The 72,089-nt window shown below is 41.7% G+C and overlaps 1 protein-coding gene across 1 annotated transcript; it reads right to left on the bottom strand.

Moving 5' to 3' along the window:
- Window positions 1–13,931: 13,931 nt before the first annotated feature.
- Window positions 13,932–54,292, bottom strand: Txlnb (taxilin beta). Its single transcript, XM_004651159.2, has 9 exons — window positions 53,857–54,292; window positions 43,635–43,726; window positions 37,270–37,440; window positions 31,673–31,867; window positions 28,765–28,884; window positions 25,521–25,595; window positions 17,673–17,765; window positions 16,374–16,469; window positions 13,932–14,669 (listed from the first exon to the last, which is right to left on the bottom strand). Exons 1-9 carry the CDS (start codon window positions 54,290–54,292, stop codon window positions 13,932–13,934), a joined length of 2,016 nt encoding a protein of 671 aa, XP_004651216.2.
- Window positions 54,293–72,089: the final 17,797 nt, after the last annotated feature.

The raw sequence follows: 72,089 nt of genomic DNA, 5'->3' as shown, positions 1-72,089 counted from the left end.
ATAGTCCAGTGGGCACACCTTCTGTAATCCATCCTTTTTCTCTTACATATATCCTTGGGAAAACCCATGACATCATTACTTATGTTGGAAGTAACTGGAAATGTGTTATTTACTAGCACTGAAATGGATTAATTGTGGGTTAACCATCCCTTTGACTACTCTATGACAAGGAAAGTGAATGAACTAATCGAGCCCATTTTGAGCAAAAGGAGCCAGATATAGAATGCTTTTAAAAAATATTTTATTATTCTTATTTATTTTTGAGAGAGTGAGTGAGAAATAAACAGGGTAAGAGAGAGAGAGGGAGAGAGAGAGAGAGAGAGGGAGAAAATGGGCACACCAGGGCCTCCAGCTGCTGCAAACAAACTCCAGATGCATATGCCCCCTTGTACATCTACCTTATGTGGATCCTGGGGACTCAAACCTGGATCCTTAGGCTTTGCAGGCAAGCACCTTAACCGCTATGCCATGTCTCCAGCCCCAGGATCCTTTTACAACAGATAAACATTTCTTCAATGCCTCCTCACCCCCATTCAACCCATGCATATGCATACATAAAAAAAAGAACACATGTTCAGTGGTTCTCTCTGGAGAGGAGGAAGGAAGCCTGAGACGTTTGGTGGAGTGTGCTATTTCTTGACCCGGATTTACATGAAAGCATTGACTTGATAAGTTTGTTTTTCTGGTGTGTGTGTGTGGGGACGTGTGCACATGTGGTTATGCATGTGTGTGTAGAGTCCAGAGGAGAACCCTGGGTGTCCTCTTCCACTTTGTTTCTGAGACAGAGTCATTCACTGAACTTGAAGCTTGCTGGGATTTTGGCTGGGCTGGGTGACTGGTGATGCCCTTGGTGCTGGAGTTACAGGCGTACACAACTATGCTTGGCTTTTTATGTGGGTGCCTAGGAGTGAACTGAGGTCTTCATGCTTGTGCAGCAACCAGTCTTACTGTGCCATCTCCTGAGTTCCCTTTAGAAGTTAAATTCAGAAATGTGGTTCGCCACCCCGCTGCCAGGAGTGAGATACCTTCCAGTGACTTTATTGGTCAGGGAGCTCCTGAAGAAATATGGACTACTGCAATGCTCTTGGTTGCCCACCAGGACTTAACAATAAGATCCTATTGCTGAAAATACCACACCCTTCATTTGCTGGACGCTGAGAAATCAAGCTGGAATTGACCTGGAAGCCTCCTTCCTCCTGGCTGTCATAGTGCTGGAAAAATGTTAGGCAAGTTACCGGGAAAGAGAAGTCATCAACAATAGCAGACCCTGCGGGTTACAAAACTGATCAGCCAGACAGATGTGATGACCAGGGCAATAGTGGCCTGAGAGTAATGAGGGGTGACCAGTTGCTCCCTGATTGAATTTGAGGCCTTCTGCATGAGAGGGACTTCATGCCTTGTACCAAAAATCTAATCAAAAACCTATGGCTGGGAAGGACACGGGCCCTAGGGAGAAAGCGACTACTGTCGTTTGGTTAAATGGCTATGTCGTGCCCATCAGATTGTCTTCTACGTATTTATGTTTATGTCCATAGGTGAGCCCTGCTCTCACCTTTGGCCAGAGAAGCTTCTTTTTACCATTGGAGATGACTGCTACGGGGTCTCAAAACTCATCAAGGTGCTGAGAAGTGACTGCTCAGTGCTCAGCACTAAATGAGACCTCTCTGTCACACTCCCCAAGCTCAGGGAACAGCTGGAGGAGGGGATGGAAAGAATGTCAGAACTAGAGGATGGGGAGAAGTGCTTTGGAACACTGTCTTCTGCCATGGTGTGGCCACTGCCTTCATGATCTAAGAGTAGCTATTGTGTGCTCAAGACCTGCTCAGTATTGACACCCATCAACACTCCTCAGGGACCATGGAGGAGGGCAAAACCAGAAAGACATCAATGTGGAACAAGGACTAGTTGGTAAGAAGAAGGGCGTTCAGTGGAAGGGGAGGTGGGACAAAAGACAAAGGAAGGGAATTATGGTCAAAACCTATTATGTACATATATGAAAGTTGTCAATAAAAAAGTTTAAAAAATGGCCTCATAGCTAATGGGGAAAAAGAAGTGGTATTTTAGAGCATATGGGGAATTATTGTATGTTGAATTTGTTTTCGCAATACTCCACGATATTTCAGCTGTTTGGTCTTTGCCTCATTTGTGTTTCTTAGAGCTCTTTGGATGTGGAGGATGGCCACCCAGCTCCCCTCCTCCCCTCCTCTCCTCTCATGGACTCCACCCTCTCTCTATTCCCGTCCCGTGTCATACATCATCTCGCCATGGTATGTGGCATCCCAGCTGAAAGAAACAACAGCTCGAATAGACCGGCAGCTTCTTGGTGGAATAGAGGGGCGTCAGTGCCGGCAAGAACGAAAGCAGTGCGGTCACCTCCAAGCAAGTGCAGCGCCGTGGGGAGCCCAGTAGTCTCCTGCCTCTTTGCAAACAGGTTCCAACCTTTTCTATGGAAATTCTGGAGCTTCCACTGCCTCTGACGAAGCACCCGTTTTGCGGCAGTCGGGGCACCCCTGAGATCAGGACTGAGCAGTAGTGGGCTCTGTTCTTGAAGGCACCGTGCAGACTGGACGCATCCTTGAAAGCAAACACAACTTGGCCTAAACCCTGTGTGTGCAGTTTGCCATGTAAGTTTTAGTTTCATGTGTTAGAAAACAAAGTGTTGGCATTTTGCCCTTTGAATAGACGAGATACAAATGGACAAGGAAAAGGCAGGCGCCTGATACTGTGTCAGCAGTTCCTGAGTGTTTCCACGTGTCCTTGTCCTTGCTTAGGCTAATCTGATGAGCAAAGGTGATTGTACTTGGTGCCCTTTGGTCATATTATATTTCCTCTCCTGGCACATCTCCTAGCAAGGGCTTATAAATGGGGGTGGACCCCCACAGTGACCATTATGGTTTCTGACAAGGAGGGTACCTTTGCCACTGACATTATTTACTGTTTAAGTGAAGGGGGAATGAAAAGCAGACTGGCTGGGTAGTTCGTTTTATTGTTTAAGTTCTCTGTACCTGCCTCTGCACCCTTGTCTTTCTCACTGCTCTCTGTACTAGTACTATTTCTGTTTGTATCATGAGGATTGATGCTTTCCTGTGTTTGCTGTGATCAACTTTATTTCAAAATAAAAAAAAAAAATCTATTTGCAAGCACAGTGAGACAGAGAGAAGAGAGGCAGAGAGAATGTATGCACCAGGATCTCTAGCTGCTGCAAATGAACTCCAGGTGCATACAGCACTTCATGCATCTGGTTCTATGTGGGTACTGGGGAATCGAACCCAAGACATTAGGCTTTGCAGGCAAGCATCTTAACGGCTGAGCCATCTCTCCAGGCCTGTTTTTGCCTTTTAATTTTATTTATGTTTACTTATTTTGCTCACTCTAACTCATCAGTTAACCTTATATGGCAGGTAATTAATTTGTTATAAAAAGTGCCCACTCTTCTCCCTTTGGGCATTATTTTAAATCACTTCCAGGCTAAGCTAGAGGATTTCTGAATCGGTTTGCTAGTAATGGACAGGGGAACAGCCAGAGGTCCATCTGTGGTAGCACAGCTAGTCAATATAAGATATTTTTGGAAGATGAATTGTATCATAGAAAAGAAAACAACAGTCCACACCAAGAAAGAGCCATGGGTATGACTGATTGGTTGGTACGATTTGCAATCAACTCCAGCTCACTACCTTCTGACTTACTGATTAAAGCATAAATGGATTGAAGACAATTTCTCATTGGCTTTTAGTTCAAAGAAACATCTTTAATAATCAAGGTTTTGGTTTCGGCTGCTGGATAGTGAAGCTGAAATAAAGGAAACTATAATTCCGCCCTTATGGGTGTCACCCCGGAAAGACAGTGACCACACACAGAGCTCCTCTGTCACTTAGGAGGACCACAATGAAGGCAGCCTGTTTGCTGGAGGGCTCAGGTGTCTTTCTCCAGCTGTAGACCTCTGAGGAATGTCATGGGGGAATTTCTAAAAACATACTCATTGCCTTCCTTGGGGATGAGAGCTGTGAGTCACTGGTGGGTGTCACCTTGAGCTGGTGGCATTTGCAATTACTTAATGAACAGCCTCTGTCCTACTTGCAGCCTGTTTGTTCAGAAGGCAAATAACTAAAAAGAGAAAACAAATCAAACCAAACCAAACCAAAGAGGTGAGCTCCGTGACACTGTAAGCCAGAGGATTCACTGAGCAAATAAAAGTCTGCATCAAGATGTGACCTTATGAAAACCCACTTAGCCACATGACAAAACCACATCTACAGATGTTCAGCTTTTCAGCTACCAGCCCCAACACACACAAACACATCCACAGTAACTACCCGCATACAACTATGCATACTTTCATAGGCTCATGCCAATTTATTATGCATAAATGTGATCATGTATGCTCATAGACACTGACACAGAACTACATGAATGTGACATACTTGCACAAAACTACATATGTATACTGCCACACATTATGTATACATATCATATATACCCTTACATATAAGCACACATACATTACATATATGTGTATGTATGTATGTATGTACACATTCACACATAAATTCCCATACACATCTCTCAGACGGTGCTTATTCTCAACCAGGAGAATGATCTCTACATGTAGATTTGGGGATCATTGTAATATAAATATCATAAAGACCATCTTCTTGTTTCTTAGTTCCTGAAAACTAGGGTAAGGAGGGGAGGGTTATCTTTTTAAATCTTTTCACTTGGTATCAAGCTCCAAGGACGGGTAGTGGGAGACCTCAGGCCTGAATCAGATGACAACCTGTAGATAGGGGGAAGGTATAAATTGTCCTGAAATCTTTCCTTTAGTCCTGTTACTAATGTCACCATAGGGAGTGGGTCAGAAACCCCCACACAGGAGGCCCTCAATAGATATTGGATAAATCTTTAAATCTACTTCTTCTGATTTTGAAATGAAAAAATTATTTGGTCAATTTCTTGCATCCTTTTCCTCACCTGACTTAGCATAGAACTGCCCAAGGCAATGAATCTGTCTATAACAATCAAACCCTTGTCAGAGAACAGAAAACATGAGCTACTTTCAGATTCTTGGAGATTTAATCTGCGACATGAAGATCCTCAGATATAACCCCATCCAAGTGTGTTAGTTGGCTATTTCTTGCTGTGGTAATTTTGAATATGAAATTTTGAATGCATGATCCCATAGACTTGGGTGTTTTATTAAAATTCCGCTTGTAACTTGGGTCTCCAGGCAGCTGGCTGGAGGAGGTGTCAATGGGAGTGGATCATGGGGTCCAGTGCTAAGGTGTGTTTGGGGGTGGATCTGTATTCCAGCCCAAAGGTGTGTGGAGAGCAGCTTGAGTTCTAGATGTCCACATTTTGTGGTACTGGCTGTTGGTGCTGTGTTTCTGCTTGGATCTGTGAAAGGGAACCAGTTTCTGCCACCATTGATGGTATTACCCTGGACTCTATAAGCTGGAAATAAGCCTTTCCCTCCATAAGCTGTGCCTGGTTGCATGTTTCATCCCAGCAACAAGAAGATGAGTGTACCAGTTGTTGTGGCCAAGTACCTGAGAAAGTCAACTTACTTCCCCCATGCACAATTTACTTGCAAACAAAAGAAGAAATAGAAGAGAGAAAGACAGAGAGAATAGGCACCCAGGGCCTTCAGCCACTGCAAATGAGCTCCAGACATGTGCGCCCCCTTGTGCAGCTGCCTAATGTGGGTCCTGGGGAATCAAACCTGGGTCATTTGGCTTTGCAGGCAAATACCTTAACCGCTAAGCCATCCCTCAGCCCTTTTAAAATTTTATTTAATTTTATTTATTTACTTGAGAGAGAGAAAGACAGAGAGAGGAGAGAGGAGAGAGGAGAAAGAGAGAGAGAGAGAGAATTGGCACCCAGGGCCTCCAGCCATTACAAATGAACTCCAGACACATGTGCCTCCTTGTGCATCTGGTTTACATGGGTCCTGGAGAATTGAATTGGGATCCTTTGGCTTTGCATGCAAATGCCTTAACTATTAAGGCACCTTTCCAGTCCTTAATTTTTATTTTTTATTGATAACTTCTCTACCTACAGACAATAAACCATGATATTTCCCTCCCCTCCCCTACCTCCCCCTTCACAATTCAGCATTCCATCATATCAACTCTCTCTCTGTCAGTTTCTCTTTTATTTTGATGTCATCATCTTTTTCTCCTATTATGAGGGTCTTGTGAAGGCATTGCTAGGCACTGCAAGATCATGGATATCGAGGCCAACCAATTTCTGTCTGGACAGTTGCATGGTAAGGAGTGGTACCCTTCTTTTGGCTCTTACATTCTTTCCACCACCTCTTCTGCAATGGATCCTGAGCCTTGGAATGTGTGAGATGTTTCAGTGCTGGACACTCCTCCGTCCCTTCTCCTCAGCACTATGTTGCCTTTTGTGTCATCTCAGTGGTCATCACCATCTGAAAAGAGAAGCTTCTCTAACCAGAAGTGAGAGTAGCATGAATATATGAGTATAAACATTAAGGGTAATGCTTTCAGGGAAATTTGGTGAGAGTAATATATACATTTATCCTGACAAGAGCAAGCTTTATACCCCTAAGGCTCATGACCTCCCTTTCATAGGCTTTTGATTCAGTTTTCATTACTAGGCATGTTTCCCTCCCATATGATGGACCTTCAGTCTAATTAGAGAGCAGTTGGTTTCCCCCAGAACAGTAATGCCACTATTGCACTTATTCAGTCATCAGTGGTGAAAACAGTGGACACTTGAAGCCTCAAGTTTGGCTTAGCAGTTAAGTGCTTGCCTGTGAAGCCTAAGGACCCTGGTTTGACGCTCGATTCCCCAGGACCCACGTTAGCCAGATGCACAAGGGGGTGCATGTGTCTGGAGTTTTTGCAGTGGCTGGAGGCCCTGACACACCCATTCTCTCTCTGTATCTATCTGCCTCTTTATCTCTCTGTCACTTTCAAATAAATAAATAAAAATAATTAAAAAAATTTTAAAGTAGGTTTTCATATGTCTTACTCAGAATATCTTGAATTTTGTTTATTGTTCTTAATAGTCTTAAAGTTTTATCTCTTCAATCTTTTAATTACATGATTGAAAATCAGTCTCACCTTTCCTTTTTTTTTTTTTATGTAATGGGTTCTTGCTTGGCTTCTGTAGTGGTTTCCAGGTTATCTGACAAAATGTCCACAACTGACCATTCTGAACTAATTAGTTTTATATGCTCTTGTGTTTTAGCTATGGCACACAGAAGTTGAGCATCACAATAATCACTTCATGCACAGTTCAAGTGGGATGGATAGTCACTGACTATAGAAATCTGGGGCACTGGACTGGGGAGCTGGATCAGTGGTCAACAACACTAACTGCTTAAGCATGAGGGTTTGGGAGGCCCTGAGAGTACCTGAGTTCTATTCCCAAGCACATGGCATGGCCACACATGTCTGTAATCCAAGTCCTGTAGGAGGCAGAGACTGGAGAATCTCTGGGGCTCACTGATCAAAAACAGTAGCTTCAGGCTGAGGGAGAGATGGTGTATCAAGGAAATATGCAGATGAGCTATAGAAGATAGCACCTTTTCCTCTGCATGCATGTACATACATACATACATACATATATATATGTATACACACATACACACACATATATATATATCACATATCACATCATATACCACAGCACATGTACCCTCCAAACACACACACACACACACACACACACACACACACCTCAAGAATTAAAATTTATTATGAATAATATCTTGCATTTTAGATATTCTTTTAAAAATTATTTATTGGGGCTGGAGAGATTGCTTAGGGGTTAAGGCTCTTTCCTTAAAAGCCCAAGGACCCAGGTTCAATTCCCTATTACCCACATAAGCCTGATGCACAAAGTAACACATGTATGTAGAATTCGTTTGGAGTGGCTAGAGGCCCTGGTACACTCATTCTCTTTCTGTCTCTGTCTCACTCTCTCTCTGCTTGAAAATAAATAAATAAATAAAATTTAAAAAATACTTTATAAATAGTTTATTTATTATTTGAGAGACAGGGTGGGGGGAGAGAGAGAGAGAGAATAGGCACACCAGCCCTCCAGCCATTGCAAACAAACTCCAGATGCATGTACCACCTTGTGCATCTGGCTTACATGGGCACTGGGGAATCAAATCTGAGTCCTTAGGCTTCACAGGCAAGCACCTTAACTAAGCCATATCTCCAGTCCCCAAAAAACTTTTTAAAAAGTTTCTTTATTTGAGAGAAAGGGAAAGGGCGGGGGGGAGAGAGAGAGAGAAACAGAGAATGAAGATCTTGCATTTTAGATAGAGCCAAGCCTGATGGTAGTGTTGAAATAATTTATCCCTTTTATCCCTGGTGGAGCAGCATCTGCGGATAAATTTTGTGACATGGATCAATGAATTTTTTAGCTTTCTTTGACTAGTGAATTGCTCCTACCAGATGTCTTTATGCACATAAGAAATAATTGTATTTTATAGTTTGCCCTTGACAGGAAAAATAGTAAGTATGATGGTTTGAATCACATAACCCCCATTAACTCATTTGTTTTGAATGCTTTGTTCCCAGATGGAAGTAATTTGGGAGGTGGAGTCTTGCTGGAGGAGGTGTGTTGTTGGGCACAGACTTGGAGGTGTGATAGCCAGCTCCCCTTGCTAGAATTCAGCTCACTCTTTTGCTGCTGTTTCCATTGTGCTGTGACAAAGGTGACACCCAGTCTCTGCTCCTGCCATGGTTTCCCTTGACAACAGGAAGCTTCCCCTTAAAATTTTAATCCAAAATTAAAACTTACCTCTCATCAGCTGCTTTTTCTTCTGTAGTAGCTACAGGCCCTCATATGCCCATACTCTCTATCTCTCTCTTTCAAATAAATACAAATAAGCACTTTTGTTTATTTGCATGCATGCATGTGTGTGTGCATGTGTGCACACCAAGGTTTCTTGCTGCTGCAAATGAGTGCCCACTGGCTTTACAATGGTGCCTGGGGAACTGAACCTGAGCCAGTGGGCTTCCCAAGTAAGTGCCTTTAACCACTGGACTATCTCCCCAGCTCCCCCTGAGAGCATATAGAGGGGATATATGGTAGAGAAACTGTGGAGACATATTCTAATGGAAGACTGGTACTGAAGAAAAGCATGTTGGCCATGTGAAAACTGTCTACCAACATCTGGAATGCCAGGTAGAAGAATATGTGCTGTGTTCTCTAATTAACCATGGTGTTTTAAGTCTATTTTCTGTTGCTATAGCGAAACAGTAGATGTTGAGTAATTTATAAAGAATAGAGGTTGCGGTGGTCTAAAATGCATGTATGTCCCCTATAGACTCAATTGTTTTATTAGGCTTGTAACTCGGGTCTCCAGCCACCTGGCTGAAGGTAGTGTTGCCAGGGGTGGATCTGTTTCCAGCCCAAAGGAATGGAGAGCAGTCTGAGTCCTGCTGCTTGATGCGTTTTGGTGTTTGTTGGCTGATGGTGGTTCTCTGTCTCTGCTTGGATTTAGAAATTAGAGACAGCTTCTTCTGCCATTGATGGAACTTCCCCTGGATCTGTAAACTGACTATAGAGGTTTATTGAATTTAAAGTTCTAAAGGCTTAAGAGCATTGTTATAGTTAATCTTGTCGACTTGATGAGATTTAGAATCACCATGGAAACAAATGTCTGGGTATATCCATGAGGGATTTTCTAGGTAAGGTTATTTGAGGTGGGAAGACCAAACCTAAATGTGGGTGCACCATTCCGTGGGCCAGGTTTCCAGAATTGCATAAAGAGATAGATAGCTGAGCAAGAGCACTCATCTTTCTTTTCTTCTTCACTCTGGGCTGAGTATGACTGGCTATCTCAAGCTCCTGCTTGATTCTTTCTTACAATGTCTTCCCCACCATGATGAACTGTAACCTGGAACCATAAGCTGAAATAGATGTTTTGTCACAGCAACTAGAAAGTAACTAATACAATTGCAGTGCCATATCTTTTCAGCATCTGGTTAGGGCTTTCTTGTTTCACTGTAGCATGGCAGAGGTATCAAATGGTGAGACAGGGCAGGGCTAGTTCAAGTCTTGCTGCCTCTTCTATAGTGCCAATAATGTCATGAGATCTTATGATCTCACATAATGCTGATTATTTTTAAAAGGCTGTACCTCCAAGTGCATGCAATTTGGGAGATAAAGTTTCCAACATTTTAACTGTTGGGAGACACATTCACAAAGTAGCACCTGAGCACCCTGTTTTCAGCTCCTTCTTACTAGGCTTAGTGGTTTAAAAAATTATTTGTGTGTGTGTGTGTGTGTGTGTGTGTGTGGCAGAGAGAGAAATTGAGAGAGAGAGAATGCCAGGGCCTCTACCCATTGCAAACAAACTCCAGACACATGTGCTACGTTGTGCATCTGGCTTATGTGGGTACTGGGGAATTGAACCTGGGTCCTTAGGTTTCTCAGGCAAGCACCTTAACCACTAAGCCATCTCTCCAGCCCTTCAGTGTTATGTGCCCTTCTGTAGCAGCTAGAGTCTCATTACTGAGACAAAACACCTGACTAGAAGCAGCTCATACAAGGAAAAGTTTTGTTTCCAGCTTATGGTTTTGAGGGGGTAATTCATGATAGTGCTGAAAGCATGGCAGGAGCAGAGAGCACAGCATCACACCTTTTCATCAGCAGGAAGGAAGAGGAAAGAGTGAGCTAGAACTGGCCAATGGGGCTGGACTCTAACATCCCAAGGCCTATCCCCAGCAACATACCTTCTCCAAGCAAGGCTCTTCCTCCCAAAGATCCCACCACCTGGGGGTTAAGTATGAGGCTTCATCACAGGCACATGAGGCTATGTGGAATATTTTATGTTCAAATCACTGCACTTTCTTTCTACATTCTTTCTTCTCTCTCTCTCTCTCCCAACACTTCCTCCAATATTTCCAAAGTATCAATTCCATATGCATTCTCTTGAGAGATCAAATATTCAACCAACAATAGAATAAAAGAATAATTTTCATTAGCAATTTTTGAAACATTGAAGTATTAAACAGAAAAATAAGTGAAAATTTAAAGAAACACTATTAGAAAATTGGAGAAGACAAGTACCTTTTTTGTTGTTCATTTTTATTTATTTATTTGAGAGTGACAGACAGAGAAAAAAAGAGGCAGATAGATAGAGAGAGAATGGGTGTGCCAGGGCCTCCAGCCACTGCAAACGAACTCCAGATGCATGCGCCACCTTGTGCATCTGGCTTATGTGGGTCCTGGGGAAGCCTAGAACTGGGGTCCTTAGGCTTCACAGGAAAGTGCCTAACCACTAAACAATCTCTCCAGCCCACAAGTACCTTTTTAATACATAGGTAAATAGTCCTTTCATGTGAAAGCATTAGTAATTCTATTATTGATAGAAAGATGTGGCCTGTTTAAAGCCAGTTACATGAACTTGATAAAAGACAGAATTTTTTTTTCTGCTTTAGACCTTATGACTTATTGTTATGATTAGTGAGGCCAAATTCTAACACAAAACTATAATAAAACATTCTTTGAATATTAAAATAATTCTCCCTAAGCCTATATTAAACTTTTAATATTTCAGGCAAGTTATTGTATCTGAAACTGTGCCAAAGATATACACAGTAGTTATTACTGTGTTGCTATGAAAGTCTTTTAGATGAAAATAATGAACTTTGGGTGTTAGAATGTTTGATTTACTGGATGTTGGCACATCTCTTGCCTGTTTGTCTTGCTAAACTTTCAGACTGAGACTTAATTATGATTATCTAATCTTATTCAATTCTTGGAAGTTCAACTTTGTAAACAGAGGAAAAAGAGATCCTTCTGGATTGTTCTGGTGAATATTTGGCTCTGTATTACATGAATGCTTAATTTCCAGCAATGTTGAACTTGGCTGGACATCCTTGTGCTTATAATATTTGAAGCCTCTAAAAGCACATGGATTCTCAAATAGTGGCAGGCTTTTTTTTTTTTCCTGATTCCCACCCCCACCCCACTAGTGCTTTTGTCCTGATCCTTACTGTCTCCTTCAAACAGATTTCGTGCAATTTACAATTCTTTTAACATATGGCTGCTCTTTGTGTCTTGGCAAACAGCCACATGAAACCCTGAAGAATGATTTCCTGGACAATTGATTGAGAATTTTACCTTTATCTGTCTTTCAACTTGAGTTTAACTTACTAAAAAATATTTTTACTTATTTATTTGCAAATTGTAAAGAGAGGAAAGGAGAGGAGAGAGAGAAGATGGGAATGAATGGGTACACCAGCGCCTCTAACTCTGGATGCATGCACCATGCACCACTTTGTGCACCTGGTTTTACATGAGTACTGAGTAACTGAAGCCTGGGCTGGCAGGCTTTGCAAGCAAGCATCTTTAACTGCTGAGCATTCTCTCCAGCCTGAGTCCAATGTTTTAATGTAGGATTGAGTTACAGAGTTTTATTTTCATTCCTTCTTCTGTCTCCCTCTTTCTTTCTCTGCCCCCCCCCACCCCGTTGCATTGCTACAACATTCATGTACCCTAGTCAAAGTAATTTCTGTTCAGTGTTATGACAAGTTCTTGACATGAGCATGAAACACTCATGCGGACAGTCATAGGTGCTTCTAGCTTTTGCTTTCTCCTGAGTCCTCACCTGTTTTTCAGCACTTTGAAAAGGGACTCGTTGTTTGTTTTTATTTTGTATTTCTGGATTGTGGAACAATCCTCAAGGCAGAAAATATGTTGGTTTTATAAGGTTCATCTCTCCTCTTAACACCCTGTGGATTTGTTTTGGAAAAATAATACTTTTTTTTTTTTTACCATTAATTGAGATGTGGGTCAGGTGTAATTACCTGATACAGAGGACTGGGTTGGAGATATTGAGGGGAATCTTGTCTTGAGACACCTGTAGCCAAGGAGGTTGGGTGCCATGTGCAGCCTCTTCTGGCCCAAGGTCCCTCCCTCAACTCCTAAGCCCTCGCTCCCTAGTCTACTTTCAACCAGTGTCCTTGCAGGTAGAGAGGAGAGGAACTCCTCCTCACAGGGAGGGGCGTGGGAGGAAGTGGGCTGAGAAGTTCAGGAAAAGCAGCTGAAAGAGGGAGCCACTCCCCGTGATTCTTTCCCTTTGCCGTCTAGGGCCTCTAGTGTCTACAAGTCTCACAGTCTAACACAACTGCTATCCCGTCGTTTGATCGGTTGGTTGAATTTATTGATCTCATTTTGGGTTACTTAGTTTTGCCCAATGTAGTGATGACCTCAGTGTTTGTATTCCGAACCTATTTCGGAGTCATACAGCACTTTAGTGTTGTGTAATTCCAAGGGCAAGAAAGGTAAGCTTTTGTTTTTTTCAAGGTAGGGTCTCACTCTAGCCCAGTCTGACCTGGAATTCACTATGTAACCTCAGGGTGGCCTCGAACTCATGGCAATCCTCCTAACTCTGCCTCCCAAGTGCTGGGATTAAAGATGTGTTCCACTGTGGCCGGTTAACAGAAAGGTAAGTTAATTGACTGGCATCTAGAGAAAAATTTGTAAGGTGTAAAATTATAAATGTATATAATATAATACATGTGTATATGTTCATATACATGTACATACGTATACACATACACATGAACACTTATTGTTTGTGAAAATAAATATAACAATCCCCACATCAGAATTTATATATTGTACTGGAAATCCTTAAAACACCAATGTTTTGAAATATGATATGTTAAGAAATTGGATTAAGTACTATGTTAATGGAAAAGTAATACAAACTTGCTACTGATATATTTGGCTGCCCTTTGGGAAAGTTATATTATCACTCAGTGTTACAAAGAAAGCGCCACGTCATATTCTGAGAACAGTAAAAGTTGAAGGTGCTTGCATGTCATTGAAATATGTCTTGATCCTAACTTGCGCCCATTTGACAATTTGACAGCCCTAGCCTTAATGTCTCTCTCAGAGCCATTCTACTGTGCAGTCAGAACAGAAGGCAGTGGGGCTTAGTCTACTCCTTCCAGACTAGAGTCAGGCTCTTTGGGTAGCTGGGGTCCTGCGGAGGCCCCCGAGGGCATCTTCCCTATGGCTACTGGTGGGGGCTGTTCACTGGGCTCACCTCTGGGCACCCCAGCTGGAACTGACTCACTTGTGGGGGGAGGTGGAGCGGGACCATTTGCCTTCACCTTGGGGAGAGAGGCCTGGGTTGGGGACCCTAGGGCCTGGCCTGAAACTATTGCCTCTGGTTCCTGGGGCTCCTGGAGACCCTGGCCTCTGAGCTCTGTCCCTGGCCCCAAGGGGATGCTGATAGCCTCAGGGTCAGCCACTCCCCTAAGGTCCTCCTTGGCCTCAGCTTCGGGAGGGAGAGGACACTCTGATCGGATCACAGCAGGCTGTTCCGGCTCCTGGAGGGCGGGGTCACCACCATCCTGAGGGTCACTCACTTCTTCCGACTGGTCGAGGGTGGACTCGGGATGATGCGTTATGGTGAAGGCTGCGGCTAGATTCTGCACGGCGGTTTGAACCCTGCTGGCCTCCTCGGCATCCATGTCTTTATCCTCAGAGATGCTCGACTCTGGCTCTTCGTCAGAGCTGTGCTGACTATGGGCGTCCTTTTCGGCTGTTTTTGCTTCCCTGAGTTTTTGGTAGAGTTCCTTTCTCTCTTCCTGTAAAGCGCGGCAGAGGTTCTCCAGCCTCCCGATTTTCATCAGGAAGCATTCGTACTCCTTTGCTCTCAGCGCTTTCTAGGAAGGAGCACATATATACACTTACAAAGGGCATCCTGACCAGTAAAGTTTCCAGGAAGCTTCGTGGAGACAAAATCGTCTTGTCTCAGAATTACTTAGTAGGGTCAGCCTGACATCTGGCCATTTGGTCAGCGACATCACTTTTTTTTTTTTTTTCCGTGGTGTGGTAGAGTCTAGTGGAATTTTGATCACTATAGCCTATTCTTTTTGAAAGATGGGAAATGGTTTCTTTCTGTCTTAATGCAAAACCTCTCAAACTTTTAAAATTAATTAATTTGAGAGAGAGAGAGATAAATGGGTGCACAAGGGCCTCCTGCTGCTGTAAGAGAACTCCAGAAGCATGCAGCCACTTTGTGTATCTGGCTTTGCCGTGGGTACTGGGGAATTGAACCCAGGCTGTCCACCGCTGAGCCATCTCCCTAGTTCCCTCAAATATTCACAGAAACCATCTGTTTGTAAGACGTAGAAGGTATAAACAAGAGCTTGTGGTGCAATGAATGTGACAGACTGGAATTTTTCCCTGAGCAGTGCCTTGAATAGTCTAGACAATATGGATTCTAGAATAATAAACGGCTACTTGCTAATCCCAGCAGCCATTTGATTTATGCTGGTGAGTGATGAACACATGTCTTTGGAACTGGTTGCACTTTGGGATGAGTTGTTAGAACAGTAATTACAGCCACAGAAACCCACCACATACTAATTCATTATGCTAGCTGCTTAAAACGTCCATTCTTTTCTCTAAAAATGATGGTGTGGATGTGTGCATGAGCATGTCCAAATTGTCTTACTACGTATTCCCACTTTCGAAGCACCTGGTACCTACACACCCTTGCATCTACATGTTAACATGAAGAGACTGTTGCCCATGATTCGTAGGGCCTCTCAGGTCTGGGGCTCTGCAGCTTTGCCTTTAGAGTTGTAAAAACTACAGATCCTCGCATGATATCAGATTTAAATACCTGTTGGGGGAATTTTAAGAAAGATTTCTTCATATCACTCAACTAAATAGCATATGCCCTGCTGGCTGTGGCTGGTGGGGTCAGTGTATTCAAATTAATTCATTCATTCCTTACTTGCTAGCAGAGTATTCAAAGCTAAGTAAAATACTCATCCTACCCTTGAGGAAGTAACAGACCATCCAGCATTGTGCTGCTCTGAGGACAGCCTTTTTTATTTTACAGAGAGACAGAGAGAGAGAGAGAGAGAGAGAGAGAGAGAGAGAGAGAGAGAGAGAAAGGGAGAGAGAGAGGGAGAATTGCCGCACCAGGGCCTCAGCCACTGAAATCGAACTTCAGATGTATGTGTCACCTAGTGGGCATGTGTGACCTTGTGCTTGCCTCACCTTTGTGAATCTAACTTATGTGTGATCTGTAGAGTCAAGCATGGGGTCCTTAGGCTTTGCAGGCAAGGGCCTTAACCACTGAGCCATCTCCCCAGCCCTAGGACAGCTTTTTAACCAATATTTGTGTGACTTAAGTTTACAATAGTTTTTTTTTCTTTTTTTAAACTCTGGACTGAGTTCTAAATGATCTCTGATCTTATTATTTTCATGATGACTTAATATGTCACACCCCTTCATGATTCAGCCCATTTTCAAGCACAGTCATTTGCACCACGTGGCTGTATTGTAAGTATGGATGGGATACTTTGACCAGACTCGAGGGAAGGAGATGGATGCTGAGAGAAAAGCCTCCTCACCTCTTCGATCATGTCCAGCAGGGCTTTGTTGCAGTTCTCAAACCGGGCTTTCCATGTGGCTGTGTCCTTTTCCAGCTTCTTCATTTTCTTAGTCGTCTATGGAAATGAGAGTGTTGGGTTGTTAATTCCGAAGAGTTAATTTTATCCAGGAAGCAGTTAGTCCCACATGTGACATCAAGAGAAGTCCTTTTGTTACCAGCTGCTGAAGTAAACAATATCCCAGGTCAAGAATGAAGACTGTGGGAGAGTAATTTTAGATTGACTTCGGAGTCCTTGAGATCACTGATAGGTAAACTTACTTGCACCAGAGTCAATTCTGAAGAAAGGAAACTAGTTAGGGGCACATTGTTTTGTTTTTGACTTTTCTTATAACATTTTTTTTTAACTGAGACCCATGAATAAGCTTGCAATTGACATCATTTACTGTATTGAATAGTGAATCACAGCAAGAAAGTTAGCTTTTAGCCATGAAAATGCCACCTGGGCACTCTGGACAAGCAGCCATACAGACATTTCCTCTGTCTTTATGTTTGTAGGGTGAAGGCGAGCACACACTAATTAGCTTGTCTTTGAAGCTGTCCCATGAGAAAGGTTGCATTTTCATCCAGATTTTGTACATGGGGAAACTGAGGCTCAAAAACATTGAGTAATACCTAGGTGAATGTTGAAGTTACCTTCTTGTTGCTGGGACAAACATCCAACCAGAAGCAGCTTATAGGAGGAAAGGGTTTATCTCAGGCTTACAAGTTCCAGGGGAACACCACCAGGGGCAGCATTTCCTTAGATCCAGGTAGGCACAATATCAAACAGCCAGCAAACACCAGAAAACACGAATGGCCAGAGCTTCAAACTGCTCTCCACACACCTTAGGACTGAACTGAAGATCTTCCTCAGCCCAAACACTTAGGACTGGACTCCAAGATCCACCCTCCAGTGATGCATCCCCTGCAGCAGGGATCTGCATGCTAGGGGCTCAAATTGCAAGCTCCATTTTAATAAAACACCTAAGTCTATGGGGACATGCGTTCATTCTTGTCTTTTTTTTTTTAAAATCTAGCCACAGGGAAGAAAAATATTGTTCCTCATAGTGAAAATATATCCTAACAGGTTTAGACTCCAGATGAGATTAATTTTCTGGATATTTAACCAACTCCCTCCATCCCAAATCTCATCCTTACCTATAACATTTCATTACTTGATTAAAAAAATGCACTGAAATAGTAAGAGAAAAATGAACCCAGAGAATTGCCTGTCTAAATAGAAAATGTTAATATTTCACAGATGATAAATAGCACTCACTTTATCCATTTCCTGTTTGAAAGTGGCAAACACTTCATTGCTTTTTGTCAGTGTACTCTGAAACTCTTCAAACCTTCCTGAGTAGAGAGTAAGCTGTAAACAGAGGAAAGAGGACATCTATTTTAGGGTTCTTTCAGAATGCTTCCTGAACAAAACAACATGTCATTGTTCACTGTTTGAAAAGAAAAACGTTTTAAAGGAATTCTCAGTGCAGTGTTAGTCATATGTTTGGAAATTTTACTTACTACAAGATCAAACTAGGTTGGTGAACATGACTGAAATGCTTCTTCAAATAAAAGTGAAATAATATGTCATCACTGTTTCATTCATATCATAACTTTTACCAGCCAACAAATGCATGAACCCTATGTACAAACATATTTAACATGTGGATCCCCTTTTGAAGGATGGACACTTTTAGTGGGAAGACAGCTTCAATGACAACTATGGGGTGGTGTTGCAGTCAGGTTCACTTTGCTGGTAGAAATCAGCCAACCAAGAGCAGCTTGTGGGGAAAAAGAGGTTTATTTTGGCTTACAGACTCAAGGGGAAGCTCCACAATGGCATGAGCAGAGGGTGGACATCACCCCCTGGCCAACATAAGGTGGACAATAGCAACAGGAGAGTGTGCCAAACACTGGCATGGGGAAACTGGCTGTAACACCCATCAGCCTGTCCCCAATAATACACTGCCTCCTGGATATGTTATTTCCCAAATCTCTATTAGCTGGGAACCAAACATTCAGAACACCTAAGTTTATGGGGGACACCTGAGTCAAAGGACCATAGGTGGTAAACACAAATTGTTAAGTCAGTAGTTATAGACCCAAACCAATAGATTACAAACCTTGCTTTTGGGGATGGGTATTAGAGGGAGTTATGTGTGAATTACATGACCCCCCCCTTGAGCTCAGAAAATTATCAGAATGGTTTATTCTCAAATATTTCAGAATAGCAGAGGTTTTGGTACAGTCAACAACAGTTAACATAAATCCTTTCCATAGGATATGAATTTTCCAAAACAAAGTCAAATAACAGCCAGCCATCATTCTGAAATCATTTACTAGCCCTATGACAGAATTGGAATTTGTTTCTCATGATTGTTTAGCATACATGTTACTGAAGAACGAGTAAAGAGACTTCATAGCCAGGAAGATGCCTCAGGGTTTCACACACACACACACACACACACACACACACACACACGCACCAGTTAGACTTTTGTCACTGTAAGAAAATTCTGGAGGAAAGAAAGGGAAGCATAGTTTGTTTTGCTTACAGTCTCAGAGGTTAGAGTTCACTGTGGTGGGGAACAGAGCACCTTATCTAAAGGCCAGGAAGGAGAGAATGCCTGTGCCAGCTTGATCTGGGCCCTCAGCCTATGGGATGGTGCCATTTACATTCAGGACAGGTCTTACCCTCAGGTCTAACCCGTTAGCTAATTTTCTCTAGAAATGCCTTCACAGACTCACCCGGAGGTCTGCTTTAATAAATGTTCATGCTTCTAAATCCAGCAAGGTTTTCTAGATTGACCACCACACACACTACAGAGAGCATTTACTTGTATTATGTACAATGTACACTGACATGTTCTGTCCACTACTATTTCACATTTTCAACATATTGTCTAGGATCCACTCAATTAATCAGAATGTCCAGAAAACCTTTTAGTTTGAGACACTTTACCATAGGGTAAGCTCCTGGGAGTCTGGGTACTACATTAAACATTATCCAGTGGTTGATGGTCAAAACAATGTTTTCTAGTAGATCCTGGAATCTTCTGTCACAAAATCTGTGGTTTATATTCTTGTCTAATCTCCTCCTACTATCATCTTCTTTTTTTTTTTTTACTGTTGCCATCCTTTACCCAACTTATTAGTAATCACAAGAATTATATGGAATCTGGACAAGGCTGCTCAGAACTGTGGCCTACTGAGCTGGTCCTCCGAAGTCCTCTCTTGCACCCTGTAGTTGCAAGCTGTCGGACGACACAGGCAAGAGTGGACACACGCAGGGGCCACCCCCAATATGCAACCTTGATAGATCTCATGCAACCATAACCTGACTTCAGTTTGGCAGTAGCTGTCCTTCAAATTTCTGATTCAGATGTCTCCATGCAATGATAACCGAGTCTTACTTTCCCCTGAAACTACAATATTGCTTTCCGTCATGCCTCAAAGTAAAGGCTCCAAGAAAAAAAAGGTTTTTTTTTTTTTGAGTATTCATTGGCAGATATTGTTTTTCATTTTCATGTTTTTTAAATGTCATTTTTTTTTTTTAATTTGAGAAGGAGAGTGAGAGAGAGAGAATGGGCATGCCAGGGCCTTCAGCCAATGTAAACAAACTCCAGATGCATGTGCCACCTTGTGTACCTGACTAACGTGAGTCCTGGGGAATCGAACCTGAGTCCTTTGGCTTTGCAAGAAAGTGCCTTAACTGCTGAGCCATCCCTCCAACACTTTTCTTGTTTTCTTGTTGCTGGCTTGTGGCATGAAAAGACCTAGGCGGTCCTAGGGGGCTTATAACTTTGCACTGCTTGGTCATCACCTCTTCTAGACTATTCTTCCAGTGACTATTTTGTTCTGTTTTTCTCTCAACTTAAAGAAATCAATTATGGCACAACACACATAAAAGTTACCATCCTAGCCATTTAAGATATATAGTTGGTAAGCTGGCATGGTAGCCCTTAAGAGGCAGAGGTAGGAAGATCGCTGTGAGTTCGAGGCCCGCCTGGAACTACAGAGTGAATTCTAGGTCAGCCTGGGCTAGAGTGAGACCCTACCTCCCTACCTCACCATACACACACACACCCACACCACACACACAGTTGGTTTGGTACTGTTGTATTCAAACTGTTGTACAACCAATCTCCATAACTTTTTAGTCTTGCCAAATGGAAACTTTGCACTCAGTCAGCAACCACACCTCATATCCTCCTCTGAGTGACCAGGTCTTAGCTGTCTGTTTGTTTTCCTATTTGATCTCCTTGTGGTAGGTGCAAAACTTGTGTGGATTATGCCTTCCTCAGGTAATCAGCTGCAACACTGTCTTCTTATGCTAATTGAAAATTTTTTCTGTTTCCGTACTGGATATGGAGATGTGTGTGTGTGTGTGTGTGTGTGTGTGTGTGTGTGTGTATGTTTTTTTGAGGTAGGGTCTCGCTCTAGCTCAGGCTGACCTGGAATTCACTCTGTAGTCTCAGGCTGACTTCAAACTCACAGTGATTCTCCTACCTCTGCCTCCCAAGTGCTGGAATAAAGGCATGCACCACCACGCCCGGCTCCTTAATGGATATTTAGCCAACAATATTTTCCCTCTGGCTATCACTTTGACCTATGCATGGTTTGGGATTTCAGACAGGCAAGGCAAGGACATCCAGAGGTCGTGTACAGTGTTTATCCTGCCAGAGATTGAAACAGAAACAAACTACTGTATAGTGAGAAGTAACAAACATTGCCTCAACATTTTACTATCAAATGGGCCAGAGGCCTCACGCGTTCTTGTAGCTGAGCACTGGGTTTTGATCGCAAACACTGGCGGAATGTAGGAAACAGAACCGTGTCCAGGAATTGTCTCAGTGAGCCTGTGAGCTGTGGTGTGGGAGAAAGTTCTATTATAAGCATAGTTCCAGAGAGCTCTTCCTTATCCTGGCATAGAGAGGGGGAGGCTTTCTTATGTTGAAATCTGCGATTACACATTTGTGAGGGTTTACTCACTGATCTCTCCCCTGGGGTGACATCTTGTGTCTGTGCTCTCAGATGCTGCTGACTTCCCACAGCCCCTTGCCCTCATCCTTATTGACCCGACGAACACTCCATTTGTAGTGACAATTGTGTCTCACTTATCATCCCTGACAGTTACTCTATTGCATCAGTTTGTATAATTGAAAGCCAGGCATCTCTTTCCTAAGGGAGAAATATGTTAACTCACTAGCCGTTGTCTTATGACTGAAAAGTGACTTCCGTCTAGGGAAACATTTTAACTGTTGCTGCTCTTTTTTCTTTTTTTTTTTTTAAATGATTTTTAAAAAAAAAAATATTTATTTATTTGAGAGTGACAGACAGAAAGAGAAAGTGGCAGATAGAGAGAGAATGGGCGCGCCAGAGCCTCCAGCCACTGGAAACAAACTCCAGACGTGTGCGCCCCCTTGTGCATCTGGCTAACGTGGGTCCTGGGGAACTGAGCCTTGAACCGGGGTCCTTAGGCTTCACAGGCAAGCGCTTAACTGCTAAGCCATCTCTCCAGCCCATGCTATTTTTTCTTAATCAGGCAATGGAATTAAGGACCGAGGCCTTTGCTTCCTGCTACTCCCATTCCTTTAAACTAAATGAAATCATATGCAGTAGAACTTAATAATTTTTAAAGGTTAACCCCCCACTTTTTTTTTTTTTTTTTTTGGCGATATAGTCTATGTTGCCCATACTGGCCTCAAATGATTCTCTTGCCTCAGTTCAAGCAATCTTTGATCTTCCTGCTTCAGCCCTTAATCCTCCTCTTCGGCTTTCCCAGTAGCAGGGACTTTTGGTATGTGACACTGTTCCTAAGAAGTTTTTTAAAAGAATCATGCTGATCTTTCTTGGGAACTTGTTTGAACATTACGCATAATGATTTGGAGGCCTTTATTTTCTTCTCAGTGATTGAATAATTACTGGAGGTTTGAAAGTACCTTGGAGACAAAAGAGAAGGAAAAGGGAGGGTCCTTGGAAGTAGTGAAGCTGCCTGCACAGTGGGAAAATGTGAGGTTGAAGAGAAGGCACGGTTAACTCAGCCTAGGGCCATACTTCTTCAGCTCTGGAAGTTTTCTGTATTTGTGAGCTAGACCTGACCAGGGTCTTGACACCATCCTCTTTGCTAGTGGCTCTTCAGTGTTTTTGCAAGAGAAGACTCCCTTCATCTCAAATTTCCTTCTATGAATCCCTTTACCTGGGAAATAACATACCAGCTCATACAGTAATTGATATTTAGCATTTAGTGGCATTATTATCACAGTACTGTGACTTCAGTTAGGCAGACAGTTTTGTCTCTATTGTAAGAGAGAATAAGTTGCCTTTCTGATTCCTACATTATCTACATCTAGGACTGTTCCCTAGCATTCAGCAGCTGCTCAATAGCTCTTGATTGGATTAATAATAGATCTTGATTGAATTAATTGTACTTATTATGGGTCAGCACTGGGTTAAGTGCTTTGCATTTATAACTTTATAACAAACTGCATATGTTGCATTTGTACCAACTCATTTTCCTTTTACCACGTTAATGTGTTGGGGAGGGGTTGCTAGGGAGATGGCTCGGTGAGTAAAACTACTTGCTGTGCAAGCCCTGAGTCTAGAGTTTGGATCCCCAGAATGCATGCAAGTAGTGCACGTGTCTATAATCCAACTGTGGTTACAGCACTGGGTGGCAGTCAGGAGAACCCTGAAGCTTGCAGGCCAGCTGACCTGGCATTTCTAGCCATAGAAAGCAGCAAGAGATACCCATCCCAATCACCACCCTAAGGTTGTTCTCTGCCCTCCATACCTGCACACATCATGCACGTGCAGGGACGCACATATACTCAGAAACCATTAAACCTCTCACTTAAATGTACGGATAATTGCTGTTCACAGATGCAGAGCAAAAGCTTACATGTTTTCAGAGATGACTACATTTGAGAGTCGTTGCTACTGTATGTACTGCCCTTCTGAAAATACTGAAAGTCAATGGTCCTTCAAGAGGTCAGAAGACACCAATGAAGGATTATAGATTCCTTACGGCATTGCATGTTATAGTCAAAGAACTTTAGGTCTACAGAGGTTTATGGGAGTGTCACAGTTTATATCTCTGTATGAAGAGCTAGGACTCTGATTCTGGGACCTGGACTCAGTGTAGAGGAATAATGACAAATTTCTAATAACTGGCAGATGCTTTTCAAGTCTGAGAGGGTATCATTGAGAAACTGGATCACATCTTTATGTTTTTATTTCTTAGATGACTAAACTCCTAGATTCTGGTGCCAGCTGAATAAATCACTCTTTGGGCTATAATCCAATACTATTAATCTATTCTCCTCAAGTTCATTATCTTCCTTTATCAAAGAAGGGATTGCTTGTTGTAGACACTGTGAACAATGCATAGTTTCAAGCATTGTCTGCTGTTCCTCTCAAGCTTTGCGCTGCTAATGAGATGGAGATAGACCAGAAGTTCTGGCTTGATTCTTTGGATTCTCTTCAACCCTAGATGGCAAAGTTTCAACTCCTTCCCATGGTCCACTGCCTGCCCCTCTCCACACCATGATGTGCTGGGCTCTGCAGTTGCCTCAAGGATGATTTTGAGTTTATTAATTCTGGACCATGTGATTCTATGAAAAGCCAGAATCACTGTGTTTCCAATCTCTATATAATTAGGTTGAAAACTTTTCTTAGGTATTTTCAAAACATAGATTGTACTGGGAGAAACAAGTCCTGATTAAAAATCTCTGTACACAATGCGTATATATGCTTTTGGAAGACCAGATATAAAAATGGTATTTATGGGCTGGAGAGATAGCTTAACAGTTAAGGCATTTGCCTGCAATACTAAAGGATCCCAGTTCGACTCTCCAGGACCCATGTAAGCCAGATGTACAAGGGAACGCATGCATCTAGAGTTTGTTTGCAGTGACTGGAGACTCTGGCATGCCCATTCCCTCTCTCTGTGCCTCTTTCTTTCTTTCAAATAAATAAATAAAATATATTAATAAGAATGGTATTTATATGTGCTTTTGTCTGTGCCATGGTATAAATTTTTATTTTATTTTATTTTATTTTTTTGGTTTTTCAAGGTAGGGTCTCACTCTGGCCCAAGCTGACCTGGAATTTACTATGTAGTCTCAGGGTGGCCTCCAACTCATGGTGATTCTCCTACCTCTGCCTCTCGAGTGCTGGGGCTAAAGGCGTGCATCACCACACTCGGCTTATGTTTCTTTTTTACAACAAAAAAGTATTCATTTCATTTATGCATTTGTACAATAATTACTTCTTTCACAATGAACAGAATTTGGTAGCCAGCGCATCCACATTTATAATTTTAAATAAAATCCCAACTAGGAAGGCTTCTGGAGTGAATTTTCTCTGTGACATCACCATCCTCTTAGTACCTGGGTATTTCTCCAGCAACAGAGTCCTTCTGTGGCCAGTGGCAAAATGGTAACAGGGAATGTTTGCCAGGAGGGGCAGAGCCCAGAGGGCAGCAGAAAAAAGATAGATAGTCCTGGCTTTACCCCAGATGCAGCTGTTGGCAGGAGGCTTCATTTTCAGCCTGAAATAGGAACTCCAGTAGTCTAATCAAAGCACTTATGGCATCACAAAGCTAAGTCTGAACAGCTCTTCACTTTGTCCACCACCTGTAGTCATTCGCCATTGACATAGTCACCTTCTGATAGTACAGAAACTGGGGGCGGGGGGAGGGGGATGACTCTGTTTTCCTCACATTCTTTGTATTATAAACAATATCAAAATGTAAGCACAACTTAAGAATTGACAGTTTAAAAACGGCACATATAAACATATTGTACTTCTTTTTACAAAATTGGGTAATAGGACAGGAAGGAGAAAAGATGACAGATAAGTGGGAAGCTGGACATTGGCTTTCTGTGACTGACATTTTAATGTCATCATTTGTCGAGAGAGACCTCTTGGCTGGATGTAGTTGGTACAAATTATAGGCATCCCTTTATTTGACTTGAAAATAAGCAATGTGAAGTTGCTCATTTCCAGCTCATGTTCTACTCCCTTCTCCAGCCCACACCCCGCACATGTGCAGAGCACCTCTGGTCCCTGGCCTCTTGAGACCAGTAAGGAGAGCATGTGCCCATGGTTCTCCCCACGTCACCTGAGCCTGCAGCACTGTCTCCTGCTCCTTCAGCACCTTGGCCTGAAGTTTCCACTCTGCTGCCTGGTTCAGCAACTGCAAGAAGAAAATGCAGACAGATTGCCAAATTGTTTTTAGGTTACCATTTGTGTACAAAACTTTCTTATTAACTCCTCATTAGGTATTTTTTTTAAAAAATTTACAAAAAAAACATTAAGAAGGTTAATAAAACAGTCTAAAAATGTTTGATTTCCAATGAAAAAAATGAGTGGTTTTAAGGAAAACAGAGTCTCAAATTCAAGCATGAATTAGATAAAATCCAGCTTCTCAACAACACCAAACATTCTGGAAGCTTCCTTAGCAATCCTGTCCTACTACTCTCAGCCTTAGCTTGACCATCTCTAACACCTTCCCAGTCTGGGCACCACTCCTTTATATTACCAGACCCTCTCCACTACAGTGTGTGACGTAGTAAGTGATGTGTACTCTTTGTCCCTGGTTCCTGACAGAGCTTACAGCATGATCTGAGTCTTCCTGGTGGGGGGGGGGCACATTACAGGTCAAGGTTCTCTCAGAGAATATGACTTACGAACTGTAGGGCATGACTAAAATCTGTGCTTACACCAAAAAACCCAACGTGCCTTGATATATCGGCCCTCAAGGAACACATTTTGAGAAATAGTTAAGTTTGGTCAGTTACCCTGAACTCTGCACCCTGGGGTTTTGTGATCAAGAGTCCTTTTTGAACCCCCACAGAGCAGCCTTTTGGATCAAGCCCCTGTGGGTCTGAACTGGGAGTGTATGGGTTAAACTAGAGAAGTTGATTTTAGCACAGAAGTGATACTCACACACGTAAAGTGTTTTTAACCCAAGATGTATGTTCACTTGTCTATCAACTATCACTTTTGTTGTACAGCTATGGTCTTTGGGGTTTTCTGGTTGGAGTTCAGAGTTCTTTCTTTCTTTTCCTTTTTCTACAAAATTGACATCTACTGTGTGCCATATGTGACGTTTAGTGGTTTTTAGTACACTGGTGCAGTAATCTAGGGAGAATAATAAAGGGTACCCTTCTGGTTCTTGGACAGACCTGGGGCAGCCAAGGGTAGAAGAGCTGTAGGCACTGCTGGCCATCTGAGGGTGCGGTGGCAGGGTATGGTGCAGGCCCTGCTTTTTGAGACAGCAATGAGGGCCTGTTGGAAGAATGGTCTCTGACTTTCTGTTTGCATAGAAAAGTCCCCACCTGGGACCTGGATATCTCATCACTCTGGAAATGAAGTGTGGGAGCTGGAAGCCAAACAGATGGGCCAACTATGAGAACTGAGGGGCTACCCATCTTGTTTTGCTGAACAATAGTAGGAAAATAGGTCAGGTGCTAGTGTCTCATAAAGGCTGGGTCCCCCCCCCCATCTGCCCTCCAGGCTCCCTCATGCCATGTCTCCGCTCTGCTATGCCCATGCACTGATATCCCATAGCAAGCATAGTTTGGCTAAGAGGGCAATGATGACAACAGTAGACCTTTAAAGAACAATCAAATGCCCTATTTCTTACTTTAAGAGGTAGATTTTAAATGGAATTATCTTTTCTAAATGAAACATAGGTCTCTGATTTGAAATTATCCAATGGCCACACATTTTTGTTCTCCAAATTCATCTCATTGTTGTCATGCTGGAAAACTGATTGTTTTAAAATATAATTTTGAATAAGTGGTCTAACCACTCTGCCAGTCTCTCTCTTCCTTCCTCTCTCTCTGCCTCTAGCAGTGGATACTTTCTTCATCTAACTGAAACATACCTGAGAGGAGTACACTGTCGTGGACAGGTTAGACTCTAGGGACAAATGCATGTGAGTTTGAGACATATCTTGGTCCCTTAGCAGTGTGAGACCTTGAATAAGGAGCATATCCTCCTTGAACCTCAATTCTCTCATCTCACCTGTAGAATGACCCTGCAGCTTCTTTCTCTCTCTCTGTATGTGTGTATGTGTGTGTGTGTGCCATGCACATGCATGTGGAGGCCAGAGGAAGCTGACAGGTGTCTTCCACCTCTACCTTATGTCCCTGAGACAGAGTCTCTTAGTGAACCTGGAGGCCCTCATTTTTTGGTTAGCCTGGCTGACCAGGAAGCACCACTGACCTGCCTCCACACTGCGGTCACACGCCTGTGTGACCACACCTGGCTTTTTCTCTGGGTGCTGAAGTGAACTGAGATCCTCGTGCTTGCCCAGCAAGTCCTCTTCTCCACTAAGCTGTCTCTCCAGCTCCACCACGGTTTCTCTTCCATCTAAACCTCTGGAGTCAACCTGTCACCCCTCCCCCATTGCCATCATCTTCAGGCTACCTGTTGGTTTCACGTTGACATCACTTCCATTTGTCCCTGTCTCTCCCTCTCCTTCTCAGCTGCCACCTCCCTAATCCAGCTCACCACCACATCTCATTTGGGTTGCCACAGTAGCCTTTAACCATCTTTTGGCCTTTTCACCCCTCCTCTGGCCCATTTTCTATGCAGAAGCCACCTTCATCTTTTACATCTGGGAAGATGATGATGTCACCTCCTTTGCTAAAGTGAGCTCATCCTCTTCAATCGTATTTAGAACAAAATCCGATCTGCTATCAGAGCTCTCCAAGACTGGACAGTGTGCCCTGGCTTACACCCTGCCACTTCGTCTGGCACCTTTCTCCCACGTACCCTGTGTGCTCCGAGGCTCTTGCTGCTCTGCCGTTCCCCTGTGCCTGGCTGACTCCAGCCTCACGTCCTGGGGGCTGCGCAGACACTGCTTCCGGAGACCACACTCCAATGCGCCCCTCCCCATGGGAAAGAAATTGGCTTCAGGATCCTTCCTTGTGGGAAGCCTCTTGACTACCCAGCCTATGTACATCCCTTCTTTTCATTCATCTCCTCACTCAGTCCTTACTTTCCTAACAGCACTTAAGCATGATCTGAAATGACCCTTACTCGTGTGTTGGCTACTTACTGCCTGTCTCTTCCCATTCAGCCTCTGATCTTCCTGATGGGAGAGGGCCCTTCCCTGTCTTGTTCATGGCTATGTTCTACCAGGAAACAGGCACTAGGGAAATATTTGGTGAATGACTATTTTCTTGTGAATAATAGTGTAGGTGCTGGGCCCTGTACTGAGCTGGCCAGTTTAGTTCTCCTTAGACGTAAGCATAGAGCTCTTTGGCCATGATCAGAACCACCTCCCGTGCTGATACACAGCTCTGTCACCGAGGTGGACCACAATGGGTGTGAAGGACTCAAAGGATAAGTACATATTCCTTCTCGCGTTGGTGCCGTTCCTCCGCCTCCTTCATCATGTCTTGCGCCTGCTCAAGCTTTGCGTCCACCAGCTTCTGCTGCAGTTCTCTGTGCTTGAATATTTTGTCCAGATGCTGCAGAGAAAGAAAACACACCAAGAAATCCAGGGTTCTTGTTAACTCTGAGAAACACAAAACTGGGGCTTCAGAGACAGCTCAGTGGTTAAGGCGCTTGCCTGCGAAACATAAAGACCAAGGTTTGATTCCCCAGAGCCCGCATAAACCAGATGCAGATGGAGGTGCGTGCGTTTGGAGTTTGTTTGCAGTGGCTGGAGGCCTTGGTGTACCCATTCTCTCTCTCTCTAATAAATAGATAAAAATAAAATATAAAAAAAATTAGTTGAAAAAACACAAAACTGGAAGAGATCTCACACAAATATCATTTCCCTTGTTTTAAAGATTTTTAGAAAAGGAGTGAATGTACTGTTGTGGCTGAAGGCTTTACATTGAAGCCATAAATTTGGGAAAGCCCCCACACTTTGCATAGTTTAAAAGCACCTCTAAAAGGAGAAGGAGCCAGAGTTCAAGAGTGTTAATGCCTGAGGTAACCGACATGGTTTTTCCCAGTTTGGTAACCATGTGATACAATGCTATTCCTTACATCAGACATCACAGGCAATGCTCTCCTGCACTGTGGCTTGGGATTATGGCTCTTTCTGTGACTATGAAACCTCTTTTAGCCACAAAATTAATATAATCAATTGGGCTGGAGAGATGGCTTAGCAGTTAAGGCACTTGCCTTGAAGCCTAAAGGCCCATGTTCTCTTCTCTAGGCCCCACATAAGCCAGATGCACAAGGTGACACAAGTGTGCAAGATCGCACATGCGCACAAGATGGTGCACACATCTGGAGTTGAATTTCAGTGGCTAGAGGCCTGGCATACCAATTCTCTCTCTCTCTCTCTCTCATAAAAATATCAAAAAATTAATATTATTTATCATGAATAAATTCTCCATTCTTGCCTCAAGGGTCACAAGAAAGCCTTTGTATGCCAGCATGCGTCCTGGTCCAGATCCCCGGATTCACTTGCTCTGGAGTGTCATTTGGACCTCAAATGTTCTCTGGAATGGGATTGAGCTTTTGCACAAAATAACACAGTAGCAAGGATCATGGCTCACCCTGAGCTTTACTCAGTTGCCATGAGTATGCACAATTGGCTCAGGTTTTTGGCTGTGGTTGTTTGTTTGTTTGCTTTTGTTTTTCCTTCCTTCCCCTTCTCCTTTCCCTCCCCTTCCCCTCCCCTTCCCCCTCTCTCCCCCTCCCCCTCCCTCCCCCTCCTTTCTTTCTTTCTTTCTTTCTTTCTTTCTTTCTTTCTTTCTTTCTTTCTTTCTTTCTTTCTTTCTTTCTTTCTTTCTTTCTTTCTTTCTTTCTTTCTTTCTTTCTTTCTTTCTTTCTTTCTTTCTTTCTTTCTTTCTTTCTTTCTTTCTTTCTTTCTTTCTTTCTTTCGAGAGAGACCCAGATAGAATTGGTACACCAGGGCCTCAGCCACTGCATTTGAACGCCAGATGCTTGTGCCACCTAGTGGGCATGTGTGAACTTGCGCTTGCCTCACCTTTTGTGTGTCTGGCTAAGGGATCTGGAGGGTAGAACATGGGTCCTTAGGCTTTGCAGGCAAGCGCCTTAACTGCTAAGCCATGTCTCCAGCCCTTCTTTTGTTTTGCTGAGGCAATGTCTCACTCTAGTCCCAGGCTAATTTGGACTTAATGTGTAGCCCAGGCTGGTTTCCAACTCCTTTTATCCCAGCCTTCTGAGTACTGGGATGAAAGGTATGCACCATCACACTTGGCTAAGGCTGGCTTTATTTTTCATGATAAAATCTTAGCACATTACTAACCATAATTGAAGCATATTACTTTACTAATGCTATTTTAAAGTACAAGAAAAATTTAGGTAGGATGAGGAAATTAATATGCTCTATCAAAATCCTGAAGGGGGGCTGGAGAGATGACTCAGCAGTTAAGGCACTTGCCTGCAAAGCCTAACGACCCCAGTCTGATTCTCCAGGACCCACGTAAAGCCAGATGCACAAAGTGACACATGCATGTGGAGTTTGTTTGCAGTGGCTAGAGGCCCTGGTACACCCATTCTCTCTGTCTTTCTTCTATCTCTCTCTGCTTACAATAAATAAATAAACTTCTGTTGGGCACCTGGAGTCTTAAGAACATACCAACCATGAAAAAAAAGTTTGGGGTGCACCAGAAGACCTTAATATAAATGACTGAAAACAAGCCTTGTCTTCTGTGACTGAGTGATTTGATCTCCAAGCCTCTGCTTCACATATATATATATATATATATATATATATATATTTGGTTTTCTGAGTTAGGGTTTCATGCTAGCTCAGGCTGACCTGGAAATCACTATGTAGTCTCAGAGTAGCCTTGAACTCTCAACGATCCTCCTACCTCTGCCTCCCGAGTTCTGGGACTAAAGGCATGCACCACCACACCTGGCCATAATAGTTACATTCTTAATACTAATATTGGCTTGTTGGATAAGTTGATTGCATGTTCTTAACTTAGATGACATAGTGGTCTTATGAAGAGAATATGAGTTGTCTGTAGGACTTTTAAAGGGCTGGAAAATACCATCTTTAAGGATAACTGGGTCATATCCTACCACTTTTATTTTTCAATGACTTCACTTTTGAAGTATGATTTTTCCAGTATGATTTTCAGCCTGGTATTTTGTAGTACTATCTGCCTTTATTTTGGCTAGTAGAAGAAAATTCAATCCTGACCCTTATTACTGTGTTGAGAGGGCTGGCTGTGACCTTTGTAATCACCGAGCTTCCCACCTTCACACCCCAGATCTGGACCTGGGTGGGTACAGTTGTTGGAATCTGTCTGATGTGGTCCTCACCTCCTCTCTGAGCTCATATTGGTCGATGATGCTTTTCAGTTTTTCTGCCAGTTCTGTGTTCTCCTGACAGAGCTTCATATTCCGCTCACTCTGCTGCTCTATCTGAGCCTGGATATCCGTCAGGGTTGTCTGGAAGTGACTTGTGATCTCTTTTCTCTTCTCTTCTTCCTCGCGTGCCCGCTGGAGTGTTTCCTCCTGGGAAGAAAGACCAAATTGTTGTGTTATGCTGGTTTGCAGGGCACTAACAGGATCCTAGTGTGCACAGAAAGTGGGATATATATATATATTCAGTTCTTTAGAGCGAAAGTTGCTCTTCAGTTCTTTAGAGCCAAAGTCCACGAGCGAGCAGAGACTTCAGCTGTGAGTTCACAGTCACTGAGAAGAGCTGCTCTTGGTGACAAACAGGCTTGCTTTAAAGCTGACAGGTCTCCTGCCAAGCGAGTGAACTGCAGTGACATCTGACAGCCATGCAGTCACGTTGTGGCTGGGAAAAGGGGCCGCTGGGCTTTCCTGGTTGACAAGACAGGTGAGTTCTACTCGCGTGAGACAGGGAGACTAGGAAAGGTCTAATACTCCTCTATGAAAACCACAGCACATTATCTGCATAATTGTGTCATTCAGGTTTTATAAATATAAGTGATTACACCTTTTTCTTTTTGTTTTTCCCGAGGCATTGTCTCACTGTAGCCCACACTGACTTGGAGCTCACTATCTAATCTAGGCTGGTCTCGAACTCATAGCCACCCTCCTACCTCAGCCTCCCGAGTGGTGGAACCAAAGGCGTGTACTACCATGCCTAGCTTATTTTTTTTTTATTTTAGGAAGAAAAAAAAATCACTAGGAAGTTTGAAAAAGGAAACAATGGCAATTGTAGATTAATAAAAGCCATTTAAAAACATAAAGGGAAATCTTACCATATATGCTGGATTATTTTATTTCCGGAAAACAATCCTTCTGTTTGTCACAAGTAAAAGTGAAATATTTACCATCTAAAATTGAAATCTGAAAAAGTAAGTTTTAGGGTTTTTTTTTTCCTCTAAAATGAAAAATCTGAACCCTTCCCTTACCATTTATCATTGAAGAATTGGACATTAAGCTTTTATACTATTTGTTCTCTGTTATCCTACATCAAAACTCCACATTCACCGTTACCCACTGACAATGTGCTTGTATCTATCCTAGGAGTCACTTGCCTGTGTTGCTCCTCTCATTCTTGAGGAACAAAAGGTTTTTTGTCTTGCCATATTATCTAACAGATAGACATTTTCACACTACTGACAGACGATACAGGCAGTTTAAGGCTCCTTTTCAGCCGTGATTGTTAACATGAAAGCTTGCTACATTGTTAGCAAGTAAAATTATACTGCGTTTAGTTGCCTACCAAGTTCAAGTTATGTAACAGGATTTTCAAAAGGAGATAATTACTTTAGCAGAAGTAATTGCACGAGTCTTTATTAGGATGGAGCAATCTGATCAAAATAAAAACTGATTCCTAAAATATATGCTCTGGCAATATTTTAATTTGCCATTGTGTTCCATCTCTCCTATACAATATTAACACATTTTCTAATATTAATATGACCGTCCAAGTGAAAGTTTCATTGGATTATAACTTATCCAGAACACTATCTATAAAAGATGGTAGTACTTCCTAATCTGAAAACAGTAACTAAAATATTGTTTCTTTGACTTTTGTTTACTTATGTTCACCATATGTTTCTTACTAAAAGTGTTGATGGTCATCAGTTAATAGCACTGAATATATATATGTACTATAATAATCATTACCCCACTGCCTGACATACTTAGAAATCACTAAATTCTGAAGAAGGTTACACATGTATGAATGAACCAATGAAAGAACCATGCTATGCTTGTCAGAAAGTCTGCGTTTTCCCAGAAGCCGGCACTGAAAGAAAATATAGATGCTAGGGTGGTATTCAGTGTGTCCAGTCAACACAGCACTTAGCCTTGGCCCACAAAAGGCAGCTCAAATTTTGTATTATATTATTGTCCCCACCTCATGTGTTTTTTATAAGGAAAAGGGGACAGGGCTTATCTTCATAGACCAGACTGGCCTTAAACTTGTGATCTTCCTGCCTGCCTTGGCCTCACAAATACTGGGTTTACATGTATCATCATACCTGGCTATGAAGCTTTTCAATTAAACAAAAGTAAGTTTATGGGGCTGGAGAGGTAGCTTAGTGGTTAAGGCATTTGACTGCAAAGCCAGAGGATCCCAGCTTGACTCTCCAGGGTGCACGAGGGGGCGCATGCATCTGGAGTTCGTTTACAGTGGCTCGAGGCCCTGGTGTGCCTATTCTCTCTCTCTCTCTCTCTCCCTCTGCTTCTTTCTCCATCTCAAATAAATAAATACATAAATTAAAATTAAAAAACTATAAAAATAAGTAAGTTTATGGGCTGAAGAGATGGATTAGTGGTTAAGGTGCTTGCCTGTGAAGCCTAGGAACCCAGGTTTGATTACCCAGTACTTATGTAAGCTAGATGCACAAGGTGGCACATGCCTCTGGAGTTTGTTTGCAGTGGCTAGAGGCCCTGACATCCCCATTCTCTTTTTCTATGTCTCTCTCTCTCTCTCATAAATAAATATTTAAATAAATAAATAAAAATATGGTGGAGTGTGATTAAGGAAGATACCCAATGTAGACCTCTAGCCTCCACATGAACACACTTGCACCCCTCCACACATGCCTACGAGCATACAAACACATGTACATATGCATACATACCACACACTTATACATGCAACAGGCAATAATTTTTTCAGAAGAGTACAGTTGTTGATGTGAAAGGTTCAGGTGTTGGAGAGGTAGCCCACAAAACAGACTTTTGGGAGGAGTCTCAACCATAAAGGTACCAATTCCATCAATGGGGTAATCCTTTGATGCATTCATAGCTGAAAGCACTGTTAGGAAGTGGGCCCTTGTTGGAAGAAATAGGTCTTGTGGGGGTGTCTTTGAAGGCTATATCTTGTCCCTGGGCCCTTTTTCTGGCTCTCTGCTTCCTCGCCACTCTGAGGTGAGCAGCCTCCCCCATCTCATATTCCCATGATGTTGCCATCCCCAGCATGGCCCAGAAACAGCATGGACTGAAACCTCTTGTGAAATTGTGAAATCATGAACCTAGATAACTTTTTCTTCCTTTAAGTTGATTTCTCCAAGGTAAATTTCATCACAGCATTGGAAGACCAACTAGCATAGTAGTAAAATCTAGCTTGTCCACATCTGTCATGGCTTAGAGAATCCAATTGACAATGACCTGACATATGAGAAAACCACAAAAGTAATCCATTATTGAAAGAAAAGTGATATAAAATAACATACTATCCTAGGGCTGGAGAGATGGCTTAGTGGTTAAGTGCTAGCCTGTGAAGCCTAAGGACCTCAGTTTGAGGCTCAATCCCTCAGTACCCACTAAGCCAGATGCACAAGGTGATGCATCTGTCTGGAGTTCGTTTGCAGTGGCTGGAGGCCCTGATGTACCCATTCTCTCTCTCTCTCTGATCCTTCCTCTTTCTGTCTGCCTGTCAAATAAATAAATAAAAATAAACTAAAATTTTTTTAAAAAGAAAATACTATCCTGAAGGAATTAGCAAACAAGAAGGAGGCCTGGGAAGAAGACTCAACAGTTAAAGGCACTTGCTTGTAAAACCTGTTGGTCTAGGTTAATTTTCCCACTTTCCACATAAAGCCAGACACACAACATGGCACATGCTGCTGAAGTTTGTTTGCAATGGCAGGAGGTCTTGGCTTACCCATTACTCTCTATTTAACAAATAAATAAAAATATTTTTAAAAAAGAAGCTTCAGCAAGAAAAATAATACATATAATAAAGCACCAGAGGAAAGTTTGGATTAAAAAATTATGGAAACTGAAATTTCAAAATTTCTTAGAACACGATAAAAATTACAAAGGAAAGAATAAGTATGATCTCATTTGAAGACAACCTTAGAGACCTGTAGGACAGCACACAAGATTAGAATCTCCAGAGAGGGAGTAAGTGAAAGAGAATATGAATATATGAGAACATTTTCCAAGTTTGGTGAAAAACATCCAAGAAGAAAGCTCAACAAATGCCAAGTGGGATATAAATAAAATGATTCAAAAACCTAAAGGTTCTGAAAGCAAAAAATCAATAGAATGACCTTGAAGTAGCCATAGAAAAATGATTTATATAAAAGAACAAAAACTCAAATTATTGTTTCTTTTCATCTTAACTATGGAGGCCAGGATATAATGGAAGATTGATATAAAGCTTAAAGGAAAAAAAAAATCTTATAAACAAATCTTGTGAGTACTGAATTTTTTATTCCATGAATACGGTATTCAAGAGAAAGGGCAAAAGCCACATGCTGTTCTCCCTTCAAATCTTTCCCAGATAGGAAAAAAACAGTTGAACATGAAGAACTGTCCTTTATCCCCCCTATTTTTCTTTCAAACTCATTGTAAGGTTAGTGATGTTTTTAACGTCTCTATTGAAGTATCTCCCTGGGGATATATGCATATAATAATAAACTACATTCAGGCATATTGTTGTTTAATTAATTACTACTTGTCCAAACTTCTGGTTTGACCCCTAGAAAGGAGACTGTGGAAGCAAACAGACTTGTGCTGGAGAGCCGTGCTTCTTGTGTTACTGAATGGAGCATGCAATCAGGTTAATCACATTGCTAAGGACTCATGCCGTCATTAATGAAGCCCATGCAGACTGAATGAAATGATCAGTCTATTATTTTCAGATAGAATAATTAAGTCTGAAGAGCTCCAGTGTTTTTTTCAAGTAGCTTCTTTTTATTCCCACACAAATATTGATAATTTGGCTCTCAATCTGACTTTATCATCTTAATGATGTTTTTGTCTATCTCATGCCATGTAGAATTCTTTATAAATATAAAATATTGAATTTTTACCACTGTTTTAAAGAGTAAACCAAGTACTACCTAAAACAAACAAATGAAAAAGAAAAAGCAAAAAGAAAAAAATCTCCCTAACCTAATAAAAAGGGAAAGAATATGGTATTCATTTTGTTAAGGACCCACACCATGACAGGTACTTGGAGTGGGAGCGGGGGGACACATCTAAATTTAGAACCTGGTTTAGATCACACCACACATCACACACGAATGCTAGCATGACCTCCATTTAAAAAGTTTTTATTAATTTATTTGAGAGAGAGAGAGGATAAAGATATATATATATATATATATATATATATATATATATATATATATATATATATATATAGAGAGAGAGAGAGAGAGAGAGAGAGAGAGAGAGAGAGAGAGAACCAGGTCCTCCAACCCCTGCAAATGAACTCCACATGCACTTGCCACCTTGTGCATCTGGCCTACATGGGTCCTGCAGAATCGAACCTGGGTCCTTCGGCTGTGCAGGCAAGAGTACCTTAACTGCTAAGCCATCTCTCCAGCCCTCATCTCCATTTTCTGGATACAAGGAACCAGTCCAGGGAGGTGAAAATGCACTGAGGGTCAGAGCGGGTGGCAGAGCCGGTATTTGACTCTGAGACTGAAGGCTGCCTCTGTGCAGCCCGCGCGGCGGGGCGGTGCGGCGCCTACCTTCAGCGTCCTGTTGTGCCTCTGCAGCTCCCGGCACAGGCTCTCCAGCTGGCTTCGCGCCAGCACCGCTCGGCTGTGTTCGCTCTGTAACTGGTCCTTTTCCTTCTGGATTTGTACCTGTTTCTTTTGGAAGAGTTTTAACTTCTTTTGCTCAGTGCGATGCTCATCCAGCTAGACACGGGGTACAAAAACATGAAATAAATTGGCAGGGATCTCTCTGGGGCTCAAAAAAAAAAAAAAAAAAAAAAAAACCAAACCAAAAAAACACCAGCAAAACTGTATCTCTAGGTGGATGTTTGAAACTGTTTTGCTCGAACCTGTCTCTCTGGAAGCACATCTCTCCTCCGCCATCTTACAACTATAGCTTAGAGAACAGTCTGTATAGTCTTTACATTACGATTATTATGAGTCTCTTCTTTCTTTGATTTGTTCTGGTGGTCTAGAAATATTGGTCTTATGCTGGGTTTGGTGGCACATGCCTTGAGTCCCACCATTCAGGAAGCTGAGATAGGAGGATCACTGTGAGTTGGAGGCTGGCCTGGAGCTACAGAGTGAGTTCCAGGTCAGCCTGGGCTAGAATGAGACCCTGCTTCCAAAAGAAAGAAAGGCATGTTTTTCTTGAGTCTATCTAATGATACCATGCAACACAGAGAGCCATGCCTCAGAATCCGACGCTGCCGGCACTTATGACATGACTTGCATCCAGGCAGTGGTGAACAATTGTGTCTGCTTGAGTTACATTTTATTCTCCTGATTCTTTATGAAACAAAAAAATAAAAGCTTATGGTTTTATTTTTAAAAATAGAAAAGTGTAAAACAGCCTCCTGGTAAACAGAAAACAAAATCCTCCTCCTTATAATTTTGGGGTTTGGATGTGGATTCCTTGGTTGTGGGGAAGGAGCGGAAGAGAGTATCCCTCCAACAGCCAAGCATCATGGGTTTTCATCGAAGCAGCAGAGATGTCCACTCACACTCAGTGACAATTACCTGTGGCATGCACTGTCCGCCTCCCCTCACTTCCTCCCTCCTCCAGCCCTCTTGTGCCCGCAGTGCTTATTTCTGACGAACCCAGCCAGCACCTACAACCCCGGGTCCTTTCCCATCTAGGAATGCTAAAATTCTAGAGTAGGGTTGTTAATGAAATACCCAATTTTTAGGATACCTAATTAAATTCACATTTCAGAAAAATAAGGAATAAGTTTTAGTAAAGTATATGCCAAATATTGATTCATGAGGCTGGAGAGCTTGCTTAGTGGTTAAGTGCTTGCCTGTGAAGCCTAAGGACTCGGCTCTAGGTTCGATTCCCCAGGACCCACTTTAGCCAGATGCACAAGGGGGTGCACACATCTGGAGTTGGTTTGCAGTGGCTGGAGGCCTAGGTGCACCTATTCTCTCTCTCTGTCTCTGCCTCTTTCTCTCTCTGTTGCTCTCAAATAAAACAAATAAAAAATAAACAAAAATATATAAAAATATGATTCATGAGTTATGTGAAATGTAAACCTACCTGGACATAATATATATTTATTACTTCAGTTGGGCAACATGATTGGGGACTCTTGGTTTTGAGAAGGAACAACCTGTAGAAACCTCTGGAGTGCCAGCTCAGCTTGGTCATTAATGGGGCCACATCCAAGCTGCAGTCTTTTGTCCAGAGCTATGTGCTTTGCTGGACCCAGCTTCTTTACTGCATACTGAGTATTTAAGCCAGTAAGATTCTAGTTCTAATAATGACCCTGTTGCCCGAGAGAAAGGGCCATTCCTGAGGAGCCCTCAGCTGCTTCTCCATCTCAGGTTCCCGGGGCCTCAGAGAATCTGGTCTACATAGACACAAATTTCTCATGAACTCTGACCATGGACTGGCATCCCATTTGCTTCTTTCTGTGCTACATAAAGAGGATTGTCACCATTTCTTCACTTTACAACTTGTTTTTTAAAAAAATTTTTTTTAAATATTTATTTATTTATCAGAGAGGGGGGTGGGAATGGGCATGCCAGGGCCTCTTGTCACTGCAAATGAACTCCAGATGCATGTGCCACCATGTGTATGTGGCTTACGTGGGTTCTGGAGAGTGGCCCCTGGGTCTTGAGGCTTTGGAAGCCAGCACTTTAACTGCTAAGCCATCTCTCCAGTCCTGCAACTTGTTTTATTCCTTTCCCCACCTCCCTTTCTCCTGCCATGTTGAAGAAACATTGTAAACCCTCTCCAGATTAACCCAAGGACATGCATATGTGATATTCTATCTTCATAGTCATGTGCAGTTTCTACTTAATTAGTAGTGGAAGTTAACATGGGGGGGGGGGAAGTACCATGTTTCTAAAAATATTGGTTAAAACCAACATCCTTCTTGGAATGTCAGTGATCCTTCCTTAGATATTTCTCATACTAATTTCTTCACAGGATGGACATGGTTCTTTCATATGGTACCATATTAAGCAAGGGTAAAACTCCCCATGAAATTTTACTGGGAGAACCTTAGCCAAGCATAGGCTGTGAGATTTAACAATGCACGCAAGCACAGTTTTGTTTCTTTGTAACAGGTATCCAGATTTTATAAGGAATCCCTTGTTCTCTATTTCAGTAACTTAAAAAATACAGTCAATGACAAAGATTAAATTAAACTCTTATTGACGACTGTTTTGACAACACAAAAATTGAGGATATTTATAGAAAATATTTTTCTTAGTGTATTTTTAATTGAGTCATGAAGTGTCCTTATTTATTCATGGACTTGCTCTTACTTATTGATGAATACAATGGCAGATAATCTTACAGGCTCCAGACTCTGGAAGCATGAGTGAGCTAAAGTGGCAGTTTGATTTACAGTTTTGAAGTTGATGATCTACTCCATATTAGCCATTATATTTCAGACATTTTCTATACCAATATCCAAACTGATGAGTAAGGAAATAGGCTTTTGTATCCAGTAAAAGAAAATGGAAATTCTTCATGACTTTTCCTTCTTGAGAAGGAAATGTAATAATTTTTTAGGGGATTCAAGTTTTGAGAATGATCTTTTGGGTCTTAAAATTTATTATAGCAAAGAAGATCAATGCCCAAGTATAAGAAGGCTTGAATTGACTTGGCATCTCCCTGTTCAGTAACCTCTGTTGCAGTCACTCTTTGGCTAGGGAGACAGGTATAGGGAAAGTACAGGGGATTCCCTAGGACCAAGGTGAACAGCCTGGCTCATGGGGAAATGTCCAGCTTGGAACAAGTGCTGCTCCAGCACACTGCTGAGGTTATGTAACACAACAAACAGTGTCCTGCGCCCACAGAGAATACTGCCCTAGCCAGCACAGAGACGTGTGCCAGAAAACGAATGAGGAAGTCCTGAGAATAAGTAGGAAAGTTGAAGGGATGATGGACAATGTGGGAAATAATAAAACGAACAAGAAAAAAATAGGGCTGGAGAGATGGCTTAGCGGTTGGGCGCTTGCCTGTGAAGCCTAAGGATCCCGGTTCGAGGCTCGGTTCCCCAGGTCCCATGTTAGCCAGATGCACAAGGGGGCGCATACGTCTGGAGTTCGTTTGCAGAGGCTGGAAGCCCTGGTGCACCCATTCTCTCTCTCTCCCTCTATCTGTCTTTCTCTCTGTGTCTGTCGCTCTCAAATAAATAAATAAAAATTAAAAAAAATGTTAAAAAGAAAAAAATAGGCAAGAGTAGGAATAGGTAGGAAAGAGAATGGGGGGGGTGGGAACCAAAATTCAGGGGAAGATACTGTCATACACAATTTATGTTATGTGATGAAAAGTCTTAAGGGCCAGTATGAGGCAAATTGCTTTGTAAATTTCTGTCATTCTTTTGCCAAGCAATGTGTTCATAAAACTTATATAAACATTCATCCTGTTTGACCTAGTAGCCCTATTTCTAGAACCTTTCCTTAACATCACATACAAGGAGAATGAAGCCGACTGATGCATGGTGACGCTTATGCCAGCAATACTTGATGAAGTAAAAGTGGGAGGAGCTAAATGCCCTTCAAATCAATGAATCAGCAGTTGTATCCCCTGAAAGCGATAGGACACAACTCTTTTTCTTTGCTTTTTCAAGGTAGGGTCTCATTCTAGTCCAGACTGACCTGGAATTCACTACACAGTCTCAGGGTGGCCTCAAACTCACAGTGATCCTCCTACCTCTCTACCTCCCAAGTGCTAGGATTACAATTTTTACAAAATGTTCATATGTAGGCTGTAATCTACATGGGAACTGTCACATGAGCCCCCCCCCCCCCCGCAAAAAAAAGCTATAAAGGAGCTCCTATGTGCCTGATGGAGTAATTATCATAGCTCTGAACTGGAAAGGGACGCACATAAAAAAGAGTATGTTTCAGAGGACAGGATTAGAGATTTTTGTTTTGTGTATTCATCACTATTATATCATCACAATGTGGTTTCTGAGATAAAAAAAAAAAAATAATGTAACTCAAAAGTGTTGTTGGCAAAGTTAAGCAGTCACTTGGGGTCTTAGAATTGTTCCCGGTTGATTGCTTGTCAATTCAGTTTAACAGGATGTGTCAAGGTACAAGGGGGAAAAAAAGAGTTTACAGAATGAGAGTCAGAATGAAAAGCAGAGAAATCAAGCTACTCATTAAATTCTGCCCATCAATAGGCGTGGAGAGCTTCTGGGTGTGAAGCTTCCTCAGTTTTGTAGGCCATCCTAAAAATAATTAAGAATGAAGTCCAGGCCTCTTCCTAGGGACCCCTTTAAGCAGAATGTCCTGAATGGGACATATTTAGCTGTACAACAAACCTACAAGGAGGAGGGAAGGCAACTTAATCAACTGCCACAAATTTTGTATCATGGGTAGCCTAAAGCTTCATTCTCCCATCACTGTGTCTGCAGAACAAATAAGTGGTTTATTCATAAAAGAAAGAGTGTAAATAAGGGGCTGGAGAGATGGCTTAGCGGTTAAGCGCTTGCCTGTGAAACCTAAGGACCCCGGTTCGAGGCTCGGTTCCCCAGGTCCCACGTTAGCCAGATGCACAAGGGGGCGCACGCGTCTGGAGTTCGTTTGCAGAGGCTGGAAGCCCTGGCGTACCCGTTCTCTCTCTCTCCCTCTATCTGTCTTTCTCTCTGTGTCTGTCGCTCTCAAATAAATAAATAAAAATTAAAAAAAAAAAGTTTAAAAGCCTACATCCTAGTATCCATGTAAAGCCAGAGGCACAAAGGGTGCACACATCTGGAGTTTCTCTCTCTCTCTCTTTCCCACCCCCATTCTCTCAAAGAAATAAATTATTAAAAAAAAAAAAAGTAAATAAGCTGGGTGCACACCTTTAATTCTACCACTAGGGAGGCTGAGGTAGGAGGATCGCTATGAGCTTGAGGCCAGCCTGCGACTACATAGTGAATTCCAGGTCAGCCTGGGCTACAGCGAGACCCTGCCTCAGAAAACAAAACACAGTAAAAAGTAAGCAAAAGTGAAGCCGACTGCCACGTTTCTGTAGGGGACTGCTGTGCACACCTCAGATGTTTTCGCTCATCTTCTTCCGCAGGTGTACAGGCTCATTGTTAATGGATGCTGTATTCATTGAGCCGGCCCCTTTTCTCCAACTGGCCAATTTGAAGCACTGAGAACACGGTGCTGTCTAAAGTTCTTGGCTGGTTTGTAGTGGTTCCCCTCCCCCCTTAACTAGGTAGAGGGATGCTGTCTCTGAGGACTTGGAACTGGGCATCAAGTAACCCACAGTGACCATTTAGTCACTGCAGGGAAGGAACAGCATGAGATCAAAGAACAGAAGTGCAGAAATGGGCAAGACTAGAGCAGAACGTGCCATGAACTGAGCGGGGGGGGGGGGGGGGGGGGCACGACCTCCATGCCTGATAACTTTCCTTTGTGCCCTAGAGAAGCCTTGGTATAAAAGCTGAATAAGGGCTGGAGAGATGTTTAGTGGTTAGGGTGCTGGCCTGTGCAGCCCAAGGACCCATCTTCAACTCTCCAGGTCCCACGTGAGCCAGACGCATGAGGTGACACAAGCGTGCAAGGTCACACTTGCACACAAGGGGGCGCACGCATCTGGGATTCAAATGCAGTGGCTGGAGGCCCTGGCAGGCCGATTCTCTCTTTCTATCTCTCATAAAAATTACAAAATGATAGCTGCATAAAAACTTAAGGTTTGTTTATCTTTATGTCCAATATATTTATGTTTCATTCCCAAGTTAAGAGCTCCAAAATGCTCACAATTTTCATTCCTCTGTGCTTCTCAGAGGATTCTAACTCATCTGTCTTTCATTTGCTACTAGTTCTTGGTGTTTCTTTTCCTTAACTATATTCTTCTTGGGCTGGGCAGATGGCTCAGTGATTAATGACATTTGATTGCAATGCCTGCTGGCCTGGGTTGGACTCCTTAGTAGCCATGCACTTACCAATTCAGCATACTTCTTGAATAAAAAATCAACCTTTTCTTCAGGTGTTTGAAGCTTGTTCAGGTTTTGCATTAGCAAATTAGCTTCTTTGCCTGAAAAAAAAAAATGCATTTAAGAAACAAGTATTGGGCTAGAGAGATGGCTTAGAGGTTAATTCACTTGTTGGAGAAGACCAAGGACCCAGGTTTGATTCCCCAGAACCCAAGTAAGCCAGATGTACAAGGTGGTACATGCATCTGGAGGTTGTTTGCAGTGTCTGGAGACCCTGGTGCACCCATTCTCTCTCTCTGCCTCTTAATCTGTCTCTCAATAAACGTGTACAAACATAAATAAATAAATTAACAAACAAATAAAAATCAGTGTTTAACTTGTAGTCCGGTGGTATGGGGTGGTACTTTGAACTGACCTCCTGCAAGTTAGTATCAACGTTGACCAAACCATTCACTTCTCTGAGCCTTAGTCATTGTTTTCTTTGCTATAAGAAAGGATGACACCTGCCTTACAGAATAAGGATTAGCCGAGAGGCTCAGGACAACGCACAGTACAAGGTCACGTTCATGGTAGAATTTCAGTCAATGTCTGTTTTAACTGTAGGCCCCCAAATTTAATTTTCATCTCCATTCTCGTTACTCTCTTTTCCCTGCCCTTAATATTCAAAAGATATGTATCACAACACTGACCTTGTGAAAGAATCAATGCTCCATTCTCCCACATGAATAAAAAACCAGCACCGTAGCTCATCAAAGTTCTGATGAGCATGAAACAGTCCACGTGGTGTTGCTAGAATTCCAGACTTTAACATAGCGAGCCTGTCTTTTCCCATGTTCTCTTACAACCTCCCATTCCTCTTTGCTTGGGAACCAATTTTCTCCTCTTTGTACATAAGCCCATCCCATGAGGTTTGGGTGGGAATAACTTTGATCGTAGCCCCTTTCAAACAGAGAGTAAAATCAATGCATTAGGAAAACAGGTCCAAGACATGGAAGATGTTTCCCACATGCTTTTTGTGTCTCCAAGATCCTTGGCTTGGCCTTCTTAGGCATTTCTTTCGCTCAACTATGCCTTCATCTCTGCTGGCAGCTTCATTCCCTGTTGGACTTCAAGCTAAATTTTAAAACTCATCTGTTCTTGATTATTTAACAAGGAGATTTAGGGTTTCCATCTCCTTTCTTTCCTCCCTGTTCTTCCTTCTGTCTTCTTTGGATTAACTGATCTGTGGCACCTGGAACTCTTATCTTCAGACAGCTATCTAGCCAGGGTCAGGAGGGAGGTGTGGGATGCTGAGGCCCACATTTACCACTGATCATATTTTTTCCAACCACTCCTGTCAAGGTAGAGGATTTTCTCCACCCTCACCTATCTGTGACAGCTGGTCTACCTAACAAGAGTAAGGAAGTCAAGCCACCCAGGAGAGCCTATATTTCCTGCTAGAAATCTGCTAAAGAATGCTAAGAACTTTGCCACCTACCCCCCTCCCCCAAGAGCAGACATTTCCCCATGGCTGGAACATTTTCTCTCATCATGGTGAAGCAGATCTCTCACGAATTAGAGTTGCCTGTTGAAAGACAGGGCATGGGACACATTTTTTTTTTAAAGGATTGTATTTGTTGTTTACCTAAAATTCAAATTCTGTTGGACATCTTGTATTTGTATTTGCTGAGTCTGGCAAACCTAAGGGATCATAGAATTTTAGGTCTAGAAGGAACTTCACATAGCATCTGGACTGACGGGTTTAATTTTCTAGATGAAGTAGCCACAGCCCAGAGAACACCAATGTTATACAACCCCTGCTGGTACCGCCAGGACTTTAATCCAGCGTGACCCTTGTTGTTGTAAATCACTCGACTCTCATGTGGGATTTCAGTGGCAGAGAAATAAAAAGCAGTGACTTTTGGAGGAAAAATGACCTCATTCTCAAAGGTTTGGTCTGTCTGCCCAGTGAGTCAGTTCATGTTAGAGAACACTGAGTGGAGCCCTCCCAGCTCCAGGCTCGCCCTGGCCCTGACATAGCATGCCGCCTTTAGCAGCCAATTACCACGCTGCCCCACCCCTGCTGGGCACGCACTTCCAGTTGCTCTTCCAGCAGCCTGGGCAACTATCCCTCCCTTTCCCCTGGACTTCAGATCCAGGAAAGTAGCAACATGAGGACTGATATCCTGAGTTACTGTCACCTATTAAAGGCCAGGACTGAACTCTTTATTGATTTAGGGTCAGGGACCAGTACAATATTTAGTTCATGGCAAGTGCTCAGTCATGCTAATAATAACTGAATCAAACAAAACCAACTGGAATTGTGTAAATCAAATGAACACTGTCCTGATAACCGGAGGGATGACAGGTCTTTACTCTGACCTGTGGCATTTACTATGTGGAGGAACACCTCTCATTGTGAATACTGACATTTAAAAACTACTACAAGTCTTTTTGAGGGGCAAAGATCCAAGTGACTCCAGTGTTTTCTCTTTTTTTCTCATTAAGTAATTTTTCCTTTCAGTTTTGTTTTCTTTTTTTAAAAAATTTTTTATTTATTTATTTGAGAGCGACAGACACAGAGAGAAAGACAGATAGAGGGAGAGAGAGAGAATGGGCGCGCCAGGGCTTCCAGCCTCTGCAAACGAACTCCAGACGCGTGCGCCCCCTTGTGCATCTGGCTAACGTGGGACCTGGGGAACCGAGCCTCGAACCGGGGTCCTTAGGCTTCACAGGCAAGCGCTTAACCACTAAGCCATCTCTCCAGCCCTCAGTTTTGTTTTCTGCAGCTGTGAAGAGAGTTTTTGTTGTTGTTCTTGTTTGATCTTCACATTCACTGAGGTCTCTCTCTGCTCTACTTATCTGCTATTGCATACAGAGATTGACCTACCATTCTGGCATATTAATACACCTTTCAATTTTTTTTTCCTTTTTTCAACAAAAATGCAAGGAATTAGAGACAGGAGTGTGAAGCCTTCACACATTTCTGACATCAGAGATGCCAGGGTTTAAACTTCCATTGGCTTTATTGGGCTAGGGTGCTGTGTGGAATCATCCTGGAGAGGACTGGAAATGTGCTTATCCTTGAAAAAGCTATAATTACATTCCCATGGAAACAGGGTCATTTGCTCACATGGTAGACCCAAGAGGAAGAACTGTCTTTATTTAGGGACATTTCGTGAGGAGGGGATCATCTGCCTTCTCCCAAATGTACCATTACAAAGCAAGCTTCATTTCCCCCTGTTGAAGCTAGGGGAAGCCTGTGATGGGCATACACTGCCACTCTGCAAAGTGTTCAGTCATGTGGGAAGGCTATATGGCAGTTGAGCCACCTATGCAACAAAGACAGTGATGCCACATGTGGCTGTGGTCACTGCCATAGTTGTATTGGCATATGAAGGAGTTATTTTGACATCAAATAAATAAAATTGTCTGGAAGGAAAATTAAAACTTAAACTTCAGACAAATGGAGTAGCTGTAGAAATATGAGCCACAATTGTTCTCAAACTATCAGCATAGTAATGCTCACTTCTCTTGTTTGGTGATGGCTTGCAAAGATCTGATACACCCAGAACTGTGATTTTTTATCCTTCCAAAGTTAACTTTTTTTTTAATCGTGTAGAGGAGAATGCTAAAATTTTGTCTGCATTTTCCTCTATCTTTCTTAATTTCCAAGTGTTGTAAAACATATAGTGATGTCCTCTTTCAAATGTTATACCCAGAGTCATATTTCAATGTTAATTTTCATTTTCCTACTAACATGAGTCAAAACAATGAGTATTAGGCAATTAATATCTATGTATCAACAGATACATTTTCAGAGAAATATGTCCCATGTATGTAGAGGATAGGAAGTGTAGTAAGTTAAATTGACACACTAATGAGACCAAGAGTTCTAGAACTAACCTTGCCACCAATTAGCTGAGCAATTCTGTGACCTCAGTTCCCTGTGTATAAAATTAGCACACTGACTAGATGAGTTCTGAATTTACTCCTTAAGATTTGATAATTCCACAACTAAAATAGCTTGATAGCTTGGTTTAAATAAGAAAAATCAAAACAACTTTGTTTGGAATGTATATTTCTTTTCCAAAGATTTTGAATTTTGATCCATTTTTTAAACTTACATTCTCTTCCCCTCGTAGCCACTTCTCATAGTATGATGTTTGTTAACATCATAAGCATGCCACAATCTGTCTTAAAAGTGCCACATTGCTCATGTTTCTAGTCATGATGATAGTTTCAATTTGGCCGACAAACTATGTCTCTGGTATTTTAGTGACCTTGTTATATCTGTAATTAGAACTTTGACCTCTGACATGTGGAGAGTGGACTTGAACTTCTCATGAGGTTCATTTTTTAAAAGTACTTGTAATTATAAAATGAAAACATTATCAGAGGGTAGGGCTGGAGAGATGGCTGAATGATTAAGGCACTTGCCCACAAAACCTAGCCACCTGAGTTCATTTCCTCAGTACCCACATAAAGCCAGATGCACAAAGTGGCACAATGGAGTTCATGTGCAGTGGCTGGAGGACACAGCACATCCATTCTCTCTGTCTCTATTCTCTCTGTCTCTGTTTGCAAATAAATAAATAAAACTATTTCTTTAAAAAAATAAAAGGCAATTTACATTAGCATATTCATTCCTGCTCTGTTCAGAAAAAAAAACACTAGTCATTTTGCTCAGGACATTTTCTCTTGGCTTGCACCAGTTTCTCTGACACTTCACTTGGATTCTGACCCAAGTTATAACTTCCTTATCTACTTGTAAATCTATCTATTTGTAAATATATAGCTATGCCCACCTATTTGTAAATCTCTGCCAATGCCTCTTTTCCTTTAATCCTTTGATCTGTCTTCCCTTCAAGAACATTTAGAGTTTACATCAGAGCCACAGGTTATTACTTTCTCAGGATATGGAGAAATCAACCTAAAATGAATCAGGCCACTAAGAAGGTGACCATCCTAGAGAAGAGTAGTCTGAAGATGTCACAGAATGCCACGGGAACTTCCCTGTCACCAGTTTGAGCAAAATATCCCACCCCAAATATTTCTCTGGCATATTGTGAATTGTTATCCAGAGAAACTCAGACCTTGGCAATAGTTGAACCGCTCTGAGAAAACTCTCTGTTGTAAAAAATCAGTTACATATATCTACTTCAGTAAATAGCAGATGTAGTCAGAGCTTTATCTTTTTTTGGTATCCTCTTTCTTCCTGGGAGGGATCCACAGGACAAGAGGATTGTCTGTTCTGTGTTGCAAATGGATCGCCCCAGGTTGCTGTGAGCTGGGAGACTTCATGTGCATTAACAGGGTAGCTGTTTACCACCCCAACCTTTGATGGCCTGCACCATCTCCTTTCCTGGTAGGCCAAGCCACTATCCCTTTCAGCTCTGCATGAGGGTCTGCTTGACTCATTCTCCTAGCACTTACATGTTCATTTTTTCCTGTTATTTGTCTACTGTCAGTTTGTTCCACATACTAAAACTATTGAAACTTCAGAGAGAAAAGAGTCCATTTAAAACATCTCTACACTAGAAGGATAGAGTCAATTAACTGAACTATAGCTAATATGCCTCTGCCAACATGCTGCTTGTCCCATAGGTCTTTGGTCCTGTCTGCCCCCTTGCTTCTTTATGACTAATCTCATGATCACAACAAGTCATTGGCTAAACTAACTTCCTTTTCTTCCTTCCTTCCTTCCCTTCCTTCCTTCCTTCCTTCCCTTCCTTCCTTCCTTCCTTCCTTCCTTCCTTCCTTCCTTCCTTCCTTCCTTCCTTCCTTCCTCCCTCCCTCCCTCCCTCCCTCCCTCCCTCCCTCCCTCTCTCTCTCTCTCTCTCTCTCTCTTTCTTTCTTTCTTTCTTTCTTTCTTTCTTTCTTTCTTTCTTTCTTTCTTTCTTTCTTTTGGAAGAATCTTCAACTTCCTGGGCTTTAATTTCCCTGACAATAAATTAACAGGTTGAATAGACTGACAGATTCTGAGCTGAGAATGGATCAACTCTTTTGTCTCTAAAACTTAATGCTCCAACCCTATGATTTCCTCTTTAATCATTTATAATAACTATCAGAAGGTATGTTACATGTTATCATTGTCTTATATGGGCTGTTTGGTGCTTGTGTGGCCCACATAAGGCTGCCAAGTGATTAATATGTCACTTGTGAGTCTGGAGGATGGAGTGGGGGAGGTGAGAGAGATACAGATTTTAATAGCACATGTCATGATGCTATATGAATCTATTTTTTTTCCCTCCACAGGGAAAGAGTCTCTACTAGCCAAAGATATTTTACAATGTTTCCTAACTGCTTTGGGGTATGGTGTGTTGATTTGGCGAGGATAAGCATCTCCTATAGGAAAAACAAGCCCTGAATGCTTGGGTGGTAGAGACATTTCCCAGATATTCAACATGTTCTGGAAATCAAAGGTCTAGCTGGTCCAATAAGTTTAGGAAATGATGGAATCCGTGACCATCATTGTTTGAGATTTTCATTGTGCATATGTCAAAGATCAGAGAATTCTGACAGCAGGAAAACTATTCACTTTTGTCTGAAGCTTGAAATATTGCCAAGTATACACATTGAAAAACTTTGGGTTAAGGAAGTCAGAACATTTAAACCTTTCAAAATATCAATAAAAAAATAATACCTGATAAGCAGAGTGAAAGGCTGATCTCTAAGTATGGAAGCAAAGTTTAAGGATCTATCTAGCTATGTGATCAAATGACTGAATTGCATTAAGATTCTATAAAATGTCTAAATAGGTTCTAAAGGAAGCCCACAGCCTAACCAGGTTTGGTGGCTCATGCCTATAATCCCAGCACTTGGGAGGCTGAGGTAGGAGGATTACCGTGGGTTCATGGTCACACTGGGCTAGAGTGAGAGCCCACCTTAAACGCACACACACACACACACACACACACACACACACCATAACTTTATATTTCCTCCAAGCAAGTGGAGGATGCACTTTCTGAAAGCAGAGAAACATTGCTACAATCTGCTTCTGTCAAAGAATTACAGTGGGTACTGAGCCTCTGTGTTTGTGTCAGGAATTATAACAAATTCTGAGTTGGGTTCTACTGCACAGTTAAGTTGAAAGCCATTGACATAGAAAATAATGCAATACCATTTAACTGATAAGTAGCCAGGAAGTTTCCCAAAGCAATTATAGAAAAACTGAAGTCAGTTGAAAGTGATGGCTGCTTTCTTTCACTCCAAACACAGCTGGAATAGTACTGTGTATAGAAGAATATGCTGACCATATACAGCAAGGGCACAGGAAGGTCACTGGCCACCAGGTGTGATTAGAGTTGGCCTCTGATTGAGATGTATACACTCAATTTGTGCCTGGTATTTGTAGACAATGACAGTATAAGAAAAGTGGAAATTTTCTTGCTTCCAAATTATGATAATTTGGTAATTTTAAGCATAATGCAAATTTATAAAATAACTCACAGAAGAAAGACTAGAAGGGCCAACTGATTAATTTTCTCCTTATTTTCTTCATTCCCCCCCCCCTAATACAGTACAATATAATAGTTTTAGGATGATAAAGCAAAGAACCATCTGGTCAAAAATATTTGACATTCTTCACCTCTTGGATGATCTTTTGTAATGTATAATGTAAACTTGAATATGGCTAAAGCAAAGGGATGTGTCTGAGATGTTTTGATGAGAGGAGGAAAAGTTGTTGTGTTAACACTGAACAACTTTATTCTGTTTCCTAATGCTCCAGAAACTCTAGAATGTTCACCCTTGTGCTTTGGGACTTGATGATATTTTGGAATTTTATGGGTTATTTTAACCTTCATGTTGTGGCGGGGGTCCTACATAAGAATAGAAGGCATCATTTAACCCTTCATTGACAGCACTGCAATGAAGAGTTTTGTGCCTCATAGTAGTGTCCTCCTCCAGAACAGACATGTAGATAGTAACCTGTTATTGGAGTTTGAATATAGTTCTAACACATTGGGCATTGACCTATAATATTTCACTCTACCACACTGTCTCCTAGCAATGAATATGATGTAGTCACTTCTCTTTGGAGGTTATGTATGTAGGATGGAAGGCTTAGGAATAAGGAAGGCGATACTAATTCTATCTGGGAATGCTGAGAAAAGTTGCACATAGTAGGTAATGTTTGTAGTGTTTTGGTGACATGAACCAGGGAAGACAGGTAGAGGGGTTCTCCTATGCACAGTAATATGCTCTTAGTTTTTGTTATAAAATTTACTTTCTTGTCCACTTTCACAGCTATTGTTGTTCCAAATCCCCCATGCTCCTCAATTTTTTCATCTCTTCCGGTTTTTGCTCTTCTGCTGTATAACAATTAGTTTACGTGTCTGAACTATGCCTTATTTCTGTGCATCTTGCATGATGTCTCATAATGACAAGACATCAGCAGATATTCATGGAACCAGTGAATGAATGAGAATACAAGCGTATTTCTTCTGCAACTGTTGAAATATGTCACTAGCACAGTTTATCATGAACTGTGTCAATCAAAAATATTTTATATAGTGATGGGATATACTGAAAGTGATCTACTTCACAATTATTTTATAAACAAACCTATCCCATTTTAATATTTTGCTTAGATTTACATACAGTGGGTTTACTATAAACTATTTTCTGATTCTTTCATGCATTCATTCTTACAACAAATATCTATTGGGCCTTGTTTGTGTCATCCTTGTTCTATATAACAGACATCCAGATTTCCATAATGCACACTCCCTGACATCTAGATGAAAGATCTAGTAGGTCCGGCATACATTAACCAGATACTCTCTCAAAATATGTAATTTCAAATGCTGGTTTATACTGTGAGGGACAGGCACATGGTACAATGAAGACCACATACAGTTAAAACTTCATCTAGGATTGGGTCAAGAAAATAACATTTGATTTGTGGGCTAAATGAGAAATAGGACTTAAGTGCCCCTAGAGGTTTCTATGTAAAGAAAACTATGGGTTGAGGAGACAGCTCAGTAGATAAAATGCTTGTTGCTCAAGCCCAAGTGTCTGAGTTTGACTCTTCCCAGACCCCAAGTAAAGATGAGGGAAGCCAGCCCTCTGATGGTGAGATGAAAGGTGGAGACAGGAGAATCTCCCAGAAGTTCTCAGCTAGTGTGGCAAAACAAAACCAAAACAAAAAACAAACAAAACAATAACAATAATAAAAAAACAGCATAGGGGGCTGGAAAGATGGTTTAGCAGTAAAGGCATTTGCCTACAAAGCCAAAAGACTCAGGTTCAATTCCCTAAGACCCATGTAAGCCAGATGTACAAGGTGGCACATGTGTCTGGAGTTCATTCGTGGTGCCTAATTGGTCCTGGTGTGCCCATTCTTGGTCTATGTGCATCTTTCTCTCTCCCTCCCTCCCGCCTTCTCTCCCTAATAAATAAAATAAAATAATTAAAAAACACAGCAGTGTGAGATTGAGGGAGACCTTGCCTCAAATGAAGTGGACCAGTGTGGTTGGACCTAAAAGTGTTCTCTGTTACAGGTATGCTCTAGTACATTTGTATGAGCACTTGCACACATGAATACATGTATATAAACATACACAAGTAAATAATTATTTTTTAAAAAATAGGATGTGGGTCTGGAGAGATGGTTGAGCACTTAAGGTGCTTACCTATGAATCCTAGGGATCCAGGTTTGATTCCCCCCAGCCACATAAGCTGGATACACAAGTTGTAACATGTGTTTCGAGTGCATTTGCAATGGTTGGAGGCCCTAGCATGTCCATTCTCTCTCTCTCTCTCTCTCTCTCTCTTTCTCTCTCTCTCTCTTTCACTTTCTCTCAAATAAGTAAGTAAATAAATAAAGTTAAGAAAATTTAAAAACAGGGTGTGCATAGGGAATGGAGCATGGCAAATTCAAGGAACTGAAGAGTAGATGAGCTTCCTGTAATGGTGAGATCAGAGGCAGAATATTCTGGAAGGGGTTGTGTGGGGCACAGTTTGAGATGAGGCTGAAACTGGTTGCAGTTAGACCATAAGGACCATAAAATCATGTCAAGAGTTTACTGATCTCCACAAGAGCAGTGGAAAGCTATGGGGCAGAGTAGATGGGTTGAAAAGTTCACTTGGGTTTTATTGTCAGGAAGGGTCTGGAGGCAAACCCTAAAGGAAGATATTATATTGGTTCAAATATATTAGATGTGGTCTTTTGTAAGGGTTGAATCAAATGTTTCCTTTGAGGAATAATCAAAATAATGACCACACATTAGAGTGCAATACTTGCCTAATCCTTTCAGGATTTTCTTTTCCAGTTTCTGCTCTTTATTGCTGGCAGGCTCTTTAACTGTAGATGGCTCTCCAGCAGCAGTGGGCTCTCTTTCAGCCTCTTCAGTGGTCTCTTCACAGTCCCCATCCTCATTATCTGGTGTGTCTGCACTGACAGGCTGCTCCTTGTTCTTGGCAGGATCTTCTTTCCCCATAGGACTGGCAGCAGACCCATACGTGCTTAGGATGTCTTCCAGTTGTCGGTTCAACTCCTCTGAGATATCACAAGCTCCCTTTTCAGGGTGCACACTTGGCTCTAGCTCTGGGGTGTGGAGTGAGGTTGAGGAATGTTGACCATCTTGCTTCCCCAGACCATTCTGATTGGGTGTTGATGGACTGTCTCCTGGGGGTGTTGATGGCTCTATGGAGAGCTGTGTGGAGTGGTTAGTCTCCATGCTGCCAGAGGTATCTAATGCAAAGCACAGAGATGCTTTATAGAATGAACTCAGTCACATATTAATGGTGAATCTCTCTCTCTCTCAAGTAGTCACCAAGTAACTATGGTTTCTAGCATAGAAGAGTAAACTTTCATAAGCCATTGATATTAAAATTTGTAAGATAGGAACATCAGGAATGGCTTTCAACTCAAATTATATTACTAGCATATTTTGGATGTAATCTTCAATTTTCAGTAGTATTTCTTATGGTATATTACTATGCTATATTAGATTACTTATATATAGTAGTATTTGTTGACACTGAATTGATTCAGGGTATTTTGTGGTTATATTTGTCATTTTGTTTAGACAGCCAATTTGCCTTATGATTTTCTTATATAATTTGTGTGGGTTCACAGTCATTGGAGGTACACACTTTCATTCAAAGTTAAAATAGTATAAAAATACTTAGTATAAAAAACTATTGTGCTTAGTAAAATATTTCATAATTATTACATTTATAAACTCTATTTTAATCTGTAAATCAATATAAGTTTTGATATAAACACATTATTAGAGAAGTATAGAAGATTTTTCTTGCTTTTCTAGCACTTTCCCACAATAATAAGCAATCTACAATTTATTAATGAGCAAAAACATTTTTTCAAAGGATCAAGCTAGCACTTTTTTTTTTTTTACTAAGATAGGGAAAAAGGGAATGCATAAATAACTCAATTGATATGAAAGTACGATGATACAGATAATGTTAATTCCTTTAATATCCACAATATCTCTCTTCTACTTTAAAAACTGACTATTTTAGAAGAAAACAGAGCAGAACTTTCTCTTCATTATTAATGAAGCTCTAGACAGTGTAATGATATTGAGAAATAGCAATGCATAACAGACAGAGAGACTAATCAGGGGAGTAATTTGGATGCAATATGGGCTTAGGAAATGTTGGGGAGGGGACAGGTTGCCATTCCCATCTCTTGTGTTGTGATAGACTTGGCTTAGGCTTTCAGTTTGTGGTGTATTTTGTTTGTGAATAATATTTCATGGTAATGCTCCTAACTGGCAGCACAGAAATATGGCAAGTTTCTCAGAATTCACAGGTTTTGCTGTTGTACTTGTTTGAAAGTGTAAAGAAAAGCACCCTATTCTCCACATGGCACAGCTTCCTTGCTCCTTTCTCTGGGCAGCAGGTGTCACACACCACGAGTGAAAATTCGATGAGCAGACACTGCTACCCACCTGAGCCTCTCACCAAATACTCAGTAACTTAGAAAGAAGTTTGATAACTTTAAAACACCAACATGATGAACAGATAAAGAGAGCTTCATTGTCTTTTTTTTTTGTCCTGACCACTTGCTTGTTCGGCTCATTCATCTATATATAGCATATGCCTCTGACAAACTCAAAGAAGGACACTTGTCACCTGCTGGCCAGTGGAGGTTATTTTAAGCTCTTCTAAAATGAGTCATGACATTTAGCACTTCATCCTTGAAATAAAGAGAATAATGTTCCAATAAGACTAAAAGCAGTAAACATTTACTGGTGTAAAATCCATATTTTGAATTTTTTAAGTGTTGGAGAGATGAACGTAGGAGGAACTCTGAAACAAACCAGACTTTAGAGAAGTTATTTTAAACACTCCCTAAGCATTCTCCTGTGCCTGAGCAACATGAAAGTGTTTTGTGTGATTTATCAGAAACCATCCATCACTGGTTTTCTGTACTTAGTTCCATGGATATTCCTTAAATTTCTGTTCCACGGTTGTTTTTTTTTTTTTTTTGTTTTTTTTTTTTGAGAGGTGCTATGGATGAACCCTAGGACTTCATGCGTGCCAGGTGAGTGAAGACTGTGTCACTGGGCTATAACCCCAATCTCTAATATTCACTTTAAAGCACAATAACCAAGTTGTTGTAAGTCACTGAACAACACACTTTATAAACAAGGCCTCAAGAAAAATTAACATGAGCAGGAAAAAAGTGAAAGAACTTTAAATGACCCCTTTCCTAGTCATTTACTTTATAGCAAAGAAACTGTTTGTAAAGTTTATCCTGTAGAAACTTTTATTGGCTCCCATCCGTCCCTCAGAGAGGCTTTCCCCCTTGTACTGATAGTCCCTACTGACACACACACACATACACACACACACACACACACACACACACACACACACACACACCATCCCTCTCTGAGCAAAATATTGTAATTATAAGTTCAACAATGGAAAGCTCTTCCACAGTTCACTGGCATCTGCAAGTTTCGAACACCACAAACCACATGTCCCAGGTGGGTGTGTTTGTCACACTTACCAGAGGGGAAGGAGTTAAGCAGGCAGAGAAAGGAGAGGAAAGAGGTGGCAGAAAGCTAGGCAGAGTGGCAGCAGCGGGAGCAGGCAGCGGACTGTGCTCATACAGGGAAAGAGAAAACACACACACACACATACTCACACACTCACACCCATGCAAACAGCAGTAGGGGGTGGGGAAGGGAACATCCTATGACACAGCAAGACAGAAAGCCAGCCAAGCCTCAGTAGCTGTCGCCAGGGGAATGTCTTAGAAAATAGCAGCAGCTAGCAGATTTGATCACTTTGCGTGTGTGTGTGTGTGTGTGTGTGTGTGTGTGTATATATATATATATATATATATATATATATATATATGCTCTTCTAGAGAGTGCAGTGTTTTACCACTGCCCATCTTTTGGACCAGGATTTATTTCTTGATTCATCTTCAGTTGTTTATGATTCATCCCTTCTCCCTTGGGCTAGCCTAATTAGTGTCGAGTTTCTTACAAGAATCACTGAACAAGAGCTGAAAAGATGGCTTAGCAGTTAAGCACTTCCCTGTGAAGCCTAAGGACCATGTTTGACTCTCCAGGTCCCATGTCAGCCAGAGGCACAAGGTGGACATTAGTGCGTAAGGTTGTACATGCGCCCAAGGTGGCAAATGCATCTGGAGTCTGATTGCAGTGACTGGAGGCCCTGATGCAGTAATTCTCTCTCTCTCTGTCTTTTTCTCTCTCACACTCTCACTCTCACTCTCTTGCATTAAAAACAAGGCCAGTCTGTTGGGTTTGCCTCAAAAAAAAAAAAAAAAAAAAAGACTCATTAAATAAGAACATTTGGCATAGCCAAAATGAGACAGGGAGTCATAAGAGTTCAGAGGTCATTGTTTGTTTGTTTGTTTTGTTTTGTTTGTGCTTTTTAACATTGTTTTCAATGTTTGAAATAAAAAGTTAGGTGGCTGTTTTAGGTAATCTTCACAATGTGTGGTGACTGACATGACCTCATATCCTATTTTTTAGGTGATGGCCCACAGTCCCCACATCAATGAGCCCCTGGGGAACCAGTCTGCCAGACAGCTTTCCCACTCTTTTCAAGCCTACCAGCTGGCCATTTAAGTGACATCCACTCTCCTTTCCTGGACAATGTGTGACAACATTTTTCTAAGTGGACTTCTTCCAGAGTTTCTGCTGTGAGGACAGTCTGGGCACACAGTACCCCTAGGCAGAATCCTGCCACCCCAACAGTGCCCTTGTCTTAATGGGGGCAACTTGTGAATAAGTTACTTTTACATGGCCAAGGGAACCTGATAGATATGAGTAAGTTAAGGATCCTGAGGTGGGGAGCTATCTACAATTATCTTAGTGGGAACACAGGGTCCTCCTAAATGAGTAAGGGAAAGCCAGAGCCAAAAAAGGAGATTTGATGATCTAAGCAGAACAAGAGTAGTATGTTGCCCAGGAGCCAAGGAACATTTAAAAAAGCCTCTAGAAGCTGGAAAAGGCAAGGAAACCCTGTGGTCTCCAGAGCCTCCAGAGGAATTCAAACCTGTCACAGGCCAACCTGAGCACAGTAAAACTCATTTTGGATTTTGTATTTCCAGAAGTGTAAAGCAATAGATTTGTGTTGTTTTAAAAACACTGAATTTGTGCTAAATTATTATAGAAACAAAAGAAAACTAAAGCAATCCACTCCCAAATGTTTACTTCTTTTTTTCTGAGTTCAAAGGATATAAATCATATGTATGTATCCATGCATATGTGTGTGAAAAAATATATATACATGGTGGGGAAGAAAAGGAGAACCTGGCGAAAGAAAGGTTAGAATAAAGAAATAGAGACCATGCAGCTGCTTGGACATCACTTAAAAATAAACCTGGTAAATTAGAGTTGATGAAAGAAAGAATACTTCCTTTCTGAGGTAATGAGTGTTTGGAGAGCGCAAGTCAGGTGCTATTACCTCTGAGTGATAGTAGTCTACCCAGTCAGATCGTTTGTGTTTACGGGTGATAAAATTGGGCTTCTCCAATTGAAGTCATGCACGGATTCATTTAACAAAATAAATTAGTGTTCATTTAACAAAATAAATTAGTGTTAACAACTAATTGGGGACTGGTGAGAAGGCTTAGTGGTTAAGGCTTGTGAAGCCTAAGGGCCCAGGTTTGATTCCCCAGGACCTACATAAGGCAGATGCACAAGGGGCACATGTGTCTGGAGTTCATTTGCCATGGCTGGAGGTCCTGGTATGCCCATTTACTCTCTCTCTTTCTCTCCAATAAATAAATAAATAAAACATCAGAAAATAATTGGGGGAGGGGGCTGGAGAGATGGCTTAGAGGTTAAGGCACTTGCCTGTGAAGCCTAAGGATCCATGTTATATCCATCTCCAGATCCCACATAAGCCAGATGCACAAAGGTGAGGCAAGCACAAGGTCACTTATGCCTACTAGGTGGCACAAGCATTTGGAGTTTGATTGCAGTAGCTGAGGCCCCGGTGTGCCAAGCCAATTCTCTCTGTCTTTCAAAAACAATTGGAAGGAAAGATAATATGTGATCATGACTGAACTATATTATCATATTACTGTTGAATATATATATATATATATATATATATATATATATATATATATATATATATATACATATATATACACACAAATATACATGGTTTCAAAATTCTACCCGAGACAGTCTTCCAATTGGTATTTGGCACAGAATTGGGTACTGTTTAATACTGCTTAGAATGTTGATTTTCTAGACCTTTATAAAAACATGATGCCATTTGATACTGAATGGGCAAAACCTGTCAGGAGTAGGCTAGGCAGCTGCTTGATTTACAGCTGCCATACTTTTTCCTTACTTGAGCTAGGAGATGTTAGCTAAGCAAGTTTCTTTAGCACTCTGCAGTCACCCTAAGGAAATTCTGCTCCAGCTCAGAGCCGCTACAACCATGGCTACTACTGATGCCACACAGCTTCTGCTCCAGGAGACCTTGTTCTAGCCACAACCACGCCAGACAACAAGCAGTTGGAAGACTATAGATGTCAGGATAAGACTAGTCTTGTTGTTGAAGTCTACATGGCCCTGTGCACTTGGCAGCTGTTCTCACTCAGTCCCTATGCCCTGTCTTGGCAAAAATCCTGGGATTGAGGCAGTGGGAACTTGTGATTGGTCCTTATGTAAAGCTTGTGACTAGGGGACTTGGAAGCTGTGCATATGCAAGAATATGATTACTGGAGTTAGCAAAGCCCCTCTTCTGGCTCTAAAATCAATGCAAATATCTCCCTCATACCATAATCTGCAGATAGTCAAGATTCTTGTATAAAGTGATATTAGCATATAACATGCACGTATACTCCTGTTTACTTGAAATCATCTCTGAGTTATGATACTAATAATCTGTCAGTGACATGCAAATGGCTGTTGCACTGTAATGTTTAGGGAATCGACAAGGCAACCCAACTGTGTATGTTTAATACAAATGCTATGACTTATTTTCATTTCAAGTGCTAGTGATCTATCAACCTCAAGATCTTGCACATAGTAGGCAGGTGTTTTACTACTAAACTATACCTCCAGCCTTCAGACTATCTGCAATAGTTTGAATCCATGGATTTGGAATTGAAAATATGGAGGATATGTATTGCTATCAATTCATCAATCCTGGCATTACCTATTGTCTTCCCATAATAATAAAGACCTCCATTATATATACTCCATTTCTGTCTTTTCATTTTCTCAGTGAAACTGTACCTTAATTTTAATACGTATTTTGCTTACATTATTTAATATATATATATGTGTATATATAAATTTTTCCCAAGATCAAATTTGTTAGATAAAAACTTGGATGGTGCAGCATTTCCTCGGAGAGTGCCCTCCTCCTGGTCTGCGTCTGCCTTGCAGCTGCTGGCACAGCCTCCCACTGCCATCCTGGGAATGATGACATTCCTTACCTGTTATTTCTTGGTTCCCAGTCTTCCTTGTTCTTGGTTCACTTCCTCATGTCCTCTAGTGGCTTCCTGACAAATCACTTATGGGAGACTTTGTGTGTCTAAAGTGCCTTTGCTAGCCTTATGCTTGATTAATAGTTTGGCTGGATATTAACTCTCAGGTTGAAAAACAATGCTATATAAAAAAATATGGAATTTTCCTCTTGTCTTTTAGTTTTCATTTTTTTTTCTCTTTAAAGTCCAGTGTCATATTCTTGATCTCCAATGTCTTATTTTTTTTATGCCTTGCAGGTGATGCTTTTCTTTGTCTTCTCTGAACCTTTTACCATCTTCTTCTTGTGTCTCATGTTTTGAGGTTTCATACAGGCAGAATTTGATATGAATCTTCTTGAATTCATTATGTCAGAGACCTATTTTTTTCTTTTCTTTTAGTCTGGAAGCTCATTTCTTAGTTTCTTTCTTTTGTTATTTTTCTTAATGCTATTCTTCCTCTGTGTCTTTCTGGTTAAGGTTCCCCCGGAAACAATCCCCAGGTATCCTAAACGGGACTTACTTTGGTGAGAAGGGACTGTGGACCCTCCACTCCTAGTTCCTCAATGTTTACTCTTTTATTTAAAACTGAAGAAAAACACAAACAGACCACTGAACCATCCTTATATGTCTGTTTTCTTATCATCGTACTTCTGTTTTCTTATCATTGTACTTCTTTTGATAGCATCTCTATGTGCAGCTTGTTAACTTCAAATTCCTTACTCCTTTGGGTTTACCAGTCCAGTTAGCTGGCATTACATTGGGAGTCTTTCCTACTTCCAACCAATTCCATTCTTATGAAACATACTTTTTCTCCTGTTGAGTCATTTACCCCACAGTATCTTTGGTTCTAGTCTTAAATATTGTGGCTTGGGGTTTATGGATTCAGTTCTTCTTGTTTCCCTGATGTTATACTTTTTATTTTTTCTGATTCTTGCTGTTCTGCAGTGTATTTTAGTGGACAAAGAGATTGGAAACATCTTTACCCTGTCATTTTGCAGTCAGGAAGATCTGTTGAACCATTTTAAGGGCCCAGTAATAAGATTAACTGTACCCAAAACCATATGCTTCACCAATAAAATTATCCAATTAAGGCTGGCTGTTCTTTGTCTTGGGGGTATTGAAGAAATTTTTGTGTGGAGCGGGGAAAAGTAGATAAATAAACAAAATGATTCACAAACGATCCCTATCAAATGTGATTTATGAATTTTATACTTTTTCTACAGACTTGAAGGAGAATAGAAGTTACATAATAAAGATTAGAAGGCTTGAAATAAAGTCACTTCAGATCATCTGTTTGCTTGGACTATATTTTAATGTCTTTAGTTTCAATTTTGTGTTGTGCAAAAAAGGTGGTTATAAGACTAAAGCTGTAAATGTGATCTAAAATGAACATATAATCTACGTTAACGGATTCCAATAATGATGTGCTTAAGCCTAGAAAGAAACAAAAGTAAAAATAGACAAATGAGATTATATCCTGCTGACAGGCTTCTGCACAAACAAAGGAAGTAATTAACAAAATTAAGATACAACCTGCAGAATGGGAGAAAGTATTTGCAAGTATTAATCCTTTAAGAGATTGACATCTAAAATATTTTAAAACCTTGAACACTAAAAGAAACCAATATAATAAAAAAAACACTTCTTAAAAGAATAGACACTTCTCTAAAAATCATATATAAATGGCAACAAATAAACAAAAAAATAAGCCACTGCTAGTTGAAACCACAATGAAATCCAATTTCACCCCAGTTAGAATGGCTATCATCATAATGACAAATATAAATGTTGGCCATGATGCAGGAAAAAGAGAATGCTTATGTAATGCTGGTGGAAATACAACCATTATGGATTTTTCTGGAGAAAAAAACAAAAACTAAACTAAAACCAACTACCAAATGATGCAGAAATTTCACCACTGGCCATATAGCTAAAGGGGACGAGGTAATTCTATCAAAAGACACTTGTACTTTCATGTTCATTGTGATCCTGTCCACAGTTCTACAGTGTAAAATCAGCCCTTTAGTGGATGAACAGATGTGATATGTTAGTCATAAAAACCGATGAAATTCTGTCATTTGTAGCAACATGGAGGAAAACATAGAATGTTATGTCAAGTGAAATAAGCCAGATTAAGATAGGCAAGCCACATATTCTCACTCATCTATGGAAACTAATGTCAGTGTCACATAAGAACAGGATGAAATGGTGGTGACTAGAAGCTGGGAAGATCAGGCTGGAAGGGCACCCCAACAAAGAATGAAGGGGTTACTTCTGGTTGTTGTTTATCATAAATGGGGCAATTATTCTTCTTAAATATACATGAATCAGTTCAAATGACTAGAACAGTATGAAATTATCAGTATTTAAGACAATTAATGGAAATAATTGAATGGAAATGGTACCTTGATTTGATTGCTACATACCATATAGATACATTGAGTTCATAATGTGTCCTACAAAGTTATACAAATGATATGAGTGATAAAAAATTGAAATATCTTAAGCCTATTAATGTGAGCTAATATTTTTCATAATAATGACATTGTGGTAGTTTGTATGTCCCCCAATAGACTCAGGTGTATGTTTTTATTACAAAGCCTAGCAGGAGGAGGTGTCACTGGGGGGTGGATCTTCATTTCCAGCCTAAAGATATGTGGCGTGCTTGTGCTGTGCCTGGGGTCCCTGCTGTTTTGACGTTGGCTTTCTGTGCTGGCTTGTTTGTATTGGTGGCTGGCAGGTGGTGGCTTTTTCTCCTTGATGGATCTGTGAAAGAGGGCCAGCTTCTTCCACCATCAAGGGAATGTCCCCTGGAGTTGTAAGCTTCAGATAAACCCTTCCTCCTATAAACTGTGTCTGGTTTGGAGGTTCATCCCAGTAGCATGGAACTGACTACAACAGACATTTAAATGGTTTCTGTCTAGAAGCATGGTGAGGGCTGGAGAGATGGTTTAGTGGTTAAAGCACTTGCCTGCAAAGCTAAAGGACCCAGGTTTGATTCCCCAGTACCAAGGTAAAGCCAAAGGCACAAGGTGGCACAAGCGTCTGGAGCTCATTTGCAGTTGTTAGGGGCCCTGGTGTGCCCATTCTCTCTTTCTCTCTGCCTCTCTTTCACAAATAAATAAAATGTTAAAAAAAAAAAAGAAATTAGAAGCATGCTAAAGTCAGAATCTGTTGTGTCATATCTTGGTTACAGGGTTTGTTTGTTTTTGTTTTGTTACTTTAGTCCGATCTAGCTTGGGGCCAGAGGGCAAATCTTTGAGCACTGTTCTTACTCTGCAAACATTACCTCTGTTTGTTTGTTTTTTGGTTTTTCGAGGTAGGGTCTCCCTCTATCCCAGGCTGACCTGGAATTCACTATGTAGTCTCAGGGTGGCCTCTAACTCATGGCAATCCTCTAACCTCTGCCTGCCGAGTGAGTGCTGGAATTAAAGGCATGTGCCACCACGCCTGGCACCTCTGTTTTTGTTTGTTTGTTTTTTAATGGGGGTAAACATTGGCTTGTGGCCAAGCAGAGATTGTTTTTCACTAGTCTGAATATAAAATAGTGCATTGGGTAATAATACTTATCTCCTAAGGTGATAACTCTTTTAAAAATGGTATGAATAAGCATATTCATACCTACTTTTCAAAAGCCAAATAAAAATATAACTAAAAAAAAAAGGCCTGGGCCTGGTGGGCCTTTAATCCCAGCACTGGGGAGACAGAGGTAGGAGGATTGCCATGAGTTCAAGGCCATCCTGAGACTACCAAGTGATTTCCAGGTCAGCCTGGGCTAGAGGGAGACCCTATCTCGAAAAAAAAAAAATGAGAAAGAAAAAATTTGGTCAGAAGCACCCCGCTAGGATAGAGAAAGCTGTGCCCAGAATCCATAGGTCATTATAGGAAAATCCCCAGGCTAGAGGAGGGATGATCCACAACTGATTGTTGGTCAGGGAGACCTATGAGTTCCTGCAAACAACACAGACTATTGCCAACGCCATTTGTTACCTACCAGGACTAGATGCTAGACCCTATTGCTAAAGATACCACATGATTCAGTTGCAGCACACTGGGCCGGAAGCCTCTTCGCCGTTGGCCAGCATAGTGTTCAAAAGTGCTAGGTGTGCTGCTGGGGGAGAAGAGACATCGACAGCTTCAACAGGAATGGCTCCTGCCCAACACTACTCACCAGCCAGGCAAGTTGTACCCCCTGGGCCCATAATAGAGCGCTGGTTTTGAGGTAAGCAACTGCATTCTGATTAGATTTGAGAAACGCTCCATGGGATGGAATTCATGTTCAATACCGATAAACTAATCAAAACCCTATGGCTTGGAAGCTCACCAACCCTACAGGGAAAGATACCACAGCTCTTTGACTGTATGATACATTCTCCATCAAATGACCCTCCAAATGTTTATATCCATAGACAAGCGATGTCCTGACTTTTGGATAGATAACATTGTTTTTGCAATTGGTGGTAACAATTGGGGCAACCCAAAACTTGGCAAAGTGGTAAGAGGTAGTAACAGGTGAATGCTAGATACTGAATGAGACATATTTTTTTTTCAAAAATAAATTTATTTATTTATTTGAGAGAGACAGGGAACAAGAGCAATAGTGAGACAGACAGAGACAGAGAGAAAGAGAGAGAGAGAGAGAGAGAGAGAGACAGAGGGAGAGAGAGAGAGAGAGAGGCAAATAGAAGGAGAGAGAATGTGTGTGCCAGGGCCTCTAACCACTGCAAAAGAACACCAGAAGCATTTACCACCCTGTGCATCTGGCTTTACTTGGGTACTGAGGAATTGAACCCAGGTCCTTTGGCTTTGCAAGCAAACGTTCTTAGCTGCTAAACCATCTCTCCAGACCCTGAGTGAGACATCTTTATCACACGTGCCAGGATTCAGGTAGAGGAAGTGGCAGAAAGAACATTAGCATGACTCTCACCATTGGCCAGAGAAGCTTCTCTTTGGAGACGGCTGTAGATAATGAGAAGACTCATAACAGAAGAGGCTGTTAAGACCTCAGTCCTAAATGATACATCATTTCCTCCAAGAGTCTGGAAACATCACATAAGAGAGGGTACAAAGAGCCAGAGGATGGGGAGGAGTCATATAAGACATTAGCCTCCATGAATGGTACATGCATAATGTCGCAGTGGAGGTCACTACCATAAGTCACGCATAATACTGGGCTCTTCAACGTTTGACATAGATGAGGGAGGTGGGAACACCAACAAAAAAGAAAGAGACATCAAAATAGAAGAGAGACAACTTGGAAAGAGGAGGGGTTGGTGGACTAGGAGTAGGGGAGGGGGACAAAACAATGGTCACGGGAGGGATTATGGACAAATGCACAAGGTGGTGTATGTTTCTGGAGTTCATCTGCAGTGGCTGGAGGTCCTGGCATACCCATTCTCTCTCTCTTTCCACCCTCCTCTCTCTCCGCTCTATCTGCCTCTTTCTCTTAAATAAGGATATAAATAAAAATGTTTTTAATTCTCAATTTAAAAAAAGATGAAAAAAATGCATTTAGTTGTGATGTGAAAGTATGATTCCCATGCTGTGGGAAGAATTTGATTTCATACTTTTAAGCTGGAATTAAACAAACAAAGATGATTTCCAGCGACGGGTAGAGAGGACTAACTTTCATGACTTAAATAAATACTTTGACATTTACACACCTATTGGGTGCTACACTTGAACATTTCTTGGAAAAGTTCCACCTAAGAAGTCTTACTAAATTACACGTAAATTGTTTTGTGGTAACAAGCTAATCAAGGACATCTTATAAATAATGCAGGTAAGGGTTAGGTTAAGCTCCTTTCTATTGCTTCTCTGTTTCATCTGAATTAAGAGGACTTTGCTGCATTCACATTCCTACTGAAACCCAGGAGGATGTGCTCATGCCAATATTTTCTCACAGAAGGTCAGAATAAGGTTATAGTTAATAATCTCCATCTTTGAAGAATCCCTCCTCACCCCATTGTTGGATATAGTAGAGATTTTGTGCTATCGCACTCTCTAGAACATGTCCACCTAGGGCAAAACTGGGCTTTGATCGCTGGTATGTGCCCAATCAGTGGCTCATATGCCAGAGGAGGGAGGGCTCCAAGGCCACGTGACTGAAGCATGGAGAACTGTTGAGTATGAGAACTCCTCAAGTTGAACTGAATATACTTTACATTAAGAGATGACTGTGAGCCTTTGGAGCCCAAGGGAAGAATGTTATTCTGTGAATCTAAAATGTCCCCCCTAGGCTCATGTTTTGAATGCTCGGTGGTACTGTATAAAGGCTGTGGAACCTTTAGGAGATGAGGCCTTTGCTAGTGGAACTAGGCCACCAGGGGCAGATGTTCTGAAAGTTTGCTGCTCCCTCCAGGTTGCAGTCGAGCCACCTTTGCCACCAGGGGAAAGACTGCTGCTGCTGCTGCCTGCTTGGGCCACCTACCCCTAAACTCACCTCATCACGAGGTATTGAGATCGCTCTGAAACCATGAGTCAGAATAAACTTTTCCTCCCTTAGGTTGACTCTGTGAGGTACTTTGAACATAGCAACAATAAAATGAACCAATACCCTAAGGACATTATCACCTTGAACCCAGGCATCCACGCGTCCCAGTACGTGATCTTGGAGGGACAAACGATAGGCCAGGCATAGCAATAGTATCCAGTGTGCACACATGATCAATATTACAGGACTCAAGCTGTTCTGAGCTAATTTTTATTTTCTTTTATGTTTATGTGTGTGTTACAGATGCCAGTTACAGTATCTGGCTTTTTATGTGGGAGCTGGGAAGGGAGTGGAACAAAAATCTCAATTATGAAAAATAACTAGGGAGGCATCTGCATATGCTATGATATTGTGAATCTAAAGACCTATTTCATATTGCAGAAATCCCAAATGACATGGAATGGCTCGTCACAGATAGAAACTATAGATTTCTATGACAAGATAGGGGGATTAAGCATTGTGTATAACATAAACCCAAGGAAGTAGGCTGAGTGTTAAATTCTACCAGAATTGTAGATTAGTAGCATAGTAGCTGCAAGTAGAGTTTCGTATGCATCTTCTGTCCTGGGAAAGACTCTAGAGCCTCCACCTGTCTCTGATAGTAAATAGTAAATGATCCCAATTAATTACAAAGACATTCATCTTACTAATCAGTATGCATATTTTAATTCTCACAAGATTTTGAATTAAGTGTTGACAAACTTACAAAAATCAAAACCAATCTATTCATATTCATGCCAAGTAGAGAATGGTGAGATCTGCCTAGGACTATAACCCCGATGGAAGCATTTCATCACTTTCCATTACAGCTATTTATCTGCCTGTGAGATTGAGAATAAGGATAACATTTTGTAGCTCAGCATTCTCAACACAGTGTCTGGACCCACGTCAGTGCTCAGTAAATATTTATGAATGAATAAATGAAGCCCTTGTGGTTGTCGTGAGGTCTGATTCTCAACAGTGTCTCCCTCCAAGAGATCAGAGAAGTCTGTCTCCAGTACCACAGAGCTGCTCCTGAGATAGAGAGACAGCAAAAGCTTCCTCTGATGTTTTGTTTTTAATGTCTATCCCAGGCATGCTTACAGAAGGGAAGGGTCAAATGTCTGCGATGCTCCAGAGATCCGGCCCTTGACATTCTCTGTGAAGGGATGCTCTGTAAAAAGTGTGCCTGCTGGCATGAAAGCTTGAGTGATACCTGCCCAAAGATAGTTCTCCTTTTCAGATCTTGACTAAATACTTGTTAGGAGTCATAGATAACAAGCTTCAAGCCACTGCTTCATGGTTTGAAAATCACATGGACTTTTTGTGCAAGTTCTCATTCCCTTCAGTTGTTTCTTATACGATGGGAGATGCTTGGCCTCCATTGTCAATTGGACTAGATGTGGCATTGCCAATGAGAATGAGGCACACCTCTGGCTGTATCTGTGAAGGCATGTCTGGCGGAGTCACTGAAGAGGCAAAACTCTGAATGTGATGGCAAGATCATCCAGACTGGGATAAATAATAAATTATTCCATAGATAGAAGAAGTGTGAAAAAGGGAGAAAGACAGCAGTGTGAGCTTTCCACCCTCTCTGCTTCCTGGTCCTCTGCAATGTGAACGGCCCCTGTCACACACGTCTTCTGCCGTGACCAGAGCTGCTCCACTTCTCCTTCCCAGCTTTGAGGAAGCTCCGAAACACTGAGCCTAAATAAATAATTCCTTTCGCAAGTTGTTTTCTCCAGGCCTTTGGCTAAGGTGCTGCAAAATTAATATGTTTGGTACAGTCCCCAAACTTTTCATCAACCTGCCTTTCCTCCTTTGGTTTGTCCCTATGTCTTCTACATGCGATTGCAGAGAACCAGCTGGGAGCACCAGATGCGGATGTAACAGGCAAGAGCAGAGACCACGGATGCGCTGCCTCAGAGCAGGGCTAGCATCCGCTGGAGCCAATCTGGCGGCAACCTGGTCATGTTCTTGCCTCACAGTTCTTTCCTGTGCTTGGTTTTATGTTGTGTGGACTTTTTTTTTTGAGATGGAGTTTCACTATGTTGGCCAAACCTGACCTCAAACTAATGGGTCTCCAACTTCAGCCTCATGAGTAGCTAGGATTACACGTGTGTCGCATGCTGCTGATGGTTTTGCTTTTGTCTTTGTGTGTTACATGTGCAGAATATGTGTGTGGTGTGGTGTGGGCGTATATGTGTGCAGATGAATGTGCTCTATGAGCTGCAGGTGGAGGCCCGAGGAGAGCTCTGGGCATCATTTTCTTTTCTTTTCTTTTTTATTTTTCAAGGCAAGGTCTCACTCTAACCCAGGCTGACCTGGAATAGTAGTCTCAGGATGGCCTTGAACTCATGTAAATCCTCCTACCTCTGCCTCCTGAGTGCTGGGTGCTGTAACCACCACACTCAATTTAGGCATCATTTTTTTGTCTGTGTATTTCTTTGAGATGAGGTGGTGGTCTCTGTCTCAATCAGGAGCTGGTGTCTGTCAACCAGCCCCAGGGTTTATCTAGTCTCCCCTCTCCTCCCTGGTCTGGGGTTACAGATGTGTGTAACCACACCCAGCGTTTCATGTGGGCTCTAAATGGTTTTAATCCTCGGCTAATGATGAAATCTTCAGTCTAACTTCAGAATGCCCAGAAGGTTGTTTTGTTTTAGTGTGTGTACGTGCATGTGAGTGTGGGCACACGCATGTGCCATGGCATGCACATGGTGGTGAGAGGACGGCCTTGGGTGCAGTGCCTCACCTTCCACCTCGTTTGAGCCAGGGTCTCGCTGCTGCTGTTGCTGCATGTGCCAGGCTAGCTGATCCGCCAGCTTCCCGGGAGTCTCCTGTCTCCTCCTCCCATCCCTCCGTTGGCTCTGGGTTCACAGGTGCCTGCTGTGCCGCTGGCATCTTTCCACGGGCTCTGGGGGTCTCAGCTCCTCACTGCTGTGCAGCAAGTGCTTTCGCACACTGATCTATGTCCTCAGTGCCTGAAGAAGAGTTTGTTTTTATTTGTTTATTTTTACTTATTTATTTGAGAGCAAGAGAGAGAGAGAGAGAGAGAGAGAGAGAGAGAACGGGCGCGCCAGGGCCTCCAGCCTCTGCAAACAAACTCCAGACGCGTGCGCCCCCTTGCGCATCTGGCTAACGTGGGTCCTGGGGAAGCGAGCCTCGAACCGGGGTCCTTAGGCTTCACAGGCAAGCACTTAACCGCTAAGCCATCTCTCCAGCCATGTTTTTTTTTTTTTTAATTACTGAAAATGTTTTTATTTACAACATTATTCGTATTTGGACAACTACTAACATTTTTCACTTTGGAAATCATTAAAGAATAAGCAAGATGTTATTTGATACTTTGAATAACTTCTATCAATGTAGTACAATGTTTTACATTGTACTGAAACTGAAATTTTCAATTATTTCCTCTTTTCATCCTTGGCTGTACAGTTAAGTGACCCAGAAGGAAAGAAATCATTATAAGTGGATGTAAGAGCATATTTCTGGCCTTTACTCCAGAGGTTCAATGTTTTCACCACTTTCCACCCTGCCTCTGCCAAGTTAAATGGCAGAGGGTTTCAGGCCTATTTGGAAAACATCTTGTGGCACTTGAGAGGCTTCATGCTCATACTGATAAGGTGAAGGAAAGGGTTCCTGGGATGAGAGTTTTAATTATTAAAAGGGAGATTTGTGTGTCTTTTTGGATACATTTCAGTATTATTGCACTGAAGACTAAAATGCTATTCTGTTTTCATCCCACACAGTTGCTAAATCCTATCATATTTGTGTATAAATATTGTACGTAATCATTGATAAAATACTGATGTGAGATGAGTCTAGACTCGAGGCAAACTCCCAAGGTTTCTGGTGTGCCAGGGGGCCGGCCCGCCCTCTGTCCCTGTCCATGCTACAGCTGATGTCACAAGGAGTGCTGACGGGCAGTGTGACACTTTGAAATCTTGGTCACTAGAAGCTGAAGAAACTTCTGAAATTGCCAAACAGTTCTGCTTGCCAAAACAGACAGTAGGTCGCCTCTGAGGCACACTTTTCTTTCATTTTGCATAAAAGCTCTTGAATAGTTAATTTAGTGATGCAAGTGTAAACCAAAGAACCTGTGGATGCACCTGCTTCGAAGACGTTGTTCCAGAATATTCCATTTGATGATACAAAACCGAGACCAAGCCTCTGAGACTTTGCTGTGTAATTTTTTTTTTTTTTTTTGTGTGTGTGTGTGTGTACAATCATGATTTTTTTTAGAGAGAGAAAGGGGGGGGGAGAGGATTGGCACGCCAGGGCCTCAGCCACTTTCACTGAACTCCAGACACTTACACTACCTATTACACATGTACATCCTTGTGCCTGCCTCACTTTTGTGCATGGGGCTTACATGGGATCTGGGGAGTTGAACATGGATCCTTAGGCTTTGCAGGAAATTGCCTTAACTGCTAAGCCATCTCTCCAGCTTGAATCATGAATTTTGAGTCTACTGCTCAAAAAGCTCTGGCAGAACCTTACATCATATGGCTCTATTGTTTTGATGCAACTAAGTTATAGGTTTTGACACATTAATTTTTGAGGCATACAAACATGTAGTCTGCAACATATTTTGTGACTTAAGTGAGTAATCCAAGCCACTTGAGGTGGCAAGGGCTTGCAGTTTCAGATACTCAAGAGGCTGAGGCAGGGGGATTGCTTTGGCCTAGCCTGAATAGCATAGCAACATTACTTCTTTAAAACAATTTTGTTATTTCCATTCTAAGTGATGAAAGAGAAAAGGAAAAAAAATCTATCTTATCTGTCAGCCTGTGTACTGATCCTGCATCCTTCAGTCATAATTGTGCTTGGGGTCACTGTTCAGGTGGGGTAATGATGTAAGACCAAAATCATACTCCTGTGGGTTAGAGGTACACTGTCTTGTGAAGGGGACACTTCTACACAAATAAAAGAGCCAACTTAGTCACCTCAGGCCACAGCAAAGGTCAAATCACCCTCTACCTTGCTTGTCTTTCAACTTGGCTAGACTCTGAGGTAGTTACATTCAGAGAATGCCTCGTGGCTTTTACTGTGCTCCTGC

The sequence above is a fragment of the Jaculus jaculus genome, chromosome 9 (genome assembly GCF_020740685.1).
Source record: "Jaculus jaculus isolate mJacJac1 chromosome 9, mJacJac1.mat.Y.cur, whole genome shotgun sequence".
Taxonomy (NCBI): domain Eukaryota; kingdom Metazoa; phylum Chordata; class Mammalia; order Rodentia; family Dipodidae; genus Jaculus; species Jaculus jaculus.
Note: the sequence above shows the minus strand (reverse complement) of the source record. Positions and strands in the feature narration are given on the sequence as shown.

Excerpts from the sequence above, each read along its gene's own strand:
- Txlnb (XM_004651159.2), bottom strand. The coding sequence starts at position 54,292 with ATGGAGACTAACCACTCCACACAGCTCTCCATAGAGCCATCAACACCC. Across the intron at positions 25,596-28,764 it reads ACCAACGCGAGAAGGAATAT|TTGCTGAACCAGGCAGCAGA; the intron begins GTACTTATCCTT and ends TTCTTCTTGCAG. Across the intron at positions 16,470-17,672 it reads TCAAACAGGAAATGGATAAA|ACGACTAAGAAAATGAAGAA; the intron begins GTGAGTGCTATT and ends TCATTTCCATAG.